A 72,089-nucleotide genomic window follows, 5' to 3' on the forward strand; every position below is an offset into this window, starting at 1 on the left:
TGGTTCCTGGGGGTCTTTCCCTTTCTTTTCTAATAGTTTAATTATGGCCTGATTGCCCGTGGGAAGGTAAGAGCCACCAGACCACATACGTTGATAGACACTATGAAGAGTGGGTGCCAGGAGAGGATGCAGTGATTTGTAGAATTCGCCTGTCAGACCGTCTGGGCCTGGCGCTTTAGAAGAGGCTAACTGCCATATCGTGGTAGTGATTTCTAACAGAGAGATAGGGGCATTGAGGGTTTCCAATTGGGAGGGAGATATTGGAGTCAGAGTAACTTTATCTAGGAAGTCGCACGCCGTGGGTTTGTCAATGGGATCGGCGGCATATAGCGTCGAGTAATAGCGCAGCATGGCAGCGTTTATGCCTTTTTGCGTGTTCGTGACAGAACCATCCGGCTCACGGATGGAGGGGATAATGGTCGGGCGATAGGTTCCCTTGTTAAGGTGGGCTAAAAGCTTGCCCGCCTTATTGAAAGTACGATTTTAATCAATATCTCAATGAACACAAGAATAATTTACAAAATTTTGACAAACCTGAGTTTTATAGAACATTTGTTTAGCTCTATTTTATATGAAAGTAAGCTTAATAATAAAACTTAGATGACAAAACCTTCAGTTTTAATCAAATTACGGTAGTTCATGTGAAAATGAATACACTCCACAACAAAAACTACTCCATCTAGTATTTTATATGACCACCATGCTTTGTAAGGACATCATCAAATCTTCAAGGCCTGGAATGAACAAGTTGGCAACATATTGCAACATCTATCTTTTTACATTTTTCAAGAACAACCTCTTTTAGAGGCTGGATGGAGGGTGATGCTCAACTTGTCTCTTCAGAATTCCCCATAGGTGTTCAATTGGGTTCAGATCAGGAGTCATACTTAGCCATTGAGTCCCTTTCACCCTTTTCTTCTTCAGAAATGCAACAGTGGCCTTAGATGTGTGTTTTGGATCATTGGCATGTTGGAAAAGTACACGATGACCAAGGGTAGCATTTTCTCTTTCAATATAGGGGAGTACAACTGTGAATTTGTGATGCCATCAATGAAATGCATCTCCCCGACACCAGCAGCACTCATACAGCTCCACAGGAGGACAACTACCATGTTTCACTGTAGTCACCATGAATTTTTCTTTGTACTCTTCACTTTTGCGATGCCATACAGTTTTGAAGCCATCAGTTCCAAAAAAAATTTATCTTTGTCTCATCACTCCAGAGTACAGAGTCCCAATAGTCGTCTTCTTTTTCAGTATGGGCCCTGGCAAATTCTAGGTGGGCTTTTTTTTGTACATGAGCTTTAGGAGAGGCTTCCTTCATGGATGACGCCCATGCATGCCATTCCTCTGCAATGTACGCCGTATTGGGTCATGGGAAACGATCACTCCAGTTTGGCTTTCTACTTTAGCGAACTGCATGGACATTGTCTTCAACCGTTCTCAGAAGACGATCCTGTTGAGGTGTTAACTTCCGTGGATGGCCTGCTGGACGTCTCTGTGAGATGGTTACAGTTCCATCTTTGTTGTTTGTTTCACTTTTGCTACAGTATTCTGACTGCAGATGTCACAAGTTGGATGGTTAGGACGAGGATCTGACTTCAATTGTATTGAATGGACTTAAAAGGGACCAAAGTAGTACAGGAACCTTTTCTAAAGTCGGACCAGTTAAGACTGCACTCATAGGGAACCATTGATTTGTACACATCATGCGACATGCGCTTTCAAAGTCGGAGTGTATGTCGCACCAGTGTGAACAGGGCCTGATAAGAAAAGCTTTGCTGATCTTCTTGTAGCCTTCACCTTTCTTGTGTAAAAAAAATATTCTTTCTCACGCCTTGTGACATTTCTCTCAGTAACGCCCTTTAATAATAAACTGTCTGCTGGACACCTGTTTAATGAATAATTACACTCACCTGTAGTTGAATTCTTGTTAGGATTTTGTTGTGTAAAACTTAGCTTTTCTCCATTGGGATGTATTCATTTTTGCAAAATGGTCTTGAATGGATTTGTTAGGAAAAATATGTTTTTGTGTGTGCAAATTATCAAATCTTGGCTGCAATCAATGGACTGCATTTGCGGGAGTATTTTGTAGTATAGTGTCATATAGAAAATGTTGATTCTGCAAAGAAGTAAAGGTTTTCTGACAAATATGTTGGGGTGTACTCATTTATGCTGAGTGACATGAAATTTTCACCACAAGTCTGTAAAAACCTATTCAATCCACACATACAAAGAAACCAAAACAAATAAGTTCAGAAATTAAGTTATGTGTAAAAAAAATGGAATGACACATTGAACACTTGAAGAAAGGGATGTGCAAAAAGCCATGCTGAAATATCAGTAATTAGCAATCCTGCCCCTTGTCAGTGCAAATTAATATCAGCTGGTTCAGTCTCAACTGATGGCCTATAAACAGGTGTCTCATTACCAAGGTGCCACATAAGAAACATCTCAAGGGGTAAAAGCAAATGGCTCTCTCAAGACCTTTGCAACCTTATTGTTGCAAAACATACTGATAGCATTGGTTACAGAAGCATTTCTAAACTTCTGAATGTTCCAGTGAGCACCGTTGGGGGCCATAATCAGGAAGTGGAAAGAACATAATTTCACCATAAACTGGCCACGACCAGGTGCTCCTCACTAGATTTCTGAGAGAGGAGTGAAAAGAATTATCAGAAGAGTTGTCCAAGAGCCAAGGACCACTTGGAGAGCTTCAGCAAGACCTGGAATTAGCAGGTACAATTGTTTCAAAGCAAACAATAAGTAATGCAGTCAGCCACCATAGCCTTTAAGCACGCTAACCATGCAAGAGTCCATTGCTGAATAAAAAGCATGTTGAAGCTTGCTTAAAGTTTGCTGCACATCATTTAGACAATCCTGTGAAATACTGGGAGAATATAGTCTCGTCAGAGGAGAGTAAAATTGAACTCTTTGGATGCCATAATACACACCACGTTTGGAGGTCAAATGGCACTGTACATCACCTCAAAAACACCCCCATCCCAAATGTGATGTTTGATGGTGGGACCATCATGGTGTGGGGCTGTTTTTCAGAATACGATACTGGCAAACTTCATGTCATTGAAGGAAGGATGAATGAAGAAATGTACCAAGACAAATCTGCTGCCAGCTACCAGGATGATGAAAATGAATTGAGGGTGGATATTTTAGCAAGACAATGATCCCAAACGAAACCCTCAACTAGTTTCAAAGAATGAAAATAAAACTGCTAGAATGGCCTAGCCAATCACCTGACTTGAATCTAATAGAAAATCTGTGTATTAAATAAACTTCAGTTAGCGTGTTCAATACTTTTTCATTCCATTTTATTGCACATAACTTAATTTTTCAATTCATTTGTTTTGGTTTCTTTGTATGGATTTCATGGGTTGTTACCGACATGTGGTGAAAATTCATGTCAACAGCACCTTTTGGGCGTGGTTCACACTGAGGCAACCTGCCAGGCGACTTAGCCGCCTGACAAGTGCAGTGCAGTGGAACCGTTCTAATCGGAGCGACTTAGAAAAAACGTTCCTGTACCTTTTGGGGACGACTTGCATTGACTTCTATTACAGAACTAATTTGCAAGTCGCGCTGTATGGGATGGCTTTAGAGTCGGGCGACTTTGAAGCTGCCCCAGTGTGAACCGGCACACTTTTTTTTGTTTCCTTAGTAAACTGCAAATTGGTAACATACATACATACTTTTAAGTCTTTCATTAACTGATTAAAAAACAGCAACTAAAAGTGGTTATAAACCCTTACAACCAACTTTGACCTACAGGTAAGCCTAGATTAAGGCTTACCTGTAGGTCCAAGAAATATCTCCTAAACCTACACGGTTTAGGAGATATTTGCCGAAAGACAGGCACCGCTGTCTACGGCGTATGTGCCGTAGACAGCGGCGCGGCCGCGGTCAACGGCTATATGGCGCAGGTGGCGGCTCCCGTGCGCATGCGCGGGAGTGACGTAATCGCCGGCTTCGCTGAATGACAGCGTCGGAGCAGCAAGACCCACCGAGAAGATGGATGCGCTGGGCTACAGGGGACAGCGGTGACTTCGCTGGCTCCTGTGTCAGGTAAGTGACACATAATGGGCTACTATGTGATGCATAGTAGTCCATTATGCTTTACCTTTGCAGGGAATGAAAGAGGAAGTAAACTCATCAGGGTTTACTTCCTCTTTAATAAAGTCAGCTTCTGGCTTGTAGGCAAATACTGCTGTTTCTGCAGTGTATCCACCCTGCCACTCTAAACAAGAGCTTATTTTCTTGCCCTGGCATTGTAATGACACATAACACGTTTCTAGCAATGGCTGGAGAACAGATGATATTAATCATTGGTAAACATTTTGCTAATGCGGGTAGTTTTTGTTTTATGGTTCCAGTGGTTGACGCATTGCTGCTTTAATCCAAGCAAATTAGAGGTGATCTGGCAGGAAGGAGAGTGAAGAGTGATGAGTACCAAGTGGGAGGTCATAACTCTCCCTGTAGTAAATGCAGTATAGATGCCGGACCCTGAAACATGAGGCTCTGCACATGTACTAGTTTTTAGCCAGAAATTTGAAAGGAAAAATCATGTTGAGCAGAAAACTCATCCCAGTCACCTATGTATATATTACAATGATCTCAACAAGCTTTTGCTGTTTTGTTGCTTAGATAGGCTATTTCAGAATGGATTGAATTGTTCTTTACTGTAATTAAATGTTTAGTCTCATTGCTAAGATACAGGTCATCCCCATATCAATCTAGACCTACAGAACCTTTGTTTTTTCATTTTGGTAAGGTAGTGGCATTTTTATAACTGTATTACATTATACTTCACATCAATCTACTGTCCCCTCAAAGGGGCTCACAATTCAGCATCTACCACAGAGAAGGGCCAGATAGTTCCCTGTCACCTGAAGGAGCTCACAATACAATGTCCCTACTATATAGAAGGACCAGATAGTTTCATATCTCCTGAGGCATCTTACAATCTAATGTCCCTGCCACACAGAAAGACCACATCATTTCCTGTCTCCCGGACAAGCTCACAATCTAATGTTCTGGCCAGATAGTTTTCTGTGCCCTGCAGGAGCTCACCAACTAATTTCCCTATCACACAGAAGGACCAGCTGGTTTTCTGTCCCCTGAAAGCTCACAATCTAATGTTCCTAGCACACAAGAGGACCAGGTAGCATTTTGACCACCGAAGGAGCTCACAAACGAATGTTTTTACCACATAGGAGGGCCAGCTTGTTTCCTGTGCCCCAAAGCAGCTCACAATCTAATGTTCCTACCACATAGGAGGACCAACTGGTTTTCTGTGTCCTGAAGGAGCTCACAATCGTATGCCCCTACTACACAGAAATATTGAGTTTCCTGTTGCCGGAAGGAGCTTACAATCCAATGTTCCTACCACATGGAAGGACCAGCTAGTTTCCTGTCCTCCAAAAAGACTCTATCCAATGTCCCTACCACATAGGAGGACCATCTAGTTTTCTGTGTCCAGAAGGAGCTCATAATCGTATGCCCCTACCATACAGAAGGACTAGCTAGTTTCCTGTTGCCATAAGGAGCTTACAATCTGTTCTTCTTACCACGTAGGTGGACCAGCTAGTTTCCTGTCCTCCTTCAAAAAGTAGCTAGTTCCCCCACATACAAGGAGTAGGAAAATTCAGCAAGGTGTAATGTGCTGCCAAAAAATTCAACACAGTATCATGATATGAACAGGGCACATTAAAAAAATTAAAAAATTCTGTGTGAGCCTATATTGTTCTATGTGGAGTTTTGCAGCTCAACGGATGTGCTTTAAAGGACCTTAAAGAAGGTCCCATGTGACTGCCAATCAGTTTTGGTGTTAACTCTTAACAGGCAGGTTCACTTTCAGAACTGTGGGGGTTATGGAAGTTTGCTCTCTAAGGTGCTGTTCTTTCTTGTTAGGCTCTGAACCCCCAGTGACTCCATCTTATCATAAGGCTGTAATGGATCCTTCTTCCCTTTATTTTGCCTGGCGAGGGCCTGTACCACTGGAGGATGTCACTCCCCAAGTCAAAGTCCCCACTGGGTAGTGTGTGCTGGCCTACCATGGTAGTTGTTCTCTTTCTGGATCACATAAGTAGGGCAAAAGTAAGAGGCAGGTCCCCACAGTATGGTAGCACCAGTTTGTTCTCTGCCAGTTTGTTCCCTACAACATAGGATTGTCATTTAGTGTTGTGTTCCTCCTCCCAAGTAGCTTGCAATCTAATGTCCTAACCATATATCAGAACCAGTTAGTTTCCTTTTCCCCTAAGCATTCACAATTTATTGCCCCTACCACATAGTAGGACCAGTTATTTCTGTGTTCACCGAAGCAGTGCAGTTTCTCCAGGCAGCTTCCATGACAGCACCTTAGAGAGTAAGTTTAGTCCTGACAATAAAAGGAATACTTTATCCAAAAGCCTTTAAAAGAAGTCTCACAAGATTGCTGGATAGTTTGCGTGTTTCCTTCTGTCACTTTCAAATCTCTGGTTATGGAGACTCACTTCTTTCCCTATTTCCCCTTCTTGTTAGGCTTTTGACCCTTCAGTAACTCCCTCTTACTGGCATGGCGGTCCCGGAGCATTAGTCCCTCTTCTGTGCCTGGTGAGGACCTGTACAGGAGGTGGATGTTGCTCCTTGGCAAATGTGCTGGTGACAGTAGTGGGAGTGGGCCCACCTTGGTGCACATCCGCTTGACTTGTTTTCTGTGAGAAGAACAGAAAGTTCAAGCAAAGTTCTTGGCTCTTCCTGCTCATACATCCTGTATTTCTTTAGATTGTCAGAAAAGATTCAAATAAAAAAAGGGACAGTGCGCAAAGTCCATGCAGATAATGCGTAAGTCTTGAACCTGGTACACATGGTACGATTGTTGGCCAACCGAGCATCTGATTTTTGTCTTAAGGGCGTGTGCCAGGATCTTGTCTTGCATACTAACACGAACATAGTGACATACTACAAAGAATGTAAGCTCTTGAGCGCCACCCTTTGGGCCCCTTCTGCTAATTTCGTGTTTGGTGAGCATGCATGTTTGTACTTTCAACTTTTGTGTGACGGATTTGTGTACTGACCATACGAAAATCTGACGTCAAACCGCTGTCCGCCAAAAATTTACTAGCCTGCCAGCCAACATTTGTTGCTAAAAGTTGGACAATTGTCAAAAGGAGGGTACTAACGGTAAGATTTTAAGACAACAGTCTGTCAACAGACAATCCCCTGCCAACAATTGTACCGTGTGTATGAGGCTTAAGTGCTGCAAGACTAGACTGGTACCCACATACATTATGCTGCTCAAGGAGTGCAACACTCAGGATGTTGCTGGGGATGCTTGTAATCTGACCCTAAACTATGTAAATCTTTTTTAGCGGTGAGGCAATTAGAGGAGCAAGGGGATGATAATGTCAAGAAAGCTTGTTAGCAGATGTAGAACTGTTGCTATGGTTGCAAGGAGATGAAAAATGAATTCTGTGTGAGTGATCAAATATCTTAGCTGGCTGCAGAAATATGGAAAGGTCGTAACGTCAAATAGCAAAAAGACGAGTGTCAATTATATAGCCATGTCTTATGCGTTTTACAAAGAAGTTGTTTGCCAATCCCCAATTCTGAATGAAGTCATTGTTGTAAAATGAAAAGCTGTTGAAGTGACTAAATACAGCATTATTCTGTTAAAATACAACATTAATGTTGTTCTTCATTCTTCTCTCTCCTGCCTGCAATGGAAAAGCAGCCCACATAGAGTTACGTAGTTACATAGTTAGTAAGGTTGAATAAAGACACCAGTCCATCCAGTTCAACCTGAGTGAGTGTCTACAATTGCCCCTATCCCTGTACATTGTACACTCACATTGGTCCCTACCCTCAAGGAGCCCACAATCCAAGGTCCCCATTCATAGAATAGGGCCAATTTTGGACAGAAGCCAATTAACCTACCTGCATGTCTTTGGAGTACACCACCCTGAAAATGTGCTGCTGCTCACCCTGTCCACTACACCATCCTGGCTAACCGCACAGCCTATAGACATTAGATGACAGTCACCCATTCTGGATTTTATTTAGGTAATAATCTTATTTTTTTGAAGGCATGTGCCCACCAATCAGCACCTCTGTGGGGGAGGTTAGAAAAAAACTTGTCCTGATACTTTTCTCCCCCCTGAGATAAGTGGTTCCAACAATTGCTGGTGTTGCACCACTTCTCCCTTCGCCTCTGTTTTGACCTAATCCAGCTATGCAAGTTTATATAGCTACTGTAGTTGCAGATAGCTCAATGGAGTTTGTTAAAGTGGAATCCAAGAGAAAAGGGGCTCTTTTTTTTTTTTTTTTGGAGGAAGCGATGTTTAACCCTTTCATACAGATGGGTTCTTTGCGGTATGAGATGTGAATATAATTGTCCCCTTCCTCTGCAGGAGCTAGTTCCACCCAATTCAGTAGAGTCTTTAAAGGTCTGTTCACATCAGCAGCTGCATTACACCGTATAAATAGTGTTGGGTAGGATGACTGAAGTGCTGATGTGCCAATTGTGGCGCATTGCACTGTTCACTTTTCTTTTAAAGCGATAGCAAAGGAAAACGTGTCTATACTTACCTGCTCTGTGGCCCTGAACCTCCTCTTCTCTGGTCCCCTGTCGGTGCTCCTCGCTCCTCCTACCTCTCCAGTGCCCCCACTGGAAGCCGCTCCCCATGGGGGCACTCGTGCATGCTCAATTCTGAGCCCCTCTGCTGCGTCCATGGACACAGAGTGCGACTCTGCCCCGTCCCCGCTTCCTCATCACTGGAGTTGATTGACAGGTGCGGGAGCAAATGGCTCCTGATGTCATCAATCTGCCCAATGTGAAGGGAGACAGTGACAAGAGCTGCAGTAGGACTGCATTGGAATAGCCACCAAACACAGTCCTACCGCACCAGGTGTGAATCTACCCTAAAGGCTATAATCACCTTTCTTTATCATGCATCATGGTACACAGAGCCACAGTAATTACTTTATGGGTTATATGGCACCTTCAGGTGATGGACACAGGCACACCCTAGACAGGAAGTTCCATTCCCCATATTACCCCTCCCCTTACCTGGGAGTACCTCAGTTTTTTAGCCAGTGTCTTAGGTGTTGGTCAGAAGTAAAGATGTGCTGTGCTGAGCTCCACTGGGGTATTCCTTGCTGGGGCAAGCTATGCAACCGGATCCATTCAAATTGTCTTTTCCAGGCCAAATTGAATGGTATCCGAGCCTCGTGCCCGAATGAGGTTTTGCCTGTAACACTTCTCTTTTTATAGAGCTGGACCCCAGGATCCAGTATTTGTTTTTTCCAGCCATATTTCTGATGGGGTGCTTTACAGGTCCAGGGCTGTGGATCCCCTTATGAAAAGGGGGCGCCGGTCCCTGAAGTTTTTTTTAACAGAGCCCATCGTGAGTGGTGAAGATTAGGTCTGTTACCACAGAACCCTGCAGCTGGATAAGGTAAGGGAGATTCCTAAGGGATTTTTCTAATTCTTGTGGGTTTTCTCCTTTAAAGTAAATGTTGTCATGCTTATAGTCACCACCGGGGGCTGTCAAGAGCACGTACCTGATTCCATGCTTGTCAGTCTTGCTCTGTGTCCCAAGCTGCACACTTCCTCCGGCCCAAGCTCCAGGTAAGACGTGGGAATGTGTTTTTTTTCTTCCTCCTTGGAATGTCCCCCCACCTGGATAGCTTCATTCGGGGAGGCAGAGGGAGCATGGCTCAGTCGACAGTGTGTGCCACGCCGCTCTCGCCGTCATTCTAATGGTTCCCATAGGCAGATCTCCTTCTCCCCAGCCCTCCTCCATGCGATCAGGTTGGAGGGAAAATGGTCTAATTTGAAAACTATGAGGGGGGGGGGCATGATAGGTGGTTAGAGGAAGGGGGCGGGGCTTAGCGGCATTGGCATGCTTTAGCGTCCACAACGTGGGCTGTGTAGCTATAAAGTGCACCTTTTTTCAGGTGCATACAGCTGAAGGAGGAACACAGAGCAGACGGGTGGCATGTGAGTGTTGGTGACACAGGCATTCCCAGGGCAAATTTACTTAGGCATCAGGCTGAGCTTAATAGCAGCGGCAGTTGCTAGACTATTGCTCAGCATTGGGTGCATTTTTTTGTAAGTACCTCAGCGTTTATGCTCAGCACTATGACCAGAGGGGGTGGTACAAATAGCACAAAAACCAAGGGCACAAAGGGGTCGCCCTAGGGACCCTCCTTCTGCAACACCATCCCCTCTGAAAGATCTAGGGAGACTGGTCAGAGTGAGCCATCGGGGTGATCAGGGGCTGCAATTGCTTCCGACACTTCAGCCCCTGTCTATATAACGGAGCAGGTTTTTTCCTCAGCTATGAGTGGATTGGGGGAAAGATTAGCAGCTTTAATCGCATCTTCACAGAGTGGAAGAAAATGCATTAGGTCCCCTTCTACCACCCAGGATCCTCAAACAGAGGAACAGTGGGAGGGAGAAAATGAATCCCCCCTCGGGACCGTGAAGAGACTGATGATTCCTCTCCCGAGGGATCAAACGGCTTTGTGTTTTGCAATTGGCATAGAGATTCTATTCTTCAAACCTCTTGCCTTATCCTTGGGTTGGTACATATGCGTAGAATCTTATGGTTGAAAAGTTGGTCAGCCAAAGCGTCATGCAAAAAGCTCCTGGCTAGTTCTCCTTTCCACGGTAAAAAGATGTTTGGGCAGGATTTGGACAAATATATCCAAAAACTATCAAGTGGGAAAAGTACCCTTTTGCTAGTTAAGAAAAAGAGTAAACATCCCTCATTTAAACGGGCTCGTTCTCCAGTGCCAGGGGCATCAGCCTTCAGGCAGTCGCGATGGCCTCCGCCGTCAGGTTCAAGAGGTAAACCTCAGGGTCAACCCCAGGAACAAAAGAAATCCTGGGAAGGAAACCCACAAGACAGAGCGCTAAAGCCTCTTTATGAAGGGACGCCCTTGCTCGCTCGAGTGGGGGAAGACTTCTGCAGTTTTCAAGGGTCTGGCATGAAGAATTTCAAGACAGATGGGTGGTCTCCGCAATAGCTCTAGGTTACAAACTAGAGTTCCGAGAATTCCCGTCTCCTTGTTTCCTCAGGTCAAATTTCCCCAAAGATCCAAAGAAAAAGTCTCTTTTTCTAGTGTTAGACCGACTTTTGTCACAAAAAGTGATCATGGTGGTCCCCATGGAAGAGCAGGGGTTGGGGATTTATGCAAACCTTTTCACGGTGCCAAAACCAAATGTGGATGTCAGACCCATTCTAGATCTCAAAGATGTAAACCGGTTCCTGAAAATTCGCTCTTGTCGCATGGAATCAATCCAATCAGTAGTCTCCATGCTACAAGGAGGAGAACTTCTGGCATCAATCAATATCAAGGATGCATACCTGCATGTACCTATTTTCCCTGCTCACCAAAAGTTTCTGCGTTTTGAAGTAGAAAAACGTAATTTTCAGTTTGTATCCTTGCCTTTTGGTCTAGCTACTGCACCTCGGGTGTTTACAAAACTGCTGGCCCTTCCTCTTGCCAGATTGAGGTATAACAATAATAGCATACCTAGGTGACCTTGATAGACCAGTTGGTAGCCTGCTTGGATCAAAGTATGGCCACCACAGTCAACTCCCTGGAATGCCTAGGTTGGGTCCTCAACCGTGAGAAATCTTCTTTAAAGCCAGTAAGAAGATAAGAGTACTTTGGTCTGGTTATAGATACAGCCCAGAAGAGGGTGTTTTTACCCTAGGCAAAGATCAGCACCATAAAGGAGCTGGTTCAGGTGGTCAGGGCAAAGAAGGGTCCTTCCATTCGCCTTTGTATGAGGTTGTTGTCGAAGATGGTGGCTTCATTTGAAGCAGTTTCCTATGCTCAGCTTCATTCGAGACAGCTGCAAAACAGTACCCTATTGGCCTGAAACAAAAAGGTCCAAGCACTAGATTTTCTCATGCGTTTGTCGCCAAAAGTAACCAGATCCTCAGTTGGTGGAGGATATGTGAGAATCTGTAGAAGGGGAAATCCTTCTTACCAGTTACCTGGAAGGTGGTAACAACAGATGCCAGCCTTTCAAGTTGGGGAGCAGTCCTGGAAGAGGCGTCTGTCCAAGGGAAATGGTCCAGAACCGAAAAGACCTTGCCCATCAACATTCTAGAGATTGGGTCAGTGCATCTAGCCCTAAGGGCCTGGACATTCAGGTTGCAGAATTCTCCTGTCAGGATTCAATCCGACAATGCCACAGCAGTGGCTTATATCAATCACCAAGGGGGCACCAGAAGTCAGGCAGCTCAAGGAGAGGTAAACCATATCCTAACCTAGGCAGAAAAGCATGTGCCATGCATCTCACAATATTCATTCTAGGGGTAGAGAACTGGCAGGCAGACTACTTAAGCCCCAGCAGTTGTCCCCGGGGGAAAGGGTCCCCTCACCCCAACATCTTCCTGGCTATATGCCAAAGATGGAGGATCCTGGACGTAGATCTGTTTGCATCCAGGTTAGTTCAACAACAAAGTCGACAACTTTGTGTCAAGAACAAGGGTGTCAGGAACTTACCAGCAATAGACAGGTACAGCTGCGTGCACACAGGCGTCGGCGTGTGTCTTCTGCGCGTTCGCGTACGCGTTCGCGTGCGCGTTCGTTTACGCGTTAGTGTGCACGTTCGCGAGTGGCGTTCGTACGCGCGCTCGTCCACGTGGTCGTGCGTGGCGTGCGTGCGCTCCTTCCCGCCACTGAGCGTTTAAAGGACTCTCAAGTGCGCCGGTGCGGCGCTGTTTCGTCTCAGCTTCCGTGTGTCTGAATATCTGATCCTGAACCCGGTTACCTTTGAATACCTGATCCTGAACCTGATTACCTGCTACCGTTATCGACCCGGCTTGCTTGACTTCTCTGCCTTCTCCAATCCCGACCCGGCCTGCCTGACCTCGAAACCTCTTCTGCTTGTGATCCCGTTGCCGACCTCTGCCTGCTTACCGACACCTCTTCTGCCTTCCGTTACCATCAGTCTGCTTACCTTCTGACCCGGACCGTCTGACTCTTCTCCAGCCTGCTGCCAGTTCCAACCTTCGGTCTCTGAAGCTACTGCCTGCATTTCTCAGCTTCCAGCAACCCGCAGTCCACTCAGCCTTCAGAGGGATCTCCGCTCTTCTACCAGCTCCAGCGGCTCTATCCAGCAGGCCCTCCTACCCACTGTGCTCTCGAGACCGCTGTTCCCATTCCAGCGGCTCCTGAACCAGCGCTGTAAGAGAGGTCTCCTCCTACAAGTCGGGCTCCACATCTGGACTCTAACAGTACGAAACAGCCATGACTGAGCCCGCAGGAGAGACCTCTCCCATGAAGGAGATCTGCACGCACCTGTCGGCCCTTACCCAAGCGGTAAAATCGCTTCAAGATAGCTACGCCAGGCTTGAAGGACAGGTCCAGGACCTTACAGATACTGGTCACATGGCCTCTGCTCCTGCCTCCTTATCGGCACAGCCCGTCGCCTCACCATCCGTTGTCATGCTTCCACCTGAACCAAGGGTACCCATTCCGGAAAGGTTTTCTGGGGATCGAACCAAATTTCGGGCTTTTCGGAGCGCTTGTCAACTCTATTTTGCCCTACAACCACGGACTTTCTCCCTGGAAGCCACGAAGGTAGGATTTGTAATCTCCCTCCTACAAGGAGAACCGCAGACCTGGGCCCACCGTTTACTTGAAGGAGATTCACTCGCAACCTTCTCTCTGCAATCCTTCTTTGAGGCCATGGCTCAGCTTTACGAGGACCCCCAAAAGACTGCCACGGCTGAATCTGCTCTGGTTGCGCTCCAGCAGGGCCGCAGACCGGCTGAAGATTATGTCTCGGACTTTCGACGCTGGAGCGCAGACACGGAATGGAATGATGCGGCTTTAAGGCATCAATTTCGCATGGGGTTATCTGAAGGACTTAAGGACGAACTGGCTCGAGTCGGTATACCAGAAACCCTGGAGGCCCTGATCTCCTTGGCAATCCAGATTGATCGCCGTCTCAGGGAGCGAAGATCAGAGCGCTCCGCTCAGCAAGTCCGTCCAGTCTGGATGACAGCGAGAGCCCCAATGCCTGCTTCTCGCTATGTATCTCCGTCCAGCCCTATTCCGCCCTGCACGGCTCCTGACACCTCCGAGCCCATGCAATTAGGACTACTGCGCCCCGCTTTGCTTCCAGAAGAGCGTGCACGTCGCAGGCAGCAGAATCTCTGCCTCTACTGCGGTGGTTCGGGTCACTATGTCTCTAATTGCCCTGTCAAGACAAGTAAGTGTCTACCTTCTGCTTCTACCAGTCTCTCTGCATTGACTGCCAATTCAACCCACCTTGCTGTTCCTCTCTCACTACAGCTCCAAGGAAGGACGGTGACAGTCAACGCTATCATTGACTCCGGGGCATGCCGCTGCTTCATAGACTCCACCTTTGCGAGCCGACAGGGCATCCCGTTACGAGGCAAGGCTCATGAACTCTCAGTTTTTCTGGCCGATGGGTCTAGCATCAGTTCTGGAAAGGTAACTCAAGAGACTCTCCCTCTACCTGTCATTATCTCCTCTCAACACAAGGAATTCCTGACGTTGGATGTCATCTCCTCTCCAATGTTCCCAATCATTCTGGGCATACCCTGGCTCCAGGCCCACAACCCCTACATCAATTGGGTTACCAGAGAAGTCACATTCCCATCTTCCTATTGCTTGAAACACTGCCTAACAGATTCCACCAAGCCTTCCGCCACCCTTTTATGTGTAGACTCTGATCAAGACCTACTGCAGACTGTGCCCAAGCACTATCATGACTTTATTGATGTGTTCAGTAAAAAGGGAGCAGACACTCTGCCTCCTCATCGTCCCTATGATTGTCCGATCGAACTACTCCCTGGGGCCGAGATTCCTTTCGGACGCATATTCCCTTTATCAGAAAAGGAGCAGGGGGCACTGAAGACCTACTTGGACGAGAACCTAGAGAAGGGGTTCATCCGTCCTTCAACTTCCCCAGCAGGAGCTGGAATCTTTTTTGTCACTAAAAAAGATCAGTCCCTCCGTCCATGTGTGGACTATAGAGACTTAAACAAGATTACGGTTAAGAACCGCTACCCCTTACCCTTGATACCCGAACTCTTTCAGAGACTGAGATCCGCTAAAATATTCACCAAGTTGGATCTAAGGGGGGCGTATAACCTAGTTCGCATCCAGGCCGGGCATGAATGGAAAACAGCCTTCCGGACCCGATTCGGTCATTATGAATATTTAGTGATGCCCTTTGGGCTCTGCAACGCCCCGGCCACATTTCAACACCTAATCAATGACGTGTTTAAGGATTTCCTCGACGTGTTCGTGATTGTCTACCTGGACGACATTTTAATATTTTCCAACTCTCTTGATCAGCATCGAGAACACGTCCGTAAAGTCCTAGACCGCCTTCGCCAGCACCGACTCTACGCAAAGGCTGAGAAATGCGAATTTGAGTTACAGAGCATCCGATTCCTGGGACTAGTAATCTCTCCAACGGGTATCAGGATGGATCCCCAAAAGGTGTCTGCTGTACTAGATTGGCCAGCGCCTCTGGATAAGAAGGGTGTACAACGCTTCATCGGTTTTGCGAACTTTTATAGAAAGTTCATAAGAGACTTTTCAGCTATAATTGCGCCCATCACGCAACTGACCAGACAAAACTTCCGCTTCTGCTGGACTCAGGAGGCCCAGAGTGCTTTCGAAAGACTTAAAAAACTCTTCACGTCCGCCCCAATTCTCAGCCATCCGGACCCGTCTCTACCCTTCATCCTCGAGGTAGACGCCTCTGAAGTGGCCGTAGGAGCGGTCATCTCCCAACGTCAAGGCAACAAGGACCTAATGCATCCCGTGGGGTTCTTCTCCAGGAAACTCTCTTCCGCGGAGAAGAATTACGACGTAGGCGACCGAGAGTTGCTCGCCATTAAGGCCGCCTTGGAGGAGTGGAGATACCTATTGGAGGGCGCTGCTCACCCGGTACTAATATACACAGACCACAAGAACCTAGAATATCTACGGTCTGCCAAGCGACTGAGACCCCGACAAGCCCGCTGGGCCCTGTTCTTTTCACGTTTCTCCTTTCACATCACGTACCGACCCGGATCGAAGAACGTGAAACCGGATGCGCTGTCACGGATGTATGACAATCCTAAGGACTCATCTGTTCCTGACACCATTTTACCTGCCGGGAATTTTTTACTTTTACAGCCTGACCTCCTCTCTCTGATCAGAGAAGCATCCTCTGACTCCTCAAGACCCCCCGGAATCACCTTAATGTCCAGAGATGGCTTGTTCTGGAGGGGAAGTCAAATTTTTGTCCCCAAGAATGTCCGAGTTAAGGTGCTGTCCCTTCTTCATGACCACCCACTGGCAGGCCACTTTGGGGTCCGTAAGACCCTTGATCTGGTACAACGCACGTTCTGGTGGCCCAATTTGAAGGACTTTTGCGAAAAGTACATCAGCTCTTGCCCCGTCTGTATCCAGAACAAGACACCCAGGAACCGGGCTTGGGGACTGCTGAAACCCCTACCTGTACCCGACAGACCCTGGAGAATGATTAGTATGGACTTTATTGTCGAGCTTCCATGTTCTGAGGGATGTTCAACTATTTTTGTGGTTGTAGACCGGCTATCCAAAATGGCCCACTTCTCACCCTTAAAAGGCACCCCATCTGCCGTGGAGACTGCCCACGTGTTCATTAAGGAGATTGTGAGGCTACACGGGATTCCAGCGAATATAGTCTCCGACAGAGGAGTGCAGTTCACCTCACGCTTCTGGAGGGCCCTGTGCGAGATCCTGAAAATTGAGCTGGCACTGTCCTCGGCCTATCATCCCCAAACTAATGGGCAGACAGAAAGGACCAACCAGACTCTTGAGCAGTACATTAGGTGCTTCACATCATTCGTACAGAATGATTGGGTGTCCCTGCTGCCTTTGGCAGAATTTGCCTACAATAATGCTTGTCATTCGGCCACCGGTCAGTCCCCTTTTTTCGCCAATTATGGCTTTCATTTAACCTTTTTGCCTGATTTTCTTCCAGAAACCTCAGTTCCAGCGGTCCAGAAGACAGTGGATTTCCTCAGCCACAATAACCGGGTGTTGCAGGAAGCAGTGGCCAAGGCCCAGGCAGACAGTAAGAGAGCCTTTGACCGGAGAAGAAGAGGGGAGCTGATCCTACAACCTGGCGACCAGGTATGGCTTTCTACCAATAACATTAAAATGGCTTGTCCCTCCAGGAAACTTGCACCTAAATTTATGGGACCATTTCCGGTTAAGAGGAAAATTAATGAAGTTTCCTACGAGCTAACCCTGCCTGAGTCGCTTAGGATTCATCCTGTGTTCCATGTGTCACTGCTGAGACCTGCCACCCCTGATCCCTTTCCTGATAGAGGAACTAGACCTCCAGAACCCATCTTAGTGGATGGAAACGAGGAGTACGAGGTGGAGGCCATCCTCGATTGCAGAAGAAGACAGGGACGCATCCAATTTCTGATCAAATGGAAGGGATTTGGGCCAGAGAACAATTCCTGGGAACCAAACAGCAATATCCATGCCAGGCGGTTAATTCACGCATACTTGTCTGCCCATCCAGAAAAGAGGAACCTGTTGGGCATCCGGAGGCTGCCCCTTGGGAGGGGGCAATGTCAGGAACTTACCAGCAATAGACAGGTACAGCTGCGTGCACACAGGCGTCGGCGTGTGTCTTCTGCGCGTTCGCGTACGCGTTCGCGTGCGCGTTCGTTTACGCGTTAGTGTGCACGTTCGCGAGTGGCGTTCGTACGCGCGCTCGTCCACGTGGTCGTGCGTGGCGTGCGTGCGCTCCTTCCCGCCACTGAGCGTTTAAAGGACTCTCAAGTGCGCCGGTGCGGCGCTGTTTCGTCTCAGCTTCCGTGTGTCTGAATATCTGATCCTGAACCCGGTTACCTTTGAATACCTGATCCTGAACCTGATTACCTGCTACCGTTATCGACCCGGCTTGCTTGACTTCTCTGCCTTCTCCAATCCCGACCCGGCCTGCCTGACCTCGAAACCTCTTCTGCTTGTGATCCCGTTGCCGACCTCTGCCTGCTTACCGACACCTCTTCTGCCTTCCGTTACCATCAGTCTGCTTACCTTCTGACCCGGACCGTCTGACTCTTCTCCAGCCTGCTGCCAGTTCCAACCTTCGGTCTCTGAAGCTACTGCCTGCATTTCTCAGCTTCCAGCAACCCGCAGTCCACTCAGCCTTCAGAGGGATCTCCGCTCTTCTACCAGCTCCAGCGGCTCTATCCAGCAGGCCCTCCTACCCACTGTGCTCTCGAGACCGCTGTTCCCATTCCAGCGGCTCCTGAACCAGCGCTGTAAGAGAGGTCTCCTCCTACAAGTCGGGCTCCACATCTGGACTCTAACAAAGGGATCCACTTGCATGTGGGACAGATGCGTTGGTGACCCCGTGGGATCAGTTCTCACTGATTTATGCATTCCCTCCTATTCTGCTGCTACCTCGACTTCTTTGCAGGATCCAGCGGGAAAGGAAGTCAGTAGTTCTTGTGGCCCAGAAGATCTTGGTATGCAGAAATAGTAAAGATGGTGGTAGGGGCCCCATGGACCCTACCACAACGTCCAGACCTGCTATCGCAGGGACCAGTGTTCCATCCTACTTTACAAACGCTAAATTTAACGGTTTGGCTATTGAAACCCACACTTTGAAGAATCGTGGGCTTTCAGGCTCAGTGCTATCTACTTTGATTAATGCAAGGAAGCCAGCTTCCAGAGTCATTTATTATAGAGTCTGGAAGGCATATGTTTCTTGGTGTCAATCCAGAGGTTCGCATCCTAGGAAGTATGTCATAGGTAGAATTCTTGCCTTTCTGCAAATGGGGCTAGAGATGAAACTGGCCTTGAGTACTATCAAGGGCCAGGTCTCGGCCTTATCGGTATTTTTTTAACGTCCGCTTGCTTCGCATTCTTTGGTCTGAAGCTTTATACAGGGGGTAACATGGCTTAATCCACTGGTTAGAGCACCCCTGAACCCTTGGGACTTAAATTTAGTTCTGTTTGCATTACAGAAACAGCCATTTGAGCCGATACAACATATTTCCTTTTTCCTTTCTTGTAAAGAGCCATATTTAATCATTCACAAGGATAGAGTAGTATTGTGTCCTCATTCTAGCTTTCTGCCAAAGGTGGTTTCAGGTTTTCATCTAAACCTGGATATTGTTTTACCTTCACTTTTCCCAGAACTCTGTTCTATGGAAGAAAAGTCACTACATTCTTTGGATGTAGTGAGAGCAGTCAAAATTTATTTTGAAAGCGACTGCTCAGACTGTTTGTGTTGCCTGAAGGTCCTAGGAAAAGACCGGCAGCGTCAAAATCCACTATGGCCAAATGAAGTCAGCAAGTAATTATTCAAGCTTATGGCTTGAAGAGGAAGGTTCCACCTTTTCAAATCAAAGCACCCTCCACCAGGGCTGTTAGTGTTTCGTGGACAGTGTATCACCAAGCCTCCATGGCTCAAATCTGCAAGGCCGCAACCTGGTCTTCAGTCCATGCATTCACCAGATTCTATCAGGTGGATGTAAGAAGGCATGAGGATATCGCCTTTGGGTGCAGTGTACTGCAGGCGGCAGTATAGGTCCTCAGGTCTAATTGCACCCTACATTTGTTTGTGTCCCCTCCCCACAGATGGCATTGCTCTGAGACATCCCAGACAGTAATTACTGTGGCTCTGTGTCCCGTGATGTATGATAAGAAAATAGGATTTTTATAACAGCTTACCTGTAAAATCCTTTTCTTGGAGTACATCACGGGACACAGAGGTCCCTCCCCTCTTTCTGGTTACACGTATATTGCTTTGCTACAAAACTGAGGTACTCCTGGTAAGGGGAAGGGTTATATGGGGAATTTAACTTTCTGTCTAGGGTGTGCCCGTGTCCATCACCTGAAGGTGCCACATAACCCATACAGTAATTACTGTGGTTCTGTGTCCTGTGATGTACTCCAAGAAAAGGATTGTTATAAAAATCCTATTTTTGCACCATGTTACACTATTTAGGGTGTAACATGGTGCAAATGCCTACCCTCCGAAAGAAACAACTAGTCCAACAGTGTCAGAATGGAAATGTGAAATGAACGGAATATGTTTCATGGAAAAACAAATAGGAGAAGAAGGTTATGTAAAAAGCCAGATACCAGTGGTGTGGAAACAATGGGAAGAGTTTCGGTCCTCAAACGGAATGGTAGAATATCTATAACTTAAAAGGGGGAGGGAGGAGGAGGGAGAGGTAGGGGGAAAGGAAGGAGAAAAGAGAAATAATGATAGGAGGGGGAGAGGGGGGAGGAGAGATAGGAGATGAAGAGGAAAGCCTAAAAAAGAGAATTTTTTTTTTTTTGGCGATAACAAATGAGGAGTATAATGTTTGTGTTTTATGTATGATGTTGTAAATGGACTTGTATGTATGCATTATGGTTATTGTAAAAATAATAAAGAGAAGATTTGAAACAAATGCCTACCCTCCCTCTGCCCAACCCCTCTCACGCCCATGACTGTCTGCGGCGGTTCTTCTCTCCAGCAGCTGCCATCATTTTTACATTCTGTATGACTTTGCCGGTAGCAGCGTCATTCATTTAGAGAAATCCGTGAACAAAGGAACTGTAAATCCCATCTGTCACCATGGTAGATGGACTTGTAATTATCAATGGACTAGGAATGAGGTAATCATTGCACTCCATTGAATCTTCCTCCAGCTCTGCAACTGATAGCCTGTACAAGGTATGGGCAGAGAGCTGAAGGAAGGCTTTGCAGGACCCCGACATTGTACCTGCCATCCACAGATCTGTGTTATGAGACTCCTTTAACTACTTCCCACCTGGCCAATGTATAATACGGCCGGGTGGGAGCTCTCTACTTCTGACTAGACATTCCCGAACGTCCTTCAGAAGTAGGGGGATCGCACGGGCGCAGTGGCGCGATCCCGATGCGCTCGTGTCACCCGGACACTGTGCATCTTGGATCGGCAGGAGGGCTCTGTGATTGGCCCTCCTGATCACATGACGGTCGTGTCCAATCACGGCCGTCATGTGATGTACACAAACAGCCGGTTGCTAGGCAATCGGCTCTCCTCTCCTCACACGGAAGTCTTCACTGAGGAGAGCGGATCGCTGCAGCCGGCTGGTGATCAGTGAGTATGAGCTCTTTTTTACAGCTTTTTACTCACTGATCACCAGTCTAGTGAAAACACACATCCCCACACAGCATAAACACAATATCCCCACATATGTCCCCAAAACACACATGTCCCTAATAATAAAAACACATGTCCCCCACATATGTCCCACTAAAATCACATGTCCCAAAGATTATCTGCACACATTTACATGATCATTTGCGTACATATGTCCGTGATCACACAAACCAAACCAATTATTATACACTTAACCAAATTTTTTTTACCAAACACATGTCGATTTTATTGGATTTCTTTTGAAATAGAAGAAAATATTGTTTTTTTTCCCAAATTTCCACTCTTTTTTCGCTTATATCGCAAAAAATAAAAAACTGAGTCGTGAATAAATACCACCAAAATAAAGCTCTATTTGTGCAAACAAAATGATACAAATTTCATTTGGGTATAGCGTAGCATGACCGCGCAATTGTCATTGAAATTGCGAGAAAATTGGGCTGGAAAGGAAGGCGGCGAAAGTGCCCTGTATTGTAGTGGTTAATAAAATAAATGTGCAATGTGACATGTTAATGCACGACAATGCACACTAATGCATTTTGACATGCTATGATGCATTTCTATTGATTTGAATGGAAAACAAATCACATAGAAAAACACATAGTTGTGAAAATGCCTAAGGAGGGGGTTATTTGCCCTCCTTTGGATCACACTGAGCACGCAACATGTTTTTAGTTCATTAATTTTTGTCATTTGGTTGGTCTTTACCAAAACTGACTAGGTAAAGGCACCTAGGTATTAAAACCTTTGTCATGATTGTCTGTGAAGGTTCTCATTTTTCCAGGTCATGGTATATCCAGTAGTAGTCACATTTAACTGAAGTAGTTCTGTAATTGTGAAGACATTTTCTAGTTCCTTAACCACTTTCAGACCGGACCAATTTGCTGGTCAAAGACCAGACCACTTTTTGCGATTCGGCACTGCGTCGCTTTAACTGACAATTGCGCGGTCGTGCGACGTGGCTCCCAAACAAAATTGATGTCCTTTTTTTCCCACAAATCGAGCTTTCTTTTGGTGGTATTTGATCACCCCTGCGGTTTTTATTTTTTGCGCTATAAACAAAAATAGAGCGACAATTTTGAAAAAAACACATTATTTTTTACTTTTTGTTATAATAAATATCCCCCAAAAATATATAAAAAAACATTTTTTTCCCTCAGTTTAGGCCGATACGTATTCTTCTACATATTTTTGGTAAAAAAAAATCGCAATTAGCAATTATTGATTGGTTTGCGCAAAAGTTATAGCGTTTACAAAATAGGGATAGTTTTATAGCATTTTTATTAATAATTTTTTATTATTATTTTTTTACTAGTAATGGCGGCGATCAGCGATTTTTATTGTGACTGCAACATTGTGGGGGACCCATCAGACATTTTTGACACATTTTTGGGACCATTGTCATTTATACAGTAATCACTGCTATATAAATGCAGTGATTCCTGTGTAAATGACACTGGCAGTGAAGGGGTTAAGTGTTCCTAGGGGTGTGTTACTAACTGTGGGGGGGTTGGGCTTTCATTTAGTGAACACTGATCTCTGCTCCAATCACATGGAGCAGAGATCAGCGTCACTAGTTGCTAGGCAGAATGGAGAAATGTTGTTTACAACGGCACTTCTCCATTCGGCCGCTCCGTGAGACGATCGCGGGGATGCCCGCGGCGATCGAGTCCGCGGGTCCTGCGACCGGACTCACGGGGGTCCCGACCAGCTCCCGATGGCAGGGCGGCAAATTTAAAGGGACGTACATGTACGCCCATTTGCCTGCCCGTGCCATTCTGTCGACGTACATCGTCGTGCGCTGGTCGGCAACTGGTTAAAGTGGTTGAAAACTCCATTCATGAAATTTGACCTAAGCACATATATCTGTAGTGTTTACGTATCTCTAGCCAAAGATCTAAGTGCCATGTCTTTCTGCTGCTCCGTTCCTCTGTTATCAGCATGATAACTTCTGACAAGTTCTCGGACACACGAGATAACAGCAACTGAAAATGTATGTTGGGGAGGGAGCTTAGAGGTAGACTACAGCTCTGCATGTTCCTTTGTTCCTCTGCCTATGTGGAGGGAGGGGTGTGTGCCTTTCCTCCAATCAGCTCTCACGCAATGTATGCCAAGAATCCACACCCACAGCTGGAAGAGAAAGAAAGATTTCTTACACAATCTGTACTTTCCAGAGTGTAGAAATGGAAAGACAGGAGATATACATGTAAAACTTATGTATGAGTATTTGTATCATCTGAGGCTATTCACTTCACTGGGTATAGGAGAGGGTTTACATCCACTTTAAACCACTTCTTTCGTTCCAATGGGTGTCATGATAATACTCCAGAATTTTAACATCTCTACACAAGCGTTTTATTAATTTACACCTTCAGCCATGTAAATCGGAAAAATGAACACCTATGAAGTCTTCCTGGCACAGGAGAATAGGATAATGCAACAAGAACAGGGTTGTCCTACAATTTTCCCACCTCCCATCCTGTTCTTGGACAATGACATCTGCCTTTCCATATGTCCATATAAATCCTGGGATATTTTCCAGATACTCCTTAGAAATGAAGACACAGCTGGGTGAAATTACAAAACATCTTCAACATTATAGAACCAGTTGAATTTGGCCAACCAATAATAGATACTCACCGTACGTTCACATCTATACTCTTTTTGGTGCCTTTTGCAGAAACGCACTGTAGTCCACTGCAGTCCATTTAACATGGTTTCTTATGGATGTAGTTCACATCTGTGTGTTTTGCGGTGCTGCGTTTTTTTGAAAAGGGTCTGGGAATTTTTTGCCCTGCATTGCATTTTGAGTGTTATAGACTTCAATGGCGGTTACGTCAAAAGGTGATCCCGCCCCTTACCTATTTAAGAACTGTCAGCTGAAGAATTGGGCAGTTGGTTAGCCTTTGACGACTATAGAGCTTTTTTTTGTTTTCTTTTTGGGTCTGGTGGTGCAGAGGGTGGCGTGATTGACAATGATAAAAAAAAAAAAATTTAAGTGACACTTTTTTGGTGAATGAGTAGGAGTACAATGTACCCCACACTCATTCACATAGGAAGGGGCCAGGATCTGGAGACCCCCTTGTTAAAGGGCGTTTCCAGATTCTGATAAGCCCCTGCCTGCAGACCCCGACAACCGCAGCCCAGAGTTGTGGGGAATAGGCTCGTGTCCCCATCAACATAGGGACAAGGTGCTTTGGGGGTAGGGGGAAGCAGAGCCCCCTGCCCCAAAGCACCCCTCCTGTTGAGGGCATGCGGCCTGGTATGGTTCAGGAGGGGGCGCTCGCTCATCCCCTCCCTTTCCTTACCTGCTGGGCTGCATACTCGGATAAGGGTCTGGTATGGATTTGGGGGGTCCCACACCATTTTCTTTTTTTTTTTGGCGTTAGGTTTCCCTTCAAATCCATACCATATCCGAAGGGCCTGGTATGGAGCGGGAGGGACCCCACACTGTTTTTTTTTTCATTAATTATTTTGCTGCCAATTTTTTTTTTTTACATTCAGTTGTCAGTGGAAAAACCCGCTGACAGCTGATGACTCATTGGTTGTTAAGGACTAGACCTAGACTCGGGCAAAACCATATTGGTGTGTCCTTCTGGAGAGATTCCTTTATTGCCTATGGTATCATGGCAAAGGAAGTGAGCAAACATTTCACCAACACAATATGGACAGAAATACAGTATTATGTTTCTTTAGTGGAGTAGATAAAGATCAATTGAAAACTCATCTGATTTTATTGCTGTCCAGTCCAAATCCTTTCCAAATCCATACCTCCTACACCTAAAGCTAGAAAAAAAACTGCAAAGGGTAGCCAGCATAAAGATATAAGAACGATATAAGAAAATCCAGTTATCATCGCCAGTCCTATTAGTCTACCAAGACCATTAGTCCTCGTTCACATTGACTGCGGATTTGAAAGTGTGTGACTTCCCGGGAAGGCTGCAATAGGGGCCCAGGCTCCCCTAGATTTAGGTATGATGGAGGCTTTTCAGCCCCTCTCCTGTGGGGGGGAATGCCAGTCAGGTCCCCAATGGCTACTGGGCTAAGAAAAGCCCCAGAGTATAAAGCATAGACCTATAACACGGGCTGTGCTCCCACCGGGATCAGCAGGAGGGAAACCCCCCATGCATCACAACCATGCAAGTTCCCACCACCCTCCCTAACCCCCTACCCTTCTCCCTAGTTTCTATACCCAGATGTTGTGAAGCATTTTTCTACCCTAAAAACCCTCAGCTATGGGGCATTGTTGATTTAGTTGTATTCTATATGTTTAATAAAATAAAGATTATACAAAAAGAAAAAGAAAGTGTGTGACTTCATCTGAGTCGCATGTCAGCGGGACTTTGAAGATGTCTGTTCGATTTCATGCACAGATGTCTATTGAAGTCACAACCGAAATCGCTAATAGTATTGCATGTACTACGTTTTAAAATTGATGCGGCACTGCAAAATCGGCGTCACACCGATTTGAACAGTGCGATTCCTGGCAATAGGATGTGACTTGTCATGTGCATGACAAGTCACTCCAATAGGAACGGGGGGGGGGGGGGGGGGTTCGCTAGGACTAAGCCCCCCGCTTAGTCCTACAGTGAAATAACAAGATAACAAAGATGTTTTTTGACCCACGTGTGTGACACTGTCCTTTATTAGGATAGTGGCAATTCCATTTTTCATTTTATACAGTGAAGTAAACACATAGCTGCCCAACAATATTTATAGACATTTGGAGGGCTTGACAGCTCATCTAATCTGAACAGATTGCTAAAGAACGGAAGTCATATTATACATAAACAAGCCAGGTACAGAAAAACCTTTGATATATGCTACCAGATGGCCATAAAACATGAACACATTCCTCTGTAGTTACTACAAGAGGCCTTGGTGGGTTCATGGCACAGTGGTGAACCATAATTAGCTTCAGGCCTATTCTAGATGTATCTTTGAGTTTCAAGGTCAATCCGTTGTCATTAGGTACCAGAATAACATCTAGTGATATCAACAGGTTGGGTTTTAGTTTAGTTATGGAGAAGTAAGAACCGAACAGTTGAAAGAAAATCATATGGATATTATTTTTACTTATAATAAAAATGCTAAAATGCTACAACAAGTTGTGAGATTTTTCATGCTGTTTTCTGTGATGATCACCTGCCTGATTCAGGGTCCCTGTGTGGTCCTCAGACATTCTTTCTATGCTATCATGGAATAAAAACAGCTTTGCGCAGGGCTGCCCCCTCTCCCCGGCCCTGTTTGCACTTGCAATTGAGCCCTTGGCGGCTATGATTAGGGCCTCGGAGAGGGTGCGGGGACTGCGGGTGGGCGCGCTGGAGGAAAAAATTTAGTTGTACGCAGACGATGCCCTTTTATATCTCCAGGACGCGGATGACTCCTTGTTGGCGGCCCTGGAGATTTTTGACACTTTTGGGAGGTTTTCAGGCATACGGATCAACTGGTCAAAATCTAACATATTCCCGCTCGACCTGCAGGCCAGGGACAGCGGTTCTAATATCCCTCTTCGTTGGGTCGACCAGTTCCGGTATTTGGGTATCCAAGTTGGGAGGGAGTTGGCGAGCTTTGGGGAGCTGAATCTGCAGCCGGTTCTGGCTCAGCTTCGGACCCGGTGTGCTGCTTGGGCCTCCCTCCCTCTGAACCTGATGGGACGTATAAATTTGCTGAAGATGATCTTCCTCCCCAAGTTTTTGTACGTTTTTCGCCACAGCCCTATCTGGATACCCAATTCCTTCTTTGCGGAGATCGACAAATGCGTGGGCTCTTTTATTTGGAAAGGGGGGATGCCCCGGTTGGCTAGATCCACCTTGATGCTTCCTATCCGCTGTGGAGGGCTGGCATTACCGGACTATAGAGCGTACTTTTGGGCGGCGGTTTTGGTGACGGCTCGGTGGTGGCTTGCCCTCCCTAGGGGGAATGCGGCGGTATGCTTGGAAGCGGAGGTCGTGGGGTCGCGTCGGGAGCTGACTGGCCTGGTGTATGGGGCGCGACGGGCAAAGAGAGGGCTCCCGACGCCTACCAAAACTACCCTTAGGGCGTGGGCGGTGGCCAGGCGGGGGATGATTGTCCCACAGGACTGGTCTCCGCACTGCCCGCTCTGGGATAACTATAGTCTCCCTCATATGAGAATGGTACCAGACCCGCAGGTGTGGGCCAGGTATGGGATCGTGACCTTGGGCAATATATTTGTTGCTGGAGTCTGGCTCTCATACGCGGCCCTACAGGCTACATATCATTTACCGGCTTGGATGGCCTTTCGATACCTCCAGCTGCGCCATGCTGTCAGGGCCCAATTCCCGAATCCGATTCGGCAGCGTATGGACCCAATTGAGGAGCAGTTAGTGCAGGAGAAACTGGATAAGCCCCTGTCTGCTTTATACCTGACTTTATTACGGACAGACTCTGTGAAGGTACACAAATTATGGGATCTATGGAAGGCAGATCTACCTGGGCTGGATAGATCGGATTGGGAAGACTGTCTGGCTGATAGTGCAACTACCCTTATATCCTCCCGGGAAAGGCTGATACAGGTTAAATTTTTGCATAGGGTGTATTACACTCCCCAGAGGCTCCATCAGGTTTACCCCCAGCGGTCGAGGGACTGCCCCAGATGTAAACAGTCGATAGGCACATACCTGCATATGTTCTGGGGCTGTCCTAAGATCGCTGATTATTGGGCTCAAGTGTTTGACACCATTAACGGGCGTCTCCAGTTGGAGCTCCCCCTGTCGCCGGAGCTAGCCTTACTGGGGATCCAGGATGATGACCAAAGACCCAGATACACTAAACTGCTGTTGACGTATCTTCTGTTTTATGCTAAAAGGGAAATTGTGCTGAAGTGGAATGCCTCCTCCCCCCCTACGATCGGCATGTGGGAAAAATCTATTGCTGCGGTGCTTCCATTGTACAAACTTACCTATATGAATAGGAACTGCCCCCAGAAATTCCGTAAGGTTTGGGGGTTGTGGATGGATTAAGGGGTGGGGCTCACGGGGGGTGGTGGGATCCCTGGGTACTTTTCTGCCTCCTATGCTTCCCCAGTCTCACCTCATTGTAGGTGGTGGAATAATGGATGTCGGTGGGTGGCGTGGATTGGCCACGCCGGCACTTACAATATGGCTTGTTACCGGTTAAACTGTTACACGATGTCTTGTACTGATTGCCTTATGTTTACTTATAATGTTTTGGATGTGGTCCATGTTGGTCTACCATCTGTACTGTGTCTTAATTGATTGCAATAAAGGAACATTCTGGTTTGTAAAAACAGCTTTGCAATTTGAAACAAACATGTTGGTGTGCTTACACCATATCCTTTCCATGTTATGCTTCATGACCAGTCAAGAGATTTTGGAGTGCCCTCCTAAAGTAGAACTAAAGTGAAAAACTTTTTTGCATTTTGGTTAGAGTAATGCCGTGTACACACGACCGGACTTTTCAACGGACTAGGTCCGACAGTCTTCCCAACGGACTTTCGGCGGAGTTCCGGCGGACTTTCTGAATGAACGGACTTGGACACACACAATCACACCAAAGTCTGATGGATTCCAACCTGATGGCGTACGACCGGGCTAGAATAAGGAAGTTCATAGCCAGTAGCCAATAGCTACCCTAGCGTCGGTTTTTGTCCGTCGGATTAGCATACACACGAACGGATTTTGTGGGAAAATTTAAAACATGTTCTATTTCTAAAGTCCGCCGGATTTTTGGCAAACAGAGGTCCGATGGAGCCCACAGACGATCGAATTTTCCAAAGGACTCGTTCCGTCAACCCTTTGCTGTCAAAGAGTCCGGTCGTGTGTACACGGCATAAGGGATGGTTATAACTCCTGTCAGGTTTTTTTTTGGCCATTACTGTTCCATTAGGAAGATTTCCCTTCACTTCGTGTCCCATAGCCAAAGCAGGAAATCGCTCCAAAGTGAGGAAATCCCTGGTTGTCACCAGAACTAGTGTTCACGTTGGAAGAATTTTACTGTTCTAAAAACAACCCAAAATTTTGAATTTTCTTTCATTTTTGGTGATAACAATAACCAGAACAAATAGAGAGGGTGAATTTCCCTAACATGAGAACAGGCCTCAGTAAAAACATTGACCAGTGTTCTCATCCCTCTCCACGCTATCCAAAACGAAAGCTTTTTATTTTCCTTTAAAATAATAAACACATTATATTTACCTGCTCTGTGTAATGGTTTTGCACAGAGCAGCCCCGATTCTCCTCTTCTCAGGTCCCCTACCGGCGCTTCTGGCCCCTCCCCTTTACTGAGTGCCAGGGTTGCACCAATACCAGCTTTTTAAGACCAAGTACTTGCCGATGCTGATTACGATACTTTTTTAAAATGTCATGTGACAGTTTTCAAAGCACAGCACAATACAGACTAATGATATCTTCTTATGCAGTATTAATGGGCACTAATGGGGTGGCACTGATGAGGCAGCACCGAAGGACACTGATAGGTGGCACTAATATGCATCACTGATGGGCACTGTTAGGTGGTACTGATGGGGTGGCACTGATGAGGAGGCAGTACCGATAGGTGGCATTAATGGCCACTGAAAGGCAGCACTGATTGGCCTCACTGCAACTTATAAAATAAATAATAATAAATATTATAATATATTTTTTATGTTGTTTTTCCAAGAAAAATAGTTCCATCAGAATTAGCGACCCGTCAGAATCAGCGACCCGTCCGATTCGGTAATGGATATTGATGACATTTCATCCGAACACCACAATGCTCACCTTGGTGCACCCTGCACTTGGCACCGCCTTGTGACTGCAGGCTTACTTTGGCCAAGTTTGGGCATCGTGGTGTTCTGACGGAGCATCACTTTACCGAATCTGAGGGGTCGCCAATTCTGACTGTTTGGCAAATGTTCTGTATTCGCTCCGATACTAGTATCGCTTTTTGTGCAACCCCACCGAGTGCCCCCGGAGCAAGCAGCTTGCTCTGGGGGGGAATTGTGCGTGCTCGCTCCCAAAATGTCTTTTGGACACAGAGCGTGGCTCAGTCCCGCCTCTTGCTTCCTCCTCACTGGCTGTGATTGACAGCAGCGGCAGCCAATGTCTCCCGCTGCTGTGTCTCAGCCAATCGAGAGAGATTCCAGGGAGACCCTTGGCTCTTGTGCACATCGCTGGGTCAGGTTCGGGCTCAGGTGAGTATTAAGAGGGGCTGGGGGAGGTGCACCCCAAGGTGCACTTCTTTTGAACCACTTTTATTTATATTTTATCCATATAGTTTATTCCAGTTTGGTGTGCCAAAGTATACTCAACAGCTGACACATCAAGTCTATTTCTCCACTTCATTTCAGGTTCAATAAAGCAGAGAATCCTGTTAATTTTTTTAAAAACATTTATTTCCATACCCCCAAGAGTTAGAGTATAAATATCCAGAATTAAAGACTTATGCTCTAAAACATCAGTCAGATTTTAGTTGCTATCTTTGTCCCCCCTGGAGAGATTTCTCCACAAATGAGTGGCATTATTCTGAACAGGGACACCGGGCAATAAAAAGTTTTGGCTGGGGGATCACAATTTAGAAATTCTGGTAAAAACAAAGGACAGAAAATAAAGTGATGATATAGAACTTCTCTGCTTCTTATCCCCTTTCATTATTAGTATATTAAGGTTGTGTCCCTAGCATGGGATAAGAAGGGATGTCTTTTTTTTTTTAAACAAACTTTTAACCTGATTTTTTTTATATCTCTGTCCAAACCCAATACCCCTTGCTGCCCTTCTTTTCATCCCATGGAGAGAAAATTAAATATATGCTGAATGGCAGGTCTAGGCCTTCTCTTAACAGCTGCCAAGGTCGGAGTGTTACTCATAGCCAGCGTGGGATGCAAATGTAAGCTAGAGGGCTCTGATTCCATGCATGGGTGGGTCTGTTTTTGTTTTTTTGGTAGACCGTCACGTGCAGCTTGTTTTCACCGATTCCTCTCCATATACATATTGTGTCTCACTGAAGTGCTATTTCCTGTCTTTGAACCTTAAGGCACGACAGAAAATTAAAAACAGCTGCGAAGAGAGGGACATTAACCAATTGTGCTTCTCCACATTTGATAATCTATAAGCCTATACCAAGGTCTAGTTTATTATATGTAGGCATGTCAAAGGAGCTATCCTCTTGCACCCTCTGTTTGGACTTTGGCCAGTTCTAGGTCTGTTCATATGGGCATACTTACAGTGCCTTGAAAAAGTATTCACACCCTTGACATTTTCCAAATTTTGTCATGTTGTGGCGTGGATTGGTATTCAGCCCCCTTTACTCTGATACCCCGAACTAAAATCTAGTGGAACAAATTGCCTTCAGAAGTCACCTAATTTGTGAATAGAGTTCAGCTGTGTATAATTTAATCTCAGTGTTAATACAGCTGTTCTGTGAAGCCCTCTGGGGTTAGTTAGAGAACCTTAGTGAACAAAATGCATCATGAAGGCCAAGGAACACAGCATACATGTCAGGGATAAAGTTGTGGAGAAGTTTAAAGCAGGGTTAGGTTATAATTAAAACATCCCCAAGCTTTGAACATCTCACGGAGCACTGTTCAATCTATCATCTGAAAATGGAAAGAGTGTGGCACAAATGCAAACCTACCAAGACATGGCCGTCCACCTAAACTGACAGGCCGGGCAAGGAGAGCATTAATCAGAGAAGCAGCCAAGAGTAGTGATGGCCGAACGGTTCGCCCGGCGGTCGTTTCGCGGCGAATTTCCGACTTTCGCCGTCCGCGGGTTCGAACGCCTTTTTCCGTCGTTCGCCCCGGCGGACTTACGTGTTTAATGTATACAAGAACTTTAACCTTTCGTGACACGTTTATCATGTGTTACAGGACAACCAATTGAGACATGACAGCTCATGGACACTTGGACATTCCCCCTAACCTATAAATACACCCGATCCGGTGGCCATTTTACATTCTTTCTTCTGTCACTGTAGGGAAAGGATCCTGTGTGGAGTAGGGACAGAGAAAACGCTAGCTATTTGGTACACAAAAGTTCTTTTCAGGACTGGTATAGGTGTTAGGTCAGCAGCCTGAGTTTCTTTTGTCAGTTTAGATAAAGGGACAGAGCGCTGTATGCTGCTATTTTAGGGACAGCTCAGCCAGATTAGTCTTTCTTCATCATCATCATCATCATCATCATTAGCTGTTACTATCAGGTCCACAAAAGAGCTGTTCCAGCTAATCGTTCCAGCCTACTCTTTTTTGCCAATTTGTATAGGGACAGGCAGGAAGCAGTGTTGTCAGGCAGTGAGGATAATTTTAAAGACTTGCTGTTACTATTAGTTCCACAAAGGTTCTTTTCAGGACTGGTATCAGTGGTACGGTAATAGGCTTGTACACGTATAATATTCTTTCTTCCAAATATAGAAAGAATATTATACTTGACTGCTGCCCTTCTGCTGCAGTCTGCTAATCATTCACAACTCACTTGTTCCACAAAGCTCTTTATCAGGACTGGTAACTTGGTCTGTCTAGGGTGCTACGGTACATAGGCTTGGGTGCGGTACAGTCTGCTGTTCTGTAAGGACCGCTATCGGTCCACAATAGATAGGGTTGCCGTGCACTACTGCTGACCGCTGCCCTATACTGCAGCAGTCCTTCAGCGGTATAGGGACTGACGCACAGTCTGCTAAACACTAATACACAACCTGCTTGGTCCACAAAAGTTCTTATAAGGACTGGTAACTTGGTATAGGGTGCTACGGTACATAGGCCTGAGTGCGTTACAGTCTGCTGTTCTGTAAGGACCGCTATCGGTCCACAATACATAGGGTTGCCGTGCACTACTGCTGACCGCTGCCCTATACTGCAGCAGTCCTTCATTGGTATAGGGACTGACGTACAGTCTGCTAATCACTAACACACAACCTGCTTGGTCCACAAAAGTTCTTATAAGGACTGGTAACTTGGTATAGGGTGCTACGGTACATAGGCCTGAGTGCAGTACAGTCTGCTGTTCTGTAAGGACCGCTATCGGTCCACAATACATAGGGTTGCCGTGCACTACTGCTGACCGCTGCCCTATACTGCAGCAGTCCTTCAGCGGTATAGGGACTGACGCACAGTCTGCTAATCACTAACACACAACCTGCTTGGTCCACAAAAGTTCTTATAAGGACTGGTAACTTGGTATAGGGTGCTACGGTACATAGGCCTGAGTGCGTTACAGTCTGCTGTTCTGTAAGGACCGCTATCGGTCCACAATACATAGGGTTGCCGTGCACTACTGCTGACCGCTGCCCTATACTGCAGCAGTCCTTCAGCGGTATAGGGACTGACGCACAGTCTGCTAATCACTAACACACAACCTGCTTGGTCCACAAAAGTTCTTATAAGGACTGGTAACTTGGTATAGGGTGCTACGGTACATAGGCCTGAGTGCGTTACAGTCTGCTGTTCTGTAAGGACCGCTATCGGTCCACAATACATAGGGTTGCCGTGCACTACTGCTGACCGCTGCCCTATACTGCAGCAGTCCTTCAGCGGTATAGGGACTGACGCACAGTCTGCTAATCACTAACACACAACCTGCTTGGTCCACAAAAGTTCTTATAAGGACTGGTAACTTGGTATAGGGTGCTACGGTACATAGGCCTGAGTGCAGTACAGTCTGCTGTTCTGTAAGGACCGCTATCGGTCCACAATACATAGGGTTGACGTGCACTACTGCTGACCGCTGCCCTATACTGCAGCAGTCCTTCAGCGGTATAGGGACTGACGCACAGTCTGCTAATCACTAACACACAACCTGCTTGGTCCACAAAAGTTCTTATAAGGACTGGTAACTTGGTATAGGGTGCTACGGTACATAGGCCTGAGTGCGTTACAGTCTGCTGTTCTGTAAGGACCGCTATCGGTCCACAATACATAGGGTTGCCGTGCACTACTGCTGACCGCTGCCCTATACTGCAGCAGTCCTTCATTGGTATAGGGACTGACGTACAGTCTGCTAATCACTAACACACAACCTGCTTGGTCCACAAAAGTTCTTATAAGGACTGGTAACTTGGTATAGGGTGCTACGGTACATAGGCCTGAGTGCGTTACAGTCTGCTGTTCTGTAAGGACCGCTATCGGTCCACAATACATAGGGTTGCCGTGCACTACTGCTGACCGCTGCCCTATACTGCAGCAGTCCTTCATTGGTATAGGGACTGACGTACAGTCTGCTAATCACTAACACACAACCTGCTTGGTCCACAAAAGTTCTTATAAGGACTGGTAACTTGGTATAGGGTGCTACGGTACATAGGCCTGAGTGCAGTACAGTCTGCTGTTCTGTAAGGACCGCTATCGGTCCACAATACATAGGGTTGCCGTGCACTACTGCTGACCGCTGCCCTATACTGCAGCAGTCCTTCAGCGGTATAGGGACTGACGCACAGTCTGCTAATCACTAACACACAACCTGCTTGGTCCACAAAAGTTCTTATAAGGACTGGTAACTTGGTATAGGGTGCTACGGTACATAGGCCTGAGTGCGTTACAGTCTGCTGTTCTGTAAGGACCGCTATCGGTCCACAATACATAGGGTTGCCGTGCACTACTGCTGACCGCTGCCCTATACTGCAGCAGTCCTTCATTGGTATAGGGACTGACGTACAGTCTGCTAATCACTAACACACAACCTGCTTGGTCCACAAAAGTTCTTATAAGGACTGGTAACTTGGTATAGGGTGCTACGGTACATAGGCCTGAGTGCAGTACAGTCTGCTGTTCTGTAAGGACCGCTATCGGTCCACAATACATAGGGTTGACGTGCACTACTGCTGACCGCTGCCCTATACTGCAGCAGTCCTTCAGCGGTATAGGGACTGACGCACAGTCTGCTAATCACTAACACACAACCTGCTTGGTCCACAAAAGTTCTTATAAGGACTGGTAACTTGGTATAGGGTGCTACGGTACATAGGCCTGAGTGCGTTACAGTCTGCTGTTCTGTAAGGACCGCTATCGGTCCACAATACATAGGGTTGCCGTGCACTACTGCTGACCGCTGCCCTATACTGCAGCAGTCCTTCATTGGTATAGGGACTGACGTACAGTCTGCTAATCACTAACACACAACCTGCTTGGTCCACAAAAGTTCTTATAAGGACTGGTAACTTGGTATAGGGTGCTACGGTACATAGGCCTGAGTGCGTTACAGTCTGCTGTTCTGTAAGGACCGCTATCGGTCCACAATACATAGGGTTGCCGTGCACTACTGCTGACCGCTGCCCTATACTGCAGCAGTCCTTCATTGGTATAGGGACTGACGTACAGTCTGCTAATCACTAACACACAACCTGCTTGGTCCACAAAAGTTCTTATAAGGACTGGTAACTTGGTATAGGGTGCTACGGTACATAGGCCTGAGTGCAGTACAGTCTGCTGTTCTGTAAGGACCGCTATCGGTCCACAATACATAGGGTTGACGTGCACTACTGCTGACCGCTGCCCTATACTGCAGCAGTCCTTCAGCGGTATAGGGACTGACGCACAGTCTGCTAATCACTAACACACAACCTGCTTGGTCCACAAAAGTTCTTATAAGGACTGGTAACTTGGTATAGGGTGCTACGGTACATAGGCCTGAGTGCGTTACAGTCTGCTGTTCTGTAAGGACCGCTATCGGTCCACAATACATAGGGTTGCCGTGCACTACTGCTGACCGCTGCCCTATACTGCAGCAGTCCTTCAGCGGTATAGGGACTGACGCACAGTCTGCTAATCACTAACACACAACCTGCTTGGTCCACAAAAGTTCTTATAAGGACTGGTAACTTGGTATAGGGTGCTACGGTACATAGGCCTGAGTGCGTTACAGTCTGCTGTTCTGTAAGGACCGCTATCGGTCCACAATACATAGGGTTGCCGTGCACTACTGCTGACCGCTGCCCTATACTGCAGCAGTCCTTCAGCGGTATAGGGACTGACGCACAGTCTGCTAATCACTAACACACAACCTGCTTGGTCCACAAAAGTTCTTATAAGGACTGGTAACTTGGTATAGGGTGCTACGGTACATAGGCCTGAGTGCAGTACAGTCTGCTGTTCTGTAAGGACCGCTATCGGTCCACAATACATAGGGTTGACGTGCACTACTGCTGACCGCTGCCCTATACTGCAGCAGTCCTTCAGCGGTATAGGGACTGACGCACAGTCTGCTAATCACTAACACACAACCTGCTTGGTCCACAAAAGTTCTTATAAGGACTGGTAACTTGGTATAGGGTGCTACGGTACATAGGCCTGAGTGCGTTACAGTCTGCTGTTCTGTAAGGACCGCTATCGGTCCACAATACATAGGGTTGCCGTGCACTACTGCTGACCGCTGCCCTATACTGCAGCAGTCCTTCATTGGTATAGGGACTGACGTACAGTCTGCTAATCACTAACACACAACCTGCTTGGTCCACAAAAGTTCTTATAAGGACTGGTAACTTGGTATAGGGTGCTACGGTACATAGGCCTGAGTGCGTTACAGTCTGCTGTTCTGTAAGGACCGCTATCGGTCCACAATACATAGGGTTGCCGTGCACTACTGCTGACCGCTGCCCTATACTGCAGCAGTCCTTCATTGGTATAGGGACTGACGTACAGTCTGCTAATCACTAACACACAACCTGCTTGGTCCACAAAAGTTCTTATAAGGACTGGTAACTTGGTATAGGGTGCTACGGTACATAGGCCTGAGTGCAGTACAGTCTGCTGTTCTGTAAGGACCGCTATCGGTCCACAATACATAGGGTTGCCGTGCACTACTGCTGACCGCTGCCCTATACTGCAGCAGTCCTTCAGCGGTATAGGGACTGACGCACAGTCTGCTAATCACTAACACACAACCTGCTTGGTCCACAAAAGTTCTTATAAGGACTGGTAACTTGGTATAGGGTGCTACGGTACATAGGCCTGAGTGCGTTACAGTCTGCTGTTCTGTAAGGACCGCTATCGGTCCACAATACATAGGGTTGCCGTGCACTACTGCTGACCGCTGCCCTATACTGCAGCAGTCCTTCATTGGTATAGGGACTGACGTACAGTCTGCTAATCACTAACACACAACCTGCTTGGTCCACAAAAGTTCTTATAAGGACTGGTAACTTGGTATAGGGTGCTACGGTACATAGGCCTGAGTGCAGTACAGTCTGCTGTTCTGTAAGGACCGCTATCGGTCCACAATACATAGGGTTGACGTGCACTACTGCTGACCGCTGCCCTATACTGCAGCAGTCCTTCAGCGGTATAGGGACTGACGCACAGTCTGCTAATCACTAACACACAACCTGCTTGGTCCACAAAAGTTCTTATAAGGACTGGTAACTTGGTATAGGGTGCTACGGTACATAGGCCTGAGTGCGTTACAGTCTGCTGTTCTGTAAGGACCGCTATCGGTCCACAATACATAGGGTTGCCGTGCACTACTGCTGACCGCTGCCCTATACTGCAGCAGTCCTTCATTGGTATAGGGACTGACGTACAGTCTGCTAATCACTAACACACAACCTGCTTGGTCCACAAAAGTTCTTATAAGGACTGGTAACTTGGTATAGGGTGCTACGGTACATAGGCCTGAGTGCGTTACAGTCTGCTGTTCTGTAAGGACCGCTATCGGTCCACAATACATAGGGTTGCCGTGCACTACTGCTGACCGCTGCCCTATACTGCAGCAGTCCTTCATTGGTATAGGGACTGACGTACAGTCTGCTAATCACTAACACACAACCTGCTTGGTCCACAAAAGTTCTTATAAGGACTGGTAACTTGGTATAGGGTGCTACGGTACATAGGCCTGAGTGCAGTACAGTCTGCTGTTCTGTAAGGACCGCTATCGGTCCACAATACATAGGGTTGACGTGCACTACTGCTGACCGCTGCCCTATACTGCAGCAGTCCTTCAGCGGTATAGGGACTGACGTACAGTCTGCTAATCACTAACACACAACCTGCTTGGTCCACAAAAGTTCTTATAAGGACTGGTAACTTGGTATAGGGTGCTACGGTACATAGGCCTGAGTGCGTTACAGTCTGCTGTTCTGTAAGGACCGCTATCGGTCCACAATACATAGGGTTGCCGTGCACTACTGCTGACCGCTGCCCTATACTGCAGCAGTCCTTCATTGGTATAGGGACTGACGTACAGTCTGCTAATCACTAACACACAACCTGCTTGGTCCACAAAAGTTCTTATAAGGACTGGTAACTTGGTATAGGGTGCTACGGTACATAGGCCTGAGTGCGTTACAGTCTGCTGTTCTGTAAGGACCGCTATCGGTCCACAATACATAGGGTTGCCGTGCACTACTGCTGACCGCTGCCCTATACTGCAGCAGTCCTTCAGCGGTATAGGGACTAAGAGTTTTGTCACAGGGTGATTTAAAAAATGACAGGCAGAGGAAGAGGCAGGCCCTTCCGCAGGGGTGGTAGGGGTAGGGCAGGAGCAACAGCCTTGAGCCAAAGTGGGAAGTTGCAGAAGGTGCGTTCAATTACTTTAAAGGACGCACCAGACTTGGTTGAGTGGCTCACTCAGCCTTATTCTTCTGCACCCTCCTCATCCTCTCGATCTGCACCCTCTTCTTCACTCTCTGCTATGTGCACCCCCAAAGACACTACCACCAACAACACCACCACCACCACATACCTTCCGCTTGAGTGCAAATGGGGGCCTTCATGCTCCAGTGTTTTAATAGGGACCCCCGTATAAAAAGCATGAGGGTCAAGGACCAGTACTGGGTGGCAACGTACTTAGATCCCCGGTACAAACACAAAATGGCGGAAATGTTACCGCCGTCGCAGAGGGCTGTCAGAATGCAGCACTTCCAGGCCTTGCTTCGAGAAATGCTGCATTCTGCTTTTGCGTGCGCTGGCAGAGGAGCAATTCCCACTCCCAGAGAAGGATTTGCGGGTACCAATCCAACAGCGCCTGCAAGAAGAGGCCGGTTTGAAGATGTGTTGGTGACTTCGGATATGAGGTCATTCTTTCAGCCGACCCATCGACAGGTGTCATCCGGATCCAGCATCAGGGAACGCCTAGACCGTCAGGTGTCCGACTACATTGGGTTAACGGCCGATGTGGACGCTCTGAGGAGTGATGAACCCCTAGACTACTGGGTGGGCAGGCTTGACCTCTGGCCAGAGCTTGCCCAATTTGCAATCGAACTGTTGGCTTGCCCCTCATCCAGTGTCCTGTCCGAAAGGACGTTCAGCGCAGCAGGGGGGATTGTGACCGATAAGCGTACTCGCCTAGCTCACCACAGTGTTAACTACCTCACATTTCTAAAAATGAATGAGGCATGGATCTCGGAGGAATTCAACACATGTGATCAGTAGACCATGTATATGTCTATAAACAATTTTTGGAATCAAGCACACAGACCTTCTTAATTCATTTGGCTCACTTCCCTGACCCAAAAAAGCACACCGTACTATATGCCCCTACCCTCCTCTTTGAAGAGGTTGAGCGGTGTCATATTTCTACTGGGGCTGCTTATTATGAGGGGTTCCCACCATCCCTGTGCTGTGCTGACTTCCTCCTGGGTGTTCTTATTATGAGGGGCTCCCACCATCCCTGTGCTGTGCTGACTTCCTCCTGGGGGTTCTTATTATGAGGGGCTCCCACCATCCCTGTGCTGTGCTGACTTCCTCCTGGGGGTTCTTATTATGAGGGGATCACACCATCCCTGTGCTGTGCTGACTTCCTCCAGGGGCTGCTTACGGTGCTGCTGTCAGCGCTGTATGTCACGGAGCTGCTGTCAGCGCTGTATGTCACGGAGCTGCTGTCAGCGCTGTATGTCACGGAGCTGCTGTCAGCGCTGTATGTCACGGAGCTGCTGTCAGCGCTGTATGTCACGGAGCTGCTGTCAGCGCTGTATGTCACGGAGCTGCTGTCAGCGCTGTATGTCACGGAGCTGCTGTCAGCGCTGTATGTCACGGAGCTGCTGTCAGCGCTGTATGTCACGGTGCTGCTGTCAGCGCTGTATGTCACGGAGCTGCTGTCAGCGCTGTATGTCACGGAGCTGCTGTCAGCGCTGTATGTCACGGTGCTGCTGTCAGCGCTGTATGTCACGGAGCTGCTGTCAGCGCTGTATGTCACGGAGCTGCTGTCAGCGCTGTATGTCACGGAGCTGCTGTCAGCGCTGTATGTCACGGAGCTGCTGTCAGCGCTGTATGTCACGGAGCTGCTGTCAGCGCTGTATGTCACGGTGCTGCTGTCAGCGCTGTATGTCACGGAGCTGCTGTCAGCGCTGTATGTCACGGAGCTGCTGTCAGTGCTGTATGTCACGGAGCTGCTGTCAGCGCTGTATGTCACGGTGCTGCTGTCAGCGCTGTATGTCACGGAGCTGCTGTCAGCGCTGTATGTCACGGAGCTGCTGTCAGCGCTGTATGTCACGGTGCTGCTGTCAGCGCTGTATGTCACGGAGCTGCTGTCAGCGCTGTATGTCACGGAGCTGCTGTCAGCGCTGTATGTCACGGAGCTGCTGTCAGCGCTGTATGTCACGGAGCTGCTGTCAGCGCTGTATGTCACGGAGCTGCTGTCAGCGCTGTATGTCACGGTGCTGCTGTCAGCGCTGTATGTCACGGAGCTGCTGTCAGCGCTGTATGTCACGGAGCTGCTGTCAGTGCTGTATGTCACGGAGCTGCTGTCAGCGCTGTATGTCACGGAGCTGCTGTCAGCGCTGTATGTCACGGAGCTGCTGTCAGCGCTGTATGTCACGGTGCTGCTGTCAGCGCTGTATGTCACGGAGCTGCTGTCAGCGCTGTATGTCACGGAGCTGCTGTCAGTGCTGTATGTCACGGAGCTGCTGTCAGCGCTGTATGTCACGGAGCTGCTGTCAGCGCTGTATGTCACGGAGCTGCTGTCAGCGCTGTATGTCACGGTGCTGCTGTCAGCGCTGTATGTCACGGAGCTACTGTCAGCGCTGTATGTCACGGAGCTGCTGTCAGCGCTGTATGTCACGGAGCTGCTGTCAGCGCTGTATGTCACGGAGCTGCTGTCAGCGCTGTATGTCACGGAGCTGCTGTCAGTGCTGTATGTCACGGAGCTGCTGTCAGCGCTGTATGTCACGGAGCTGCTGTCAGCGCTGTATGTCACGGTGCTGCTGTCAGCGCTGTATGTCACGGAGCTGCTGTCAGCGCTGTATGTCACGGAGCTGCTGTCAGCGCTGTATGTCACGGAGCTGCTGTCAGCGCTGTATGTCACGGAGCTGCTGTCAGCGCTGTATGTCACGGAGCTGCTGTCAGCGCTGTATGTCACGGTGCTGCTGTCAGCGCTGTATGTCACGGAGCTGCTGTCAGCGCTGTATGTCACGGAGCTGCTGTCAGTGCTGTATGTCACGGAGCTGCTGTCAGCGCTGTATGTCACGGAGCTGCTGTCAGCGCTGTATGTCACGGAGCTGCTGTCAGCGCTGTATGTCACGGTGCTGCTGTCAGCGCTGTATGTCACGGAGCTGCTGTCAGCGCTGTATGTCACGGAGCTGCTGTCAGTGCTGTATGTCACGGAGCTGCTGTCAGCGCTGTATGTCACGGAGCTGCTGTCAGCGCTGTATGTCACGGAGCTGCTGTCAGCGCTGTATGTCACGGTGCTGCTGTCAGCGCTGTATGTCACGGAGCTACTGTCAGCGCTGTATGTCACGGAGCTGCTGTCAGCGCTGTATGTCACGGAGCTGCTGTCAGCGCTGTATGTCACGGAGCTGCTGTCAGCGCTGTATGTCACGGAGCTGCTGTCAGTGCTGTATGTCACGGAGCTGCTGTCAGCGCTGTATGTCACGGAGCTGCTGTCAGCGCTGTATGTCACGGAGCTGCTGTCAGCGCTGTATGTCACGGTGCTGCTGTCAGCGCTGTATGTCACGGAGCTACTGTCAGCGCTGTATGTCACGGAGCTGCTGTCAGCGCTGTATGTCACGGAGCTGCTGTCAGCGCTGTATGTCACGGAGCTGCTGTCAGCGCTGTATGTCACGGAGCTGCTGTCAGCGCTGTATGTCACGGTGCTGATGTCAGTGCTCTGTATTACGGTGCTGCTGTCAGTGCTCTGTATCTCCTGCACCCTCTTGTTTGCCTACCCTGGTCCCTGACCTTCCCTCTCCTCCATTGCCTTCATTAGCTCCATAGTCCTGAATTGTCAGAACAATTTCCCAAATAAAAAAAAAATGCTTGTAGTTATCGATCCCAAATTCACCTCATACATGTATTATGCTATTGTCCAGGTGGTGGGACTACGTGCTACCCCCTAATAATTACCCCGTGGCCGCAAATTCGACCTAAAGGTTTGCGAAATTCGCCTCCCATTGAAGTCAATGGAGCCCGCGGCGAACGGTCGTTTTCGCGAACGTTTGTGCCCGTTCGCGTTTCGCGTTCGCGAAACGTCCCGTCGGAAGTTCGTCCATCACTAGCCAAGAGGCCCATGGTAACTCTGAAGGAGCTGCAGAGATCTACAGCTCAGGTGGGAGAATCTGTCCACAGGACAAGTATTAGTCGTGCACTCCCTAAATCTGGCCTATCTGGCAAGAAGAAAGCCATAAGAAGTCCTGTTTGCAGTTTGAGAGAAGCCATGTGGGGGGCGCAGCAAACATGTGGAAGAAGTGGCTCTGGTCAGATGAGACCAAAATGGAACTTTTTGGCCTAAAAGCAAAACGTGTGGTGGAAAACTAATACTGGACATTACCCTGAACACACCATCCCCACAGTGAAACATGGTGGTGGAAGCATCATGTTGTGAGGTTTCTTTTCTTCAGCAGGGACAGGAAAGATGGTCAGAGTTGATAGGAAGATGGATGGAGCCAAATACAGGGCAATCTTAGAAGAAAACCTGTTATGTCACGTACACACGACCGGACTTTCCGGCAAACTAGGTCCAACGGTCTTCCCGACAGACTTTCGATGGAGTTCCGACTGACTTTCTGAATGAACAGACTTGGACACACACAATCACACCAAAGTCAGATGGATTTGAACGTGATGACGTACGACCGGACTAGAATAAGGAAGTTCGTAGCCAATAGCTGCCCTAGCATTGGTTTTTGTCCGTTAGACTAGCATACACACAAACAATTTTCTCGATAGGAACTGGTACCGGTGGAAAAATTTGAAACATGTTCTATTTCTAAAGTCCCCCAGATTTTTAGACAGCAAAGGTCCAATGAAGCTCACACACAATCGAATTGTCCGGCGGAATCATTTAGTCGACCTTCGCTGTTGAAAAGTCCGGTCGTGTGTACGAGGCATTAGAGTCTGCAAAAGACTTGAGACTGGGGCAGATGTTCACCTTCCAGCAGGACAACAACGCTAAACACACAGCCAGAATGGAATGGTTTAGATCAAAGCATATTCATGTGTTAGATTGGCCCAAAGTCCAGACCTAAATCCGTCCACCTAAACTGACAGGCCGGGCAAGGAGAGCATTAATCAGAGAAGCAGCCAAGAGGCCCATGGTAACTCTGAAGGAGCTGCAGAGATCTACAGCTCAGGTGGGAGAATCTGTCCACAGGACAAGTATTAGTCGTGCACTCCCTAAATCTGGCCTATCTGGCAAGAAGAAAGCCATAAGAAGTCCTGTTTGCAGTTTGAGAGAAGCCATGTGGGGGGCGCAGCAAACATGTGGAAGAAGTGGCTCTGGTCAGATGAGACCAAAATGGAACTTTTTGGCTTAAAAGCAAAACGTGTGGTGGAAAACTAATACTGGACATTACCCTGAACACACCATCCCCACAGTGAAACATGGTGGTGGAAGCATCATGTTGTGAGGTTTCTTTTCTTCAGCAGGGACAGGAAAGATGGTCAGAGTTGATAGGAAGATGGATGGAGCCAAATACAGGGCAATCTTAGAAGAAAACCTGTTATGTCACGTACACACGACCGGACTTTCCGGCAAACTAGGTCCAACGGTCTTCCCGACAGACTTTCGATGGAGTTCCGACTGACTTTCTGAATGAACAGACTTGGACACACACAATCACACCAAAGTCAGATGGATTTGAACGTGATGACGTACGACCGGACTAGAATAAGGAAGTTCGTAGCCAATAGCTGCCCTAGCATTGGTTTTTGTCCGTTAGACTAGCATACACACAAACAATTTTCTCGATAGGAACTGGTACCGGTGGAAAAATTTGAAACATGTTCTATTTCTAAAGTCCCCCAGATTTTTAGACAGCAAAGGTCCAATGAAGCTCACACACAATCGAATTGTCCGGCGGAATCATTTAGTCGACCTTCGCTGTTGAAAAGTCCGGTCGTGTGTACGAGGCATTAGAGTCTGCAAAAGACTTGAGACTGGGGCAGATGTTCACCTTCCAGCAGGACAACAACGCTAAACACACAGCCAGAATGGAATGGTTTAGATCAAAGCATATTCATGTGTTAGATTGGCCCAAAGTCCAGACCTAAATCCAATTGAGAATCTGTGGCAAGACTTGAAAATTGCTGTTCACAGACGCTCTCCGTCCAATCTGACAGAGCTTGTGCTATTTTGCAAGGAAGAATGGGGGCAAATGTCTCTTTCTAGATGTGCAAAACTGGTAGAGACATCCCAAAAAAGACTTGCAGCTGTAATTGCAGTGAAAGGAGGTTCTACAAAGTATTGACTCAGGGGGGCTGAATACAAATGCATGCTACAGTTTTCACATATTTATTTGTAAAAAATGTTGAAAGCTATTTATCATTTTTGCTTCCACTTCACAATTATGTGGTGCTTTGTGTTGGTCTATCACATGAAATCCCAATAAAATACATTTACGCTTTTGGTTGTAACATGACAAAATGTGGAACTGTGTAAATGTGTAAAGCCCCATAAACCCCATAAGCCCCATAAACACGATCAGAGATTCTGCCAGCAAAAGTCAAATGTGAGCTTTTAGTCAGAAATTCCGACCGTGTGGAAGCACCATCGGACTTTTGCTGGCAGAATTCCAGCCAGCAAAAGATTGAGAGCAGGTTCTCTATTTTTCGGTCGGAAAAAATTCCGAACGGAAATTCCGATCGTCTGTACAAATTTCCTACGCATGCTCGGAAACAATTTGACACAAGCTCGGAAGCATTAAACTTAATTTCCTCGGCACATCATAGTGTTGTACGTCACCGTGATGGTCGAAAGTTCCGAGAACTTTTGTGTGACTGTGTGTGTGCAAGCCAAGCTTGAGCGGAATTCCATCGGAAAAACCATCCACATTTTTCCAGATGAAAAATCGGCTCGTGTGTACACCCATGTGAGGGCCGTGTTTGCCTGCATGGGATGCACAGATGTTCCTTGCATTCACTTGCAGCGTTTTTCATGTCAATTGGGATGCAGTGGGTGCAAGAACATAACTGCTGCTCCCGATCTGGCATCCGTGTAGGTGCATGTCCACAAATGCAGATAGCATGAATTCAGAGATACGTACCCACACAGATGTCAGATTGGGAGCAACGGCTGTATCCATGAAGCCTCTGTGTCCCAATTGACATGAATGGGACTGCCCGCACGTGGATGCATGGAACACCTGTGCATCCTGTGTGGGCAAAGTATGATCCTCACATGGGTGTTTTAAATAAGGTCATGATTTGTCCAGTGCCTTATAAAGGCTACTTTTCTGTATATAATCTTATGCCAAAGTCATACCAATATGTTTTTTGCTCCATTATTGGGGGGGGGGGGGGGGGGGATGAAAGATTAAGGGCCCATTCAAACTAATGGGCTGCGCAATGAGCAAATTGTACTGTACTGTTTTGCCAAAAAATAAAAAATAATTGTACTTAATGTGTTGGCAGCCTTGTTAGTGTGTTTTTTATTTTATTTTTTTTAATTATTTTTACAATTTAACGTTTCAAATATTTATAAAAAATCTTTATTTTATTTTTTATTTTTTTAACAGCCCTGTTAGGGGGTGGCTTTAGTGAGATATCAGGGGTCTTAATAGACCCCTGACATCTCCCTTTTGAGACAGAGAAAGGGACTAAGGACAGAGATTCCCCAGTCCCTTTCTCTGCAGCCTCATCTGCACTGAAGATGAATGGACAGGAGACAGCGTCTCCCGTTCATTCATAAACTGAAGCATTGTAAACACAGTTATAAATGGACAAAGTCACTGACTCTGTTCATTCGGAAAAAGAAGGAGCCCGAAAATTACATATTTACCCGCTCCTTCCTCCGCTCTCCATCCTGACAGATTGAGGACAGAGGGAGCAGAGGAGCACGGAGGGGAACCGGAGGAGCACAGAGGGGAATCGGAGGAGCACGGAGGGAGACAGAAGAACAGAGGGTAACAGGAGCACGGAGGGGGACTGGAGGAGAACGGTGGGGGACAGGAGAACGGAGGGGGATCGGAGAAGCACGGAGGGGATCAGTAGCACAGAGGGGACCAGGAGCACAGAGGGGGACAGGAGCACAGAGGGGACCAGGAGCACAGAGGGGGACAGGAGCACAGAGGGGAACAGGAGCACAAAGGGGTTCAGGAGTACAGAGGGGGACCGGAGGAGCACGAAGGGGGACAGGATAACGGAGGGGGACCAGAGGAGCATGGAGGGGAACTGGAGCACAGAGGGGGGCCAGAGGAGCATGGAGGGAAACAAGAGAACGGAGGGGGACAGTAGAACAGAGGGGGGCCAGAGGAGCATGGAGGGGGACTGGAGCAGGAAATGGGGGCCAATCAGGGATGATCTGTTCGGCGGTGGGGGGAGTTACAATCACCGATCTCCCATTATAGATTTCAATAAAGCAGCTGAAAGCCGCGGGGAGGGAGAGGAGGAGAAGCGGCTGTCAGGCTTTATTGAAATCTATACCAGGAGATCAGTGATTGTAAGGCCGCGTACACACGCGCGGACTGTTCGCCCAACTTTGTCCGTCCAACAGTTTCGGCAAACAGTCCGCTCAAACTTAGCATGGACGGACATGGCCACACACGACGGACGAACAGTTTGCTGAAACCGTGCGCGATGACGTGAACGGCACGTACGACGGGACGAAAAATACGACGTCCTATACACTGCATTATAGCTTTCGGCGTGAAAATCCTTTCTGAGCATGCGCGAGACTTAGTTGGCCGAACAAGCCTACACACGAGCGAACAGTCCGCTAAAACCTTGTTTCAGCGGACAGTTTTTCGGAATTTCCGTAAGACCTTGTTCGTCCAACTGTCCGCTGAAACTGTCCGCTGAAGCCCCACACACGAGCGGACTGTCCGCCCAAACACTGTTCAGCGGACAAGGTTGGGCGAACAGTCCGCGCGTGTGTACGCGGCCTTACTCTCCCACCGCTGAACCGATCACCCCTGAATGCCCAGGCATCGAGTCAAGCATCAAAACATTTGCCCGAGTACAAGTACCCAGGCAAATGTTTGGTATCAGCACCGATACCGATACTAGTATCGGTATCGATGCAACCCTAGTCATAATGAATAAGTTATCTTACAAATTAACTCTGATAAAATGTAACAACTACCCTTGCAGCGGGGCTCCCCCATACTGCAAAGTTTAAATGTTAATTTTTGTCTAGGGTACCTTACAAAAGCAGTTTTACGTGTTAGGCGGCTGGCCAGGATGTAGTAAAAACAGACATCTGAGATGCATTTTTACCACCCTTCAACCACTCACCTAAAAGTAACATACATGGCTATAAACATGCACGGGCATGATGTTTTGCTTTGTAGCTGCAGAAAATTTAAAGGAGTTGTAAATGATCATTAAAAAAAAATAAAAAAATAAACATGTTATACTTACCTGCTCTGTGCAATAGTATCCCCTACCAGTGCTGTCAGATCCTCCTCTTCTCTGCACACCCCTATAGGAAGCCACTTCGTATGGTGGCGCACCAGTGGGGGCTCTCTCCTGAGCCAGGCTGTGTGCATCTATAGACATGCACAGCTCAGCCCCCCCCCCCCGATCACTCCTCACAGGATTTGATCGACAGCAGTGGGAGCTAATGGCTTGCTATGTCCTATGAGGAGAGAGAGGAGAGCACTGCTGCAGACGGGCACAGTGATGGATTGAACTAAGACTCAGGTAAGTAAAAGGTGGTGAGGGGCAATTAGGGTTGCCACTTTTTCTTCAAGCCAAACCCGAACACTTTAGGGGCGCACAGGAATTTTTTTTTTTTATAGCATACTCTATAGGATTGTAAAAGACCTGGGGCACCTTTGGGCACTCCAAAGAGAATAGTAATGTGGCATGCATAGTGCCCCCTCACCCTCCTATCAGGCACTGTTCTGAGCTACATTCCTGTCTGAATATTGTATCCGGTTTCAGGTGGACTGAAACCCTGACACATGATTCAAAACCCAAACTGTCTGGGTGAATCCCAGACAGATGGCAACCCTAGGTGCCATACAATTGCTGGGACATTTTTTACCTTAAGGCAGGGAATGCATTAAGGTAAGAAATGCCCTGCAACCTGTGAGACCCAGAGCAGCCAACACTGATCAAACCCCACTCCACCCAGAGAAGCCAAAAATGAAATTTCCCTGAACCTCTTTCTAGCATCTTATTCTAGGAGGATGCTACATTTACAACTATTTTAACAGTCTATTAGACCCTTAATGTGACCCCTGCACTCTGCTAAAGTCAACTGAGCCAGGGTTGAGCTCTTAATCCAGAAGTAAGGGCTTTTGGGTCCTTACCTTACAGGGAAGATCAGCAAATAAATATTCTCAGGTCTCCCACCACTCTCTGTCTTGACACTTGACATGAAGGTCCCAGGCGCTCAGGAGAACAGGTGAGCCCAGAAGACATGGCTGCAAGAAGAATGCCTGGATGGAAAGTATAGCCACTCAACAAATAGGACATACAGTAAATGCAGAATGTTCATGTTTGACTACAATTAAAAATATGATTATTTTTCATGAAAACATACCAATACGTACAGCAGAATGCATCACAGAGCAGTAACTAATAATAAACATCCAAGCTTACTGAAGAGCCCAGATTCTTACTCATTGCCCTGAGGTTCCAAATGGATTGAATGGAGCCTGTCCATAAATCTAAAGACCTCACACATCTGCTGGGCCCGAAGCATTGAATCCTCCCAGAGAGAGTTCTGGTCCAGCTCTGAAAACGGCAGTTAAATAGCCGTGAAAACTAAGTAATACCATAAAACAGACATTAAAAACCTCAATCTTTCCGAGTGTAGAATACATTAATACCCCCATGTGTCTCATTGTGGCACATCTTGTAAAGAAATTGAAGATTGGGCAACTGATCTTACAAAAGTTTGCAGCCGGAGGGCATAAAGGTTTCCAATAGACAGTAGGGCTAGTACTTTCTGATAGGAGGAACGTGAGAGGTTCCTGTAAGATTTTAATGAAAATAATGACATGTAAGGTATGATGGCAAACCATTAAGATTGCAGGTATTTATATATAGCAGAGTTTAACTCTCCAAATGTTAATGACATAAATATTATATAAGGCTAAGTTATAGTTTTTATCATTTGTATTCCTATTATTAGTATTACTTTGCTATCTTGAGAAATTACCAAATAAATAGGTGATGATAATGTATAAAGAATAAATAATAGAGATGTAAAAATCACTGTGGACCATAGGGAATCCAAAGGTGCAAGAGTCAAAATGGTCTTGAGGCCTTCAGCTGTCAAATGCCAGAGTCTCTATTACCCACTGAAGTTATGGTATTTGACGGTTGAATGCTAGGGGGTAGAACTTTCATTTGATCAAAAATCGAGGCCCCGTGTTCAGTCTTGGACAAGAAACCATGAGGCTCCACTGGGGTTGATCTGAGGTCTAACACCGTTACTTGCAGGCACCACAAATTGCTACCCCTCAGCATCATTGTCACCTTGTATTTGCTCAGATCAGGGTCACTTTAAAGTAAGCCATTGATTTCCTGTCAACGTGATCTTAAAGGTGCAGACTAGGTCTGCGATCCCAATCCTGGCCTGACATGGATAACAAGCATGTGGCAAGTGAAGATTTAACTCTTGTCCATCTTGCTTGTTTCAGTTCAGTAACTCACCAACATTAGCATGACCACTTAAAGGGGTTGTAAAGGTTCGTTTTTTATTTTCTAAATAGGTTCCTCTAAGCTAGTGCATTGTTGGTTCACTTACCTTTTCCTTCGATTTCCCTTATAAATGTTTTTTTTATTTGTTTTCTTTGTCTGAATTTCTCACTTCCTGTTCCTCCTCAGTAAGCTGTTCAGTAAGCTGTTCTGGCTGACTAACCACCAGCTCGGATGATGGTGAGAAGTTTACTGAGGAGAAACAGGAAGTGAGATATTCAGACAAAGAAAAAAAACATTTAGAAGGGAAGTCGAAGGAAAAGGTAAGTAAACCAACAATGCACTAGCTTAGAGGAACCTATGTAGAAAATAAAAAATGAACCTTTACAACCCCTTTAACACTATGAACTTCACAGTGATAAGCATTCTGTTTCTAACCCCACAGATAACCTGACAGCCTCAGTCTCACCTGGCAGGTTCTTATGGAAACCACCAAAAGTACTTTGACAGTATGGTCAACCTATCGATCTTTCAGTGTTTTGGAACTGTTGTCATAGAGTTCTTCTTTAAAGTGTATGCCCAGCCCAAACTTTTTTTTTCCCGTTTTGGATAGCATCGATAAGGATTAGGACCTCTGTCATGTTTTTACTGCTCTCTGTGGCTCCATTGCTTTGCTCCATGCTTTTCTTTAGTAGAGTAGTGGAGAGCTAGAATCACTGCCAGAATTGTATTTCTTTCATAGTCTCTGATGCAGTATTTTCCCGCCTATCTGGTGAAACTAGTTCTAGCAAAGCAATAAGGGCTTGTTTACATGTGCGATCATCACTGCCTTGCAAGTGAAAAGCAGACTGTGGTGGATTGCTTTTCAGAGATGTAGCGCCTTCTTAGTTGGGTTGCTAGATAGATTTAGTTTTTGGCTCCTTCTATATTCAAGGGAGCAGAGATTCTTTGGCATGGTCTGCTCTGGGCTTTACAGGCTGGGATTTTCTTCCCCCTGCCTCTGGAAGAAGTTTCTAGAGCTTAGGGATGGAAAATTCAATCAGTCAGCTTAAATATTGATCAGGGCCTAGCCAGTCCCTGAGGAGGTGTGCCCAGATGGTGGTTGGGAAGCTGATAAATAGTCTGGTGCTCTGGAGGGTATTGTCTTTCCCCAGCAAGGAGAGTTGCCAGCCTCAGGGGACTGTACCCCTAAGGCAGCTCATGAACTTGTTGTTCTGCGAGGTCTCACTAGAATGGTTCACATTTGGCAGTGGTACCACCTGCCAAACACAACCACTGGTATATATTTTTCCACATCGCGACCACAGCAGGCTGTTAACTTGCGGCTTAACTGCCTCTTTTTTAACATTGCCCACCTGTGTAAATAAGGTCTAAGTCAGGAGAAATCTCTCTAACAGAACCCTGAATAGCAATAAAAACACAACAGAAGATCTTATCTTTCCTCAGTCTCTCCAAAACGTGAAAAAAAAAATTGGCTTGACGTTCAATTTAAAAGAAAATTGCACTCACAGAATTATCGGGGCTGCCATTGATGACCTCCTTATAAAAATACTGGATTCCTGGCTGTCTCTTACGTCAACACTTTCTGGGTCACTGACCCAGAACAAACATGCAGCCAATAAAGCCCGAAGGATCCCGACCTTAAAATATTGAAGACTGGAGATTAACATGACAGCCAAGCAGGTAGTATTTTCCAAAGAGGTCCGCAATATTTTACTCCCAGGACAGGTCACTTTTAATAAGTTACAGAACAGACGGGGTTCTCGCTCATTCTACTGCTCAGAAAACTCAGTTCGGCATGGCCGGTATTAGAATATTTTTGGAAATATCTAACCTTTTTTTACTTTTTTTTTCTCATCCCCCTGCTGATTATAACATCAAAATGGGAAGAAGGGAACTGCTGACAAGCCAGCTTTCAGGCTCATGCAGAAGATGGATGTGAGTCACTTGATGATTGCACAATGGCTGTACAGAGCTTTGTGCCATGCAGTCGGATTTCAGCAATACAGATTGCTGACTCGTCGCAGATGGGCACATAGCGTGTTAGTCAGGGTGCGGCAAAGTGCTGATTTCCTCTTACATCTGGCTCCGAGTAACCCTTCCTTGTGTCTTTTATTTTTGTTCATTTGCTACAGATTTCTTTTGCAAATCTCCAGATGGGGTTGGGTAATAGTAATTTTATGCATTGCATTTACCTCAATTTTCACCATCCAGGTGTCACATTTGGAAGCTGGAACGTTTCTCCTCACAGCGTACCTCCAGTGACTGACTGACTGTACAGCAGTGCTCCAGAGCCAAAGCATGCCAGATGCCAACTTCTACACCCATAAATCCTAGAATGAGAGAACAGAGCAATGGTTGATCTATTTCTACAAGTGACCATGCATCTGCTATGAGGCCCAGAACTACAGAGGGGTCAGAGCTGGCCGCACAGTCATTTATGTAGTTAGCATTAGTATATTGAAATTACATTTGGATGAAGGCAATTTATGTATAGTTCAGGAACCTCTAAACCCTTTCTGTACTTATAGTGTGTAGTGGGTGGCACAGTGGTGTAGTGGGTAGCACTCTCACCTAGCAGTAAAAAAGGCTTGCTGGTTCGAATCCCAACCAGGACTCTACCTGCCTGGAGTTTGCATGTTCTCCCTGTGCCTTCATGGGTTTCCTCTGGGTACTCTGGTTTCTTCCCACACTCCAAAGACATGCAGGTAGGTTTATTGGCTTCTGTCCAAAATTGGCCCTAGTATATGAATGGGGACCTTGGATTGTGGGCTCCTTGAGGGTAGAGACCGATGTGAGTGTGCAATGTATAGGGATAGGGACGGTTGTAAACATTTGCTCAGGTTGAACTGGATGGACTGGTGTCTTTATTCAACCTTACTAACTATGTAGCGGCCAGAGGAAATTCATGATAAAATATTCATTAGACTGCCTGTTTCTTTCTGCAATCTCTGAATGTCTCTTGTAGCATGTCCGCTGTTTCTTAATGTCTCCTTTGTCATGTCCATTGTTCTAGGCTCCTGTAGAATATCCACAGTCTCTGACTGTCTCCTGTAGCAAATCTGCAGTCTCTGACCATCTTCTGCAACATGTCTACTGTCTTCTGTAGCATATCTATGGTCTTTGTTTCCTTTAGCGTCTCTGACTGTCTCCTTTAGCTTGTCCACGGTCAATGCCTCCTGTAGCACAGGGCTTAAATTTCAAGTCCCGAGCTACTAGCCAGGTCTCAAGGTTTACATGCCACCAGTTGCCCCCCCCAACCCCCAACCCTGCCCTGCCCCTAATTCTGCCCATAAACACTTCTTCATAAATGATCTCATGAATTGACACTTAAATGTTTTATGCAGAATTAAGTTTTAAAAATAATTATTTACAACAACTTTATCCAGGCCCAACAATGCATCCTACCTGTGTCCATCAATGCTGCTTCACCTGTGCCCAACAATGCAGCCTCACCTTTGTCCATCAATGCAGCCTGGCCATTCCCACCATTGCAGCCTGGCCGTGTCCACCAATGCAGCCTGGCGTGTCCACCAATGCAGCCTGGCCGTGTCCACCAATACAGCCTGCCCGTATCCACCAATGCAGCCTGGCCGTGTCCACCAATGCAGCCTGGCTGTGTCCACCAATGCAGCCTGGCCATATCCACCAATGCAGCCTGGCCGCGTCCACCAATGCAACCTGCCCGTATCCACCAATACAGCTTGGCCGTGTCCACCAATGCAGCCTGCCCGTGTCCACCAATGCAGCCTGGCCGTGTCCACCAATGCAGCCTGGCCATATCCACCAATGCAGCCTGCTCATGCCCTCCAAAGAAGTCTGCCCATTTAGTGTTGGAGATCCCATTAAATGTATATACAGTGTATACTGTATATACATATTTTTTTTTTCTGTATTTCTAGGCCAAAAAAAAAGCTGCCACTTTTCTTCCAGTCCTTTCAAAACTGTGAATGCGTAAATCTTTAAGTGTTAAGGTTTGAGTTTTATTTTTGGAAATAATACAAAGCAGAGAGCACTTCATTGTTTTTTGCCCCGAGTGTTGTTCACAAGACAGAGAAAGTGATTTATTTGCTTCATATGTTTTACATTTGGGAGATCCTCTTACTCTGTTGACTGTATAATTATTACCCTGGTGTGTCTCCAGGCTGTGTTCATTTCTCTGCCACACACAAGATGAAAGGCACCACTCTTGCGTCTTCCTCTGCCTTTTTTCTTTTTTTAATGAGACAAACACTGATCTGGGATAGATAGACCACTCTGTGCATTTTTTCCACTCTCTTTTCATATCCTTATCGTTTTTTTCTTTTCCGTGGTAGTGTAATTCTTCCATGAATCTCACATTTTTCATTCTTTTTGTGTCATATTTTCCTGATCACATAAAATAAATATTTTTATATGTTCAGTTTATAAGCAGACAGTGAAAACGGCTACCTTGGTGCTACCACTAGGTTCACCTTAAGCGGTCACTCCACCTAAAGGTAATGTTGTAGATATAGGTGGATCCTGGTGGACTGAGTCATCAGGTTGGCTTTTTATTAGGAATGAATTAAATAAAAAGATTTTGTTTAACTTAAATGTTTGCACAAATTGGGACATTTTGGTAGAATGCCGTAGAGTCAATGGGGAAGGTTTAATTTTGCACAAATTGGGGCATTTTGGTAAATAGCAGCAAAGTCAATACAGAAAGTTTATTTAGGGTCACCTAAACGACCCACCCAACGACAAAAGTGAGAAATACAGCAATTCCAGACTTAGGGTGAAATCAATTGATCCCTAACAATTGGCCAAGGCAACTATACCTGGAAGGTAAATTTAGGAGAAACACTGCCTAGACTTCAGGGTGCTAAATATGCATAGCATATACAGTAAACTTCTGCTATCTATGCACATTTCTCCATGTTTTATCCTTTTAAGGGCCCTGCTACTACAGAAAAAAAACTATTCATTATGCCAGAAATACGCTCTACTTCTAATTTCCTGTTTTGAGTGGACAACAGACAGAATTTTGTTGACTGAAATTACAAGACTTGGCGTCAGCCCTGCCCACTCTTGCTAAATTGTTGAATCTGCCCCTCTCACCTAATCTACACAAAATAGAGAGTGGTTGTTCTGCAATCCAAAATAAGAACTGGGAAGACGGGTGTCAGGAAAGAAAATCTTGATTCCTCCATCAACACACAGTCAGTGTTGATTAGGTAATGCCTCCGGCAGCGCTATTTTGTTCAGCAAGGGACGGGGCCCGGGGAGCCTTCCTGGCTTGCAGAGCACAATGTTTACTGCTAGTGCTTAAAGCCACCAGCAATAATCATACGTTGAACAACATACACTTGTTTCAGCCAACAAGGTCACATCCAACATTTCTCATTGGAAAGTCCAATCGTGTGTACGGGGCATAACTGTGTTAATAGGGGAATCGAGTGATGCATTGCAGTGGAAGGAAAGAAAATCAGATCATCTATGGGCTGTCAAACACAGAGCTTAACCATATCCCTATATTTATGAACAAAGTCGTGTAATTGCCATGCCATTTGTAATACATAGCCCAATGCCTAAGTCAGGAACTTTAGCTGGCTGGTGTTTCTTCTCCCTTTAGCAGCCCCTGTTTCCTTAAGGCAAGCAGGCCTACCAGAATAGGTCTTAGAACACAATGCTATATAGTTCCTGACTAAACGACACTGGGGTTGAGCATCTGAGAAAAGGAATGGTACTTGAAGTACCAAGGCTGGTCAAACAGTAGACATTGGCTGGTAATGGAATCCTGGAGCAGTTCCACCAGGGACGGACTGACAACTTATGGGGGCCCCTGGGCAATAGGAGATTATGGGGCCCCCAGGCAATCAGACATTATTGGGCTACACAGTATACACATACACACACACACAGTATACAATCACACAGTATACACAGACATGTTTCTATTGGCTGAGAAGGTACTGGAGAGGTGGGGCAGCTATAATCCCCGAATTTTTAGACCAAAAGGATGTCGGTAAGGGACATTTCAGAGACAGATGTAAAAAAAAACACAGATTTTTACATACTTTCCCTGGTTTTACTGAGGCTGGAAACCCTGATGGGGCCCCCTAGTTGCATGGGGCCCCCTAGTGGCATGGGGCCCTCGGGCAGTGCCCGAGTAGCCCAATGGTCAGTCCGCCCCTGAGTTCCACAGTTCAGCAGGTAATGAGCAAGCATGGTTCACAAACAGTTCCAGGGCAGGAAGCAAGGAAGTGTAATCTAATAGAGAGTTCCAGTGTCAGGGTAGGGGGTGAGCTAGTGTTACCCAGTTATCAATCGAAGGTCAAGTCCAGGCAAGGTACAATCGAGGTACAAGGCAAAGGTCATCAACAAGGGAATTCAAGATAATTGTAGATATGGGCCAGGCAAGAAAACAGATAGGGAACTGAAAAGCTGATGCTATCACAAGTACAGCCTGATGATGTTTAAATAAAGCACCTCCTAAACCGAGGACCAATCCAACTAGGGGGTGTGTAAACCGCAACTGATAGGAGAAGTTAGAAGGCTACCTAACACCACCGCTTATGTGGTGATCACATAGCTTTGTTGATAAACAAAGATATAGGGTTAGTGTTAGGATTGAGAAATAAAGCCATTGGGTTTATAGGGTTTATTAACAAAGCCATTAATCACAGTGCCAGCTCTGAAAGTGGTCGCATGGCTTTGTTAGCATATTTTGCCCATGCAATCCACATGACTAAATTGAAGGCTAATTTTAACAAAATTTCAGTTTCAGCAAAATTACTTCACTCATCCTTACTTCTTATAGTTTCATAGTTTCATAGTTAGTAAGGTTGAATAAAGACACTAGTCCATCCAGTTCAACCTGAGTGAGTGTCTACAATTGTCCCTGTACTTTGTACACTCACATTGGTCCCTGCCCTCAAGGAGCCCACAATCCAAGGTCCCCATTCATATACTAGGGCCAATTTTGGACCGAAGCCAATTAACCTACCTGCATGTCTTTGGATTGTGGGAGGAAACTGGAGTACCCGGAGGAAACCCACGCAGGCACAGGGAGAACATGCAAACTCCAGGCAGGTAGTGTCGTGGTTGGGATTTGAACCAATGACCCTTCTTACTGCTAGGTGAGAGTGCTAACCACTACACCACTGTGCCGCCCCTAATATATCCTTTATATGTCGGGATACTCTAAAGCCTCGTACACACGGATGAGATGGGAAATGTTCGATGACAGGCTGTTGGTGGAAAATCCAACCATTTGTACGCTCCATCGAACAACTGTTGTCGGATTTTCCGCGGACAAATGTTGGATGGCAGGTTTATAAATTTTCCATGGACATATGTGTGTTGTCGGATTTTCCGAGTGTGTGTACACAAGTCCGTCGGACAAAAAGTCGAAAGTACAAGCACGCATACTCAGAAGCAAGGACGAGCCAGAAGCGGTCGGTCTTGTAAACTAGCGTTTGTAATGGAGAATTAAAATTTGTGACGTGCCAAATTATGAAATCTCAAAATGCAGCGCACATTCCCTTCTTCTTTAATGGGATAATAATGAAGCTGTTTTGCTGGGGATACTGATGGAGTTATTGCAAACGAAATTTCAAAGGCTTTTTTTTTCTAGTGATATTAATATTATTATGCTTTTTTTTTTTATTTAGGCAAGTTACCACAACACCATTATCCCGTAGATTTTAAGATCAAAGATACAACTACGTTGGTGTCCCTTGTCAATTTTACATTCTATTTTTTTAAATGTAACTGCCGACTCCCAAACTGTCATTTGAAGTAATACACATAGCTAAGTATTATTCTACAATTTTTTTTTATTGTTCATTAAAAAAAGAAAACAAATAAAATTAGACATGCTATCTGCCAATAGAAATTAACCAAAAAGTGCATTTTATGCATCCAAAAATATAGAAAATATACCAAATCAAATCATTATTCAACCAAAAAAATAATGTCAAAGCAATAACTCCAAGGCCAATAATAAATAACACGTTATCTCCTCCGATTCCGCAACATGTCTGGTTGATGAACGAACTTCTATTAACATGAAATTAGCAGAAGGAGCCCAAAGAGTAGTGCTAAAGAGCTGAAACACAACATAGTACGTCATCACATTCGTAATTGTTGGCCAACAATGGTGTGGCTGTGTGTATGCAAGACAAGTTTGGGCCAACGCCCTTCGGACAAAATTCCACGGTTTTGTTGGCCAATTGGATCATGTGTATGAGGCTTTACAGTGAGTTCTCACATGCTCAATTCCCAGCTCTGTTACTGCACACCTGAGAGTTGTAGATGTTGCTGCCCACCCTTGTGTGTTCCATCAAATCTTGTTACATTCTTCATAATATAAAAAAAATAAAAAAATACAGTAAGGGTGGTGCAAGTCTCTCATAATGGGCACAGCAGGTGTTAAGACCTGGAAATTAGTACAGGGATGATGCAAACCCCTTATAATGGGCACAGTAGGTATGCAGACCTGGGAACTCAACACAGAGATTATGGAAACCTCTCATAATGGGCACAGCAGGTTTAAGGACTCGGGAGCTCGGCACAGGTATGGTGGGAACCCCTAATAATGGGCACAGCAGGTATGTAGACTTTTGAACTCAGCTGAAGGATGGAGGGAACCCCTCATAATGGGCAAAGCAGGTCTGCAGACATGGCGACTTAGCACAGGAATGGTTCAGATACCTCATAATGAGCAGGACAGAAGAAAATGTCAGCGGGTTTAGCTCATAAGTATCTACCAAAAACTGGAATATGTGTTCTGAGTGAACTAATCCTTTAGGATTGATTGATGGTTTTTGTAGAATTGCAAACTGCAAAAAAAGAACATACAATCCAAACTCCTTAATAACTGCAGAACATAATACGTTATTGTATAACACACACAAGTGATGCACCACACGCTGCTGGAGAAGTGTTTGTACAGACGGACCAGCAGACTTGGATAGATTTCATATTTAATTTATTACTTAAACAGAACAGTTAAGTCCCCGGGATTACTAGTTTTCCACTGAAATTCATCGTGTTCAGTTCAGCCACATCCTGTGTAGGTCAGGGGTCAGGTAAGTAATATGGACCTCTCATGTTTCAAGACACACAGGTTGAAGTGTTAAAGCTTAGAAAGCTGTTAAGTTTAACTTACCCGTTGTCAGTGTTTGGAGTTAAACTACATAAGCCCTAAAACACTAAAGCTTATTGCATGCAATACTTTTATTCCAATGCGGTATTTTCTACTTACTGTATATTCCAAGCAGGATGCCCAGTGTCTCTCAACAAGGGGGGCACTGGAGTGTATCTCCAGTGCCACCCAGTCTAAAAAAAAAATGAAATGTTACTTGTCAACGGTAAACTTGAGCCTGGGACAATGAACACAACCACCTTGATTAAATTAACCTAACATCAGAAGCCCCCCCCCTCACATCAGAGGTTCCCTCACCACATCAGAAGCCCCCCTTTACATCAGAGGTTCCCTCATCACATAAGATTCCTCCCATCACCTCAGACGTCCCCCCTTTACATCAGAGGTTCCCTCATCACATAAGTGTCCTCCCATCACCTCAGACGTCCCCCCTTTACATCAGAGGTCCCCTCACCACATCAGAAGCCCCCCTTTACATCAGGGGTTCCCTCATCACATAAGATTCCTCCCATCACCTCAGACGTCCCCCCTTTACATCAGAGGTTCCCTCATCACATAAGTGTCCTCCCATCACCTCAGACGTCCCCCCTTTACATCAGAGGTCCCCTCACCACATCAGAAGCCCCCCTTTACATCAGGGGTTCCCTCATCACATAAGTGTCCTCCCATCACCTCAGACGTCCCCCCTTTACATCAGAGGCCCCCTCATCACATCAGAAGCCCCCCTTTACATCAGAGGCCCCCTCATCACATCAGAAGCCCCCCTTTACATCAGAGGTCCCCTCATCACATCAGAAGCCCCCCTTTACATCCGAGGTTCCCTCATCACATAAGATTCCTCCCATCACCTCAGACATCCCCCCTTTACATCAGAGGTTCCCTCATCACATAAGTGTCCTCCCATTACCTCAGACGTCCCCCCTTTACATCAGAGGTCCCCTCACCACATCAGAAGCCCCCCTTTACATCAGAGGTTCCCTCATCACATAAGTGTCCTCCCATCACCTCAGACATCCCCCCTTTACATCAGAGGCCCCCTCATCACATCAGAAGCCCCCCTTTACATCAGAGGTTCCCCCATCACATAAAAGTCCTCCCATCACATCAGAACCCTGCCCCCCCTTCATGTCATCATTCAGCATGTTAACAGTCCCTTTTACCTTGACAGCTAGGTTGTCCTGAGAATATTTATATCAATTTAAGCGTGCTTATCCTCTACTAAACACAGTGAAATACATACTGTACATGTGCATATAATCAGAAAAGCAAAGAAAAAAATCTAATCAAAACAAAACTCTTACTAGTAGCTAGATAAATAATGTGGCAATGCATAAATTAACCGCTTGCCGACCGGCGCACACAGATATACGTCGGCAGAGTGGCACAGGCAGGCAAATGGGCGTACAGGTATGTCCCTTTAAATTTGCCACCTAGGGGGTGTGCGCACGCCAGTGGCAGCGTACACAGCGTGCCGTGGGGCCCGGGAACTCAATGTTTGCCAGCGGCCCAAAATTGCGGTGTGAAGAGGTAGAACGGGGAGATGCCTATATAAACAAGGTATTTTCCCGTTCTGCCTAGTGGCAAGACAGGGATCTACTGCTCCCTGTCATCGGGAGCAGTGATCTCTGTCATGTCCAATGTAGCCCACCCCCCCCACAGTTAGAATCACTCCCTAGGACATACTTAACCCCTTGATCGTCCCCTAGTGTTAACCCCTTCCCTGACAGAGTCATTTACACAGTAATCAGTGCATTTTTATAGCACTGATCGCTGTATAAATGACAATGGTCCCAAAATAGTGTCAAAAGTGTCCGATCTGTCCGCCATAATGTCGCAGACAGGATAAAAATCGTAGATCGCAGCCATTACTAATAAAAAAAAAAAATATAATAAAAATGCCATAAAACTATCCCCTATTTCAGTGTTTCAAAAAGTCCTCAAGGCGCACCAGCAGGTCATGTTTTCAGGATTTCCCTCAGATGAAATGGCTGTGGTAATTACTAAGGCAGTTAAACTGATTAAATCACCTGTGCAAAATAATGGAAAGCCTGAAAACATGACCTGTTGGGACGCCTCGAGGACTGGAGTTGAGAAACACTGCTCTATTTTGTAGACGGTATAACTTTTGCGCAAACCAATCAATATACGCTTATTGCAATTTTTTTTAACCAAAAATATGTAGAAGAATACATATCGGCCTAAACTGAGGAAAAAATATTTTTTTATATATTTTTGGGGGATATTTATTATAGCAAAAAGTAAAAAATATATATATTTTTTTTCAAAATTGTTTCTCTTTTTTTGTTTATAGCGCAAAAAATAAAAATCGCAGAGTTGATCAAATACCACGAAAAGAAAGCTCTATTTGTGGGGAAAAAAGGACATCAATTTTGTTTGGGTATAACGTCGCACGACCGCGCAATTGTCAGCTAAAGCGATGCAGTGCCAAATGGCAAAAGGTGCTCTGCTCAGGAAGGGGGTACAATCTTTCGGGGCTGAAGTGGTTAACCACTTCAATACCGGGCACTTGAACACCTTCCTGCCCAGACCAATTTTGAGCTTTCAGCGCTGTCGCACTTTGAATGACAATTGCACGGTCATGCTACACTGTACCCAAATGAAATTTTTATCATTTTGTTCCCACAAATAGAGCTTTCTTTTGGTTGTATTTGATCACCTCTATGGTTTTTATTTTTTGCTAAACAAATAAAAAAAGACCGATTTTTTTTTTTTTAAATATGTTTTTTTGGTTTCAGTTTCAAAACTTTGTAAATAAGTACGTTTTCTCCTTCATTGATGGGCACTGATGGGGCTGCACTGACGGGCACTGATAATTCAGCACTGATGGGCACCGGTGAGGTGCCACCAATGAAGTGGCACTGATGAGGTGGCATTGATGGGCACTGATGTGGCACTGATAGGCGGCACTGATGGGCACTGATAGGTGGCACTGATGGGCAACACGGATGGGTACTGATAGGTGGCACAAAATTGCCACTGATATCTGGCATGGATTGGCATGGGTGGGCACTGATAGGCGGCATGGATGGGCACTGATAGGCGGCACGGATGGGCACTGATAGGCGGCACGGATGGGCACTGATAGGCGGCACGGATGGGCACTGATAGGTGTCACAGATGAGCACTGATAGGCGGCATTGTATTGTATTATATTGTACTGATGGATGCCAATCAGTGCCAAACAATAATGCATGCCCATCAGTGATGCCCATTGTGGGCACTGATTGGCATCCATTGTGGGCACTGATTGGCATCCATTGTGGGCACTGACTGGCATCCCAGGGGGTCTAGGGTTGCATACCTGGTGCTGGGCATCCCTGGTGGTCTGGTGGCATCCCTGGTGGTCCAGTGTGGGCATCCTCAGGGGGGCTGTGCTGATAATCGATCAGCACAGACCCTCCCTGTCAGAGGAGCAGCCGATCGGCTCTTCTCTACTCGCGTCTGACAGACGCGAGTGAGGAAAACCTGATCAACAGCTCTTCCTATTTACACTGTGATCAGCCGTGATTGGACACGGCTGATCATGTGGTAAAGAGTCTCCATCGGAGACTCTTTACCGAGATCGTAGTTGCCAGGTGTCAGACTGACACCCCGCAGCAACGATCGCCGCGATCATATGACGCCGGGTCAGGATTTTGAAACCACTTTGCCGCTGTCATTCTGCTATTGGGCGGGTGGCAAGTGGTTAATTAACAAGAAAATTCATATATCTGCAAAGATAAAGAAGCCGAAAAAATCCAAACAAATGTGCGTGGGTGCTTCTCTCCACTTTACTGCTCCTCTAATACAGAACCCAGCTGCGGCTCTCATGTGGGGAGGGATCACACAGAAAGGGGTTTATAGTGTATATCATGTTTATTTAAAATCAGTAAAAATCTGTTAAAAGATAAAAATATACACTCACATTTTAGGGTGCCCAATCATCTGCCGGTGGTATGTGTAAAAACTGGCACTGTCGGTGGGAGCTGGCGTGCTGACATCCACTCTTCGGAGACCGGAGAGGAAGAGTTTTGTTTTGATTAGAATTTTTTTCCTGATTATATGCACATGTATGTGTTTCACAGATTTAAGGTGTTTAGTAGAGCATTAGTGCGCTTAAGTTTATATAAATAGACTGTTCAATGCGTATACATTGAGAAGGCACAGCTACCCATAAGTATATTTTTCTAAACCATTATGCAGGTAATCTATCATCATTAATGTCCTTGTCTGGTGGAGGCCAACACTCATCTCAGCATTCCAGGTCCTCCTTCACCATCTTCTCATCTGATGTCACCAAGAGCCCCGCTGTCTTTTCTGGGTTCTTTGAGCTGCCTCCCAGATGGCGTGTCACGGCACATACACTATATTACCCAAAGTATTCAGAAGCCTGCCTTTACCCGCACATGAACTTTAATGGCTTATTCCGCGTACACGCGGTCGGAATTTCTGACAACAAATGTTCGATGGGACAGTGTTGTTGGAAATTCCGACCGTGTGTAGGCTCCATTGGACTGGCGGAATTTCCGACAACAAAAATTTGAGAGCTGGATCTCAAACTTTCCGACAACAAAATCCGTTCTCTGTAAATTCCGATCGTGTGTACACAATTCCGACGCACAAAATTCCACGCATGCTCGGAATCAAGCACAAGAGCCACACTGGATATTGAACTTAATTTTTCTCGGCTTGTCGTACGTGTCGTACGTGTTGTACGTCACCGCGTTCTTGACGTTCGGAATTTCCGACAACATTTGTGTGACCCTGTGTATGCAAGACAAGTTTGAGCCAACATCCGTCGGAAATAAATCCACGGGTTTGTTGTTGTTATGTCCGATCGTGTGTATGCAGAATAAGTCTCTAGGGTTCAATATTGAGTTACATAGTAGGTAAGGGTGAAAAAAGACACAAGTCCATCAAGTCCAACTTATGTGTGTGATTATATGTCAGTATTAAGGCCCGTACACAGGATCAGACTTTTTGACAACAAACATGCAAATTAGCTGTTTTAAGGCAACATCCGATCACGTGTACGCTCCTTCAGATAAACTTTTTCGGTTTTCTTTGGACAAATGTTGGCTGTGCAAACAGACAAACTTTTCGACAACATAAGCCCGATGGAGCAAAGTCCAATCGTGTGTACAGAAAACCATCAGACTTTACAAACACACATGCTCAGAACCAATGCAAAAGATCAGACAACAATACAGAAGTTGACCAAAGGTGACGGTAAAGAGCAGAAAAGCCACGTGACTTGGTGAAAGTTGGCTGAAAAAGTCAGATTGTGTGTATGCTTAACAAGTTCACGGCCAACACCCTTTGTACAGAAATCCACGGGAAAATTTGTTTAAAGTCTGATCGTGTGTATGAGGCTTTACATTGTATATCCCTGTATGTTCCAGTCTTTCAGGTGCTTATCTAATAGTTTTTTTTAAACTATCGATGCTCCCTGCTGAGACCACCGCCTGTGAGGAGTTGGTATGGGTGTCTGCAGGTAGGGGCAAGGGAGGTCAAGTGCCCCCCCCCCCCCCCCCCGGAATTGAGGATCAGATCTTAAATTCAGCACAGTTGCGTCACTATCAGGGCTTCCTGCCTGCTCCGTTCCTTCCCTATTTAACATAACTGAGGGACAATCACAGGAGAGGAGAACATCATGGGACATGTAGTCCCAAAGATTGGCAGCCCCATTTTCCACAGGGAGGAGGCTACAGCTTGATCAAGAGAGAGATTGAGAGACTGCAGCCTGGAAAGAAAGCTGAGGAAGAGAGTGCTGCAGGACAAAGAATAAGGAATGTGCCGGGCGGAAGCCAGAGAGACCAGGGTACAGACATGCTACACTACTGACCAGAGTCACCCCTGGGGGACCCAGAGTGATCGATAGTCCAGCCGGAGGGATCACTGCTGTAGTTTTGCTGAGTCTGGTAAGAGGGGGTGTTGGTCATTAGCCATTACTTATCCTAGGGACTGTACTATGTCTGCAGTCTCTGACCATGATAATGTGATAATGACATTGTCAAAAAGGGGTGGTGCATGGGTGACCCTATAATTATGCTCTCCTCCTAAAAAAAGTTCTGTGGACTCCCATGGGAGTTGGCCCAACCTACAGCTTCAACTCTTCTGGGAAGTTTGTCCACAAGGTTGAGGAGTATGTTTATGGGAATGACTGACCATTCTTCCAGAAGCATATTTGTGAGGTCAGGCACCGATGTTGGATGAGAAGGCCTGGCTCACAGTCTCCACTCTAATTCATCCCAAAGGTGTTGTAACAGGTTGAGGTCAGGACTTTGTACAGGCTAGTCAAGTTCCTCCAACCCAAACTCACTCATCCATGTCTTTATGGACCTTGCTTTGTGCACTGGTGCGCAGTCATGTTGGAACAGGAATAAAAAAAAATATATATTAATAAAATTGAAGAAATATTATGAATTCTTTTTTATAGCCCTCCCTTATTCTATCCAAAATGAAAAAAAAAGCTTTGCCTGCAGTACTACTTGAAGTTACAATGCCAACTGCAAAGTCGTTATCTTTGAATCTTGGTTCCAGTGTCTCCTCTTGAGCTGGCTAGTTAATATCTACATGCTCTAGAAAATGTAAACAAGAAATGGTATCAGAACTCTTAAAAGGCTCAGTTCAGTTATGTGAAAAGAGCAGTTTTTTCATTATTAATCCATTTATTATGATGGGTTTACTTTACTCAGCATAGGTGACGGAACCACTTACAGCTACGTCCTTCTATACCATAATGGAGGGCCTGGCAGGCTCTGTGGTAGTGACTCAGCTCTTGCGGCAGGAAGAAGGGGATTTCACTGATCCTACTGGAAAACCGTCCAAAATAAGGTTGGCAAAATAATAAGCCGAGGCTTTTCTTTCCAATTTTCAGATAATTTCTGCTTAAAGGGGAATCCCAGCATGCACCACTCTATTTTTTACATTACGCAAATAACATCACAGTACTGTTTTCTCTTGTACATGTTGTTAAAATGGACCTGCACCCCAATCTATGACTTGACATGATTTTCCTACTGCCCCCCAAACCCCCCACCCCATCCTTTCATCCTTAAAACACACACAGCTGAATATTACATTTTTTGGGGGGGTTGAGTAACTTTTTAGCAGGTCTTGGCCCAGCACTTCTGGGTTTCTCCCGAAGGCGACAATGATGTTCCTCCTCAAAGACTTCAGGTATACCGATGTAAAGCATCCCAGGAGGCTTTGGATCAACCTCCTCCAAACTGTGCATGCGCCTGGGCAATTTCTTCATGTCTTTATGGACCTTGCTTTATACACTGGTCCAAATCATTTGGTGGAGGTGGGATTATGGTGTGGGGTTAGTTCCAGCGAAGGAACTCTTAAGGTGTCAGCATACCAAGACATTTTGGACCATTTCAAGCTCCCAACTTTGTGAGAACAATTTGGGGATGGCCCCTTCCTGTTCCAAGATGACTGCACACCAATGCACAAAGCAAGGCCCATAAAGACATGGATGAGCAAGTTTGGGGTAGAGGAACTTGACTGACCTGCACAGAGTTCTGACCTCAACCTGATCTCAACCAGTTCTGACCTCGACACCTTTGGGATGAATTAGAGCAGAGACTGTGAGCTAGGTCTTGTCGTCCAACATCAGTTCCTGACCTCACTTCCACACTTCTGGAAGAACGGTCAAACATTCCCATAGACACACTCCTAAACCTTGTGGACAGCCTTCAAAGAAGAGATGAAGCTGTTATAGCTGCAAAGGGTGGCCCAACTCATTATTGAACCCTACGGACTAAGACTGGGATGCCATTAAAGTTCATGTGCATGTAAAGGCAGGCGCCCCAATACTTTTGACAATATAGTGTATATACCAGGGGTGTCCAACCTTTTGAACGTTCTTGGTCACAATGGAAGAAGAGGAATTGTCTTGGGCCACACATAAAATACACTAACAATAAGGATAGCTGATGAGCAGAAAAAGTCTGGCAGATCACAAGTTAACAATCACTGATATAGCTAATGTACCTATATGAGTAATAAAACTTAATTTATTTTTATTTTTTATATTTTTTATTATAAAAGTAAATATTTGATTAACGCACCAAAATCTGTTTGGATGGATGTAGTAGCAATTCTCAATGAATTATCAAGGTCCTCATCAGATATTTTGGTTCTAATTTTGCCCTTCGTGTGCTTCATCCTTGAAGATAGTTCCTCCCAAATATACAGTAGGTGCTGCCGAAAACCGATGGCATGAATAAGGTGTGATTGTGAAGTAGAAGATATTTCTCTGGGAAGATAAAACGTCTAAAAATACAGTAAAGAGACACTGTCGATTTCACTGTCAAGTTCCTTGCAAGTCTGGAGCTGCATTTTCTGCAATTGGAGTTGGAGATTTGGTCAGGATCAATGGCGACCTCAATACTGAGAAATATAGGCAGATACTTAACCATCATGTCATACCATCAGCGAGGTGTGTGATTGGCCCCAAATGTATTCTGCAGCAGAACGACGACCCCAAACATGCAACCAATGTCATTAGGAACTATCTTCAGCATAAAGAAGAACAAGGACTGCTGGAAGTGATGGTTTGGTCCCCACAGAGCCCTAATCCCAGTCTGGGTTTACATGATGAGAAGGATTTAAGGCAGCCTACATCTACAGAAGATCTGTGGTTAGTTCTCCAAGATGTTTGGAGCAACCTACCTGCCGAGCTCCTTCAAAAACTGCGTGCAAATGTACCTAGAAGAATTGATGCTGTTTTGAAGACAAAGGGTGGTCACACAAAATTTTGATTTGATTTGGATTTCTCTTCTGTTCATTTTCTTTCCATTTTATTAATTGATAAAGATAAACTATTAACACTTCTATTTTTGAAATCAGTCTTCATGAAAAATCATGTATTCACACATCAAAACTTTTGCACAGCACTGTGTGGTACATGGGTGGCAAGTGGTTAAAGCTTATATTAGATCTAGCGATTGAATTTACATCTGCTTCAAGTTCTGCCCATTGCTGTTATTATAAATGGCTGCAGGGTTTATCTGAAACATGCGTTCCGCTAATAGTGGTGCACAGAATGTTATTACCGGGATTATGGGATTGTGTACTTTTCTCGAGTGCACCTGTAGCCTTTCAAGAGCCTTCAGAGTTCAGAGAGAAGGCTGTGTTGGCGCTGAAATTTGCAAACTGTTGCATTCCACCTGATCTTGTGACTGCTCACACAAAGCCCCTTGTGTAGCACGGATGGGGCTCGTGAGTCAACCATGGAGAAGTATTTTCCAAAGTCAGGCGAAGGGCCGCACTGAGCACAGGCTGTATGCTGGCAGGACCTTCCCTGGCCACCTCAAAGCTGGAACACACCCTTCCCTGCTTCTCCACACATTGCATGTGTCTGTGGTCCACCCAGCTGCACGGCCAAGCCAAACAGGCTGATTTTCTGATGTAGGTAAGCAAGAACTCTGTCACCCGCTCTTCAAATGAGAAAAACATGCCCGTGGTAGCAGTTTATATATAGAGGATGAGTGCCATCCCATGAAAAACTGTCTGCTCCAAAGCTGGCCATACACAAGGCAATCCTTTAACAATGTAAAAAATCACAAAAACATGTGATGGGATCAAGGCAACCCATCACCACAGTTTTAATTAATTAATATATTACAGTGGTCTCCAAATTGTGGCCCTGGGGCCAGATGCGGCCCATTGCTTGCCTTTTTCTGGCCTTTGAGGCACTATTCCACCAACTGGCATTAACAATGGGGCATTATTTCTCCCACTAACATCAACTATGCGTCTCTATTACTCTGATTGACACCAATGATGGAGCACTATTCCTCTCTCTGACATCAATGATGGGGTATTGTTACCAATGCCAGGACATTTTATACTCCTGCTGGCCACAGCCACCCCCTGTAAAGTCTGAAGGATAATAACTGGCCCTATGTTTGGAAAGTCCGGAGACCCCTGATATATTGCATTCTGCCACACTCAGGGGGCTCTCTGGGTGGGGACTGGGGGGTCTGAGACTCAGCCCTAACCTCTGCAGGCATGGGCTGGCTTTCACCCATTGGTCTAATTTATTTTATGACTTAACTCTTCCTTCAGATGTCCACTACATTGTGAAGATTTTCTCCAATTATAGACTAGGACTGTTGTTGCTATACTACATATAAAGATAAATAGAGTCAAACTATGTAGGCACATTTGCTGAAGTGTTCTAGTCAGGTTAACAATACATTCCAAAATTGTTATATTTTAGTGAATTTCCAAGCATTGAATGCCTTTGTGTTGGTTGTGTAAAACAGTCATATCCAAACTGCGGCCCTTTGCTTGCCTTTATATGGCCCTTGAGGCATTATTCCTGCCACTGATACCAACAATTGGGCATATTTCCTGCCACTGACAACAACAATGGGGCACTAGTCCTCCCACTGACACCAATGATGGGGCACTATTCCTCCCACTGACACCAATGACGGGGTGCTTTCCCTCCCACTGACACCAACAATGGGTCACTATTCCTCCCATTGACACCAACGATGGGACACTGTTCCCCCCACTGACACCAACAATGGGGCACTATTCCTCCCACTGACACCAATTAAGAGGGGGTCTATTCCTATCACTAATACCCATTATGTGGCACAATTCTTCCTCCTACTGACTAAAGGCACTATGTATTTTTTTTTACTCCCACTGACCACAGTCTGGCCTCCCTAAAGTATAAAGGACTGTAAACTGCCCCTTTCTTTTGAAAGTTTGAAGACCTAGGGTGTAGAATTTAAAATGGACAAAAGTACAATCTAAACAAGAAAATTAAACTTTGAGATCCATGTGGCGTATATCCTATCCTATTAATAAGCAGTTATGCTTACATCCAGATATTTCTGTAATACAACAGTCTACCCCACTCTTTTCTTTTTGTAATCTGGTAATCCTGGAACATGTCTTCCAGTAATCCTTGAACATGCCTGCTGAAGATGCTGGAACACACCTGCTGGTAATTTTGGAACACAATTCTGGTGATGCTAGAATATTTCTGCTGATGATAGAACATAATGATTGTAATCCTGAAACACATTGCTGGTGATGCTGGAGCACACTGCTGTTGATCATGGAACATGCAGCTGGTGATCCTGGAACACAATGTTGGTGATGCTGTAACACATTTCTGGTGATCCCGAAACATGCTTGCAATAGTATGCAAGCTCTTGGAGGGGATGATAAGGGACTATATACAAGATTTTAGTAGCAAGAACAGTATCATTAGCAGTATTCAGCATGGATTCATGAAGACTCATTCTTGCCAAACCAATCTATTAACCTTCTATGAGGAGGTGGGTTGCCATCTAGATAAAGGAAGGCCGGTAGACGTGTTGTATCTGGATTTCACAAAAGCATTTGGCACAGTTCCCCATAAACGTTTACTGTACAAAATAAGCTCCGTTGGCATGGACCATAGGATGAGTACATGGATTGAAAACTGGCTACAAGGGTGAGTTCAGAGGATGGTGATAAATGGGGAGTACTCGGAATGGTCAGGGGTGGGTAGAGGGGTCCCCCAGGGTTCTGTGCTGGGACCAATCCTGTTTAATTTGTTGATAAACGACCTGGAGGATGGGGTAATGGGAGGATGGGGTAAACAGTTCAATCTCCACAGGATGTTGAAACCTTGCAAAAAGATCTGAATGAATTGATAGGGTGGGCAACTACATGGCAAATGAGGTTTAATGTAGAAAAATGTAAAATAATGCATTTGGGTGGCAAAAATATGAATGTAATCTATACACTGGGAGAGAACCTCTGGGGGAATCTAGGATGGAAAAGGACCTGGGGGTCCTAGTAAATGATAGGCTCAGCAATGGCATGCAATGTCAAGCTGCTGCTAATGCCGCGTACACACGATCGGAATTCTCGTCGGAAGAAGCTCTGATGGTTTTCCCGACGGAATTCCGACGGAATTCCACTCAAGCTGTCTTGCCTACACACGGTCACACCAAATTCCAATAGTTTAGAACGCGGTGACGTACAACACGTACAACAGAACTAGAAAAGGGAAGTTCAATAGCCAGTAGCCAATAGCTTCTGTCTCATAGTTGAATGTGAGCATGCGTGATTTTTGGCGTGTCGGAATTGCATACACACGATCGGAAATTACTGATAGAAAGTTTTTCCGTCGGGAAAATTGAGAACATGCTATCAATTTTTGGCTGGCGGAAATTCGGACAGCTAAATTCCGATGGAGCATACACACGGTCGCATTTTCTAATGAAATGCTCTCATTAGTCTTTTTTTGTCCGGAATTCCGACCGTGTGTACGCGGCATAACAAAGCAAACATAATTTTGGCATGCATTAAAAATCAACTCCAGAGATAAAACAACAAATCTCCCGCTCTTCAAGATTTTGGTCTGGCTGCACCTAGAGTATATCGTCCAGTTCTGGGCACCAGTCCTCAGGAAGGATGTACTGGAAATGGATCGAGTACAAAGAAGTGCAACAAACTAATAAAGGGTCTGGAGGACATTAGTTATGAGAAAAGGTTGTGAGCACTGAATTTATTCTCTCTGGAGAAGAGACGCTTGAGAGGGGATATGATTTCAATTTACAAATCCCGTACTGGTGACCCCACAATAGGGATAAAACTTTTTTGCAGAAGGGAGTTTAACAAGACATGTGGCCACTCATTAAAATTAGAAGAAAAAGGGTTTAACCTTAAACTATGTAGCGGGTTCTTTACTGTAAGAGCGGCAAGGATGTGGAATTCCCTTCTACAGGCGGTGGTCTCAGCAGGTGGCATCAATCGTTTCAAAAAAACTATTAGATAAGCACCTGAACGACCATAACATATACAATGTAACACTGACATATAATCACACACATAGGTT

The sequence above is a fragment of the Lithobates pipiens genome, unplaced genomic scaffold (assembly GCF_037356315.1).
Source record: "Lithobates pipiens isolate NorthernLeopardFrog02 unplaced genomic scaffold, aLitPip1_a1.2 Scaffold_18, whole genome shotgun sequence".
In the NCBI taxonomy this organism is placed as follows: domain Eukaryota; kingdom Metazoa; phylum Chordata; class Amphibia; order Anura; family Ranidae; genus Lithobates; species Lithobates pipiens.